This window comes from Medicago sativa, chromosome 5, assembly GCF_051527215.1.
Source record: "Medicago sativa cultivar Bolivia chromosome 5, Bolivia_mono, whole genome shotgun sequence".
Classification (NCBI taxonomy): Eukaryota; Viridiplantae; Streptophyta; class Magnoliopsida; order Fabales; family Fabaceae; genus Medicago; species Medicago sativa.
Genome location: NC_140753.1, coordinates 65,190,593 through 65,251,540, shown reverse-complemented (window position 1 = coordinate 65,251,540; position 60,948 = coordinate 65,190,593). Strand labels below are relative to the sequence as shown.

The following is a 60,948-nucleotide window of genomic DNA, read 5'->3' as shown; positions in this document are numbered from 1 at the left end:
ACTCCTTATAAATCTGTCTTAGATTACTACTACTTGTTTACCTTCACTAAGTTCTGGAAATATCTCATACACTTATCGGAGTAACACTTTTATCGACTTCGTCGATTCTTATCTTTCCTTGAACATATCCAACCTTTGAGGGGGTTCTTCATGATACGACTGATTCCAATAAAAATTTATTTCTGAACTATACCCCATATAATGAGGTCTCATAATAATAACGACACCATTCTCTGTATAGGATCGTTCCTATTCAGAGCATTATCTGACATTAAATTTACCTCAATGAATGTAAGAACTGATTCAATCTCCTCCATTATTCAACACATGAATATGAGATGTTATTGCTGATATCTGCTATGTTTTCTGTGGAATGAATCCAAACATGGTACTACCTCAAACAGCTGATGAAAGTACTAACTGACGAGTACAATCCATAAGTCATATTTAAATACAAAATGTACTAACTAGCAAGTACATTAAATGTAATTCTTATACGAGTAATAGTGCACTAACTGACGAGTACACAATTCACGAGGTAGTACGACTGATAACTAAATACATGACATATATCTGTAGTCATTCGACTATACTTCATCTGCACTAAGATTTCAACATTCTTAAATTAATCACATTTCACTGTCAAAATAAATAAGATCCGTATTCATAAATTTTCTCATGATCTTACTCTTCCAAAATATACATTTCATCCTTGAACATTATTATTCTGTCCGTTACTATAAAGAACATATTATCTCAGTCTTTCTGCTAATTCCATACTCGTTACCTGAATTGGTATAATTACATACTGTATATCACATAAAATTTTCTAACTTGTATGATATCAATCTTTTCTTTACCTTCAAAAATACGAAATTTTAAATTTCCGAACTTCACTGCAAAATTGTGTTTAAGCATCCGCATTCTTGTTCTGAATAGCCTCCTTGCACTTAAATGCCATTTACTATACCTGATGTCCCACGAGACTATTTCAAACCAAAATAAAATCATCTTGATACAACATCCATATTTGTTATCTCATACATGACTCTTTTCCAGCTAAACTGATACTTTTAATTCATTATTTGAAATCACCAAGTCGACTGACTAAGTTACATACTAGAGGTGATTCCAATTTTCTTAAATTTAACAAGGTAGGAACACTTCCGTCCTACTCTCATTAATTGAACTGTTAATATCTCTGAATTATGTGCTTTGAAAATTATTAGCTTGTCTCTTAAAATTTTCCATGAATATCTCTTTTCAAAGTATAAAACTATTGCACATCCTATCACTTCTTTACTGATTAATTTTCCACTGCGCCTGTAACACCCCGTTTTCCCGACTTGAAAATTTCATATAAATATCAGAATTAAACATCACAAACGGAGCATCACATTCAACAAAACATCAATTCCAACATTAATAGTAATATCATTTACTAAATCAACCTGTCTTATAAAATTCGAGAGCAAATACAGCGGAATTTATATTACATCATCACATAAAATACTTAGCACAAGGCTACAACTTAACATCTTCAATAATAGTCTTCACCAATTACTTCAACAAATTTTATTTATTAATACGTAACAAGGAAACAAAACAACAGACAATTCCCATCCCGTTACGTATCAGAGCATCCTAGACGACACAACGGACCACTCGCACAAATGCACTATTCTTCGTTACCTGCACATTACCCACGGTCGAGGCAACATATACGCAGAAGGGGTGAGATTTCACAATCATTATCAGCAAATAATAATTCATAAAGAATAATCAACCATATATAATTATCCATAATATCATCCATTATCCACATTTATTAATGTTAGAATCACCATCAACATAATAAACATCCACACCTATAATTCAACTTATATAAAATCATCAACAACAACATCACATCAGTCATTAATTATGACCACTCCACATCACGACAACAACGACTCGACATGACTACGACAATGACTCAAACGACTCAGACAACTCAGACGACTCAGACGACTCAGCATGCTTGTGGTACCACCATCATCACGTAGGTCAATTTTTGGACCTCATCATCACGTTGATCATAAAGATCACATCATCACGTTGATCATAAAAGATCACATCATCACGTTGATCATAAAAGATCACATCATCACTACAACAACACGACAACGACAACGACAACGACAACATCGACGACAACATCAACAGCAACATCACAATCCACAACAATCAACACATGATCAACAATAACCAACAATAATTCATATTTAATGTTAATTCATTAACAATTATTCATCATAGTTCATCACCTCCAACCAGTACTTACTGGATCAACAATTAATTCATCATCATATTTCACATATATATCAGAACCTATCCCATCATGAAACACAGTCAAAATTGCCAGAAATTTGCGAAACAGCAGGTCTGCACTGCACTAGCTCGCAATGGCGAGCTACACTACTCGCTATGGCGAGGCTAAGGGTCATTTACCAGTTACTCGCAAAGGCGAGCTCTAAACACTCGCAATGGCGAGCTAAGGGTTGCTCACCATTTACTCGCAATGGCGAGCTAATTCCACTCGCAATGGCGAGCTAGGGTTTACTCGCAATTGCGAGCTAAATCACTCGCAATGGCGAGCACTGACAGACAAGTCTGTCGCAGCTCTGTTCTTCATCCTCACAGTCACCCCAAATCTACTACCCAACCCTCTAATTCATCAGTAATCAACATCTACATGTTTTCTATGTCTAATTAACCTCTTTCTACATCAAATTACACTAAAATTAACTTAGATCTATCAATTTTAATGATTTTGACCTAACCCCCAAATTCTAAAACTACCTAAATTGATTGAACTTCATGAATCAAAACTTGATAAAAATGAGAGTTAGTCTCACCCTTACCTTAATTGACAAGATCTCAGCAAAAATCCTCAATTTCCTCTTCTCCTCTATCTCCTCTTTTTCTTCTTCTTCTCTTCTCTTTTTCTTCTTCCCGTGTTTTCTTCTTTCTTTCCTAATCTTTCCTTTTTATAATATTATTTCCTTATAATATTATTTCTTTATTCTACAGTCTACTCCCAACAGGCTACCCACTTAACGGTAAAATGTCTAATTAAAACCCTCCAAGCACCGAATCATAATATTCTTAATCCAAAAACACACATCAAAGCACATAAAACACATCACAATTATTTAAATAATTAAATAATTACAACGGGCGTTACAATTCTCCCCAACTTAAAGAATTTTCGTCCTCGAAAATTTACCTCAATCAAATAACTCTGGATAAGATTCCATCATCTTACTCTCCAGCTCCCACGTCAAGCTTTCACCAGCCGCTCCATCCCAAACAACTTTCACCAAAGGTATCTCCTTGCCTCTCAATCGCTTCACTTCACGACCTTCGATTCTCACTGGTAAAGTCTCAACCGTAAGATTATCTCTAACTTGCACATCATCTCTTTGGATCACATGAGATGGATCTGGAACATACTTCCGAAGTTGTGACACGTGAAACACATCATGCAAATTCGAAAGATGCGGTGGTAAACCCACTCGGTAAGCCACCGTCCCAACTCTTTCTGATATCTGATAAGGACCAATAAACTTCGGGGTCAACTTCTTAGACTTCAATGCACGACCAACTCCGGTCATTGGAGTAACTCTCAAGAACACGTGACCTCCTTCTTGAAACTCAAGGTCTTTCCTACGTTTGTCATGATAGCTCTTTTGTCGACTCTGCGACGCCTTTATCTTTTCTTGAATCATCTTCACCTTTTCCGTAGTTTGATGAACAATATCTGGTCCCAAAACTGCACTTTCTCCTGACTCTAACCAACACAATGGAGTTCTGCACCTTCGACCATACAAAGCTTCGAATGGTGCCATTCCAATACTAGAATGATAACTGTTATTATATGTGAACTCTATCAACGAAAGATGACTATCCCAAGTTCCTCCTTGCTCAAGTACACAAACCCTCAACAAATCTTCCAATGACTGAATTGTTCTTTCTGACTGACCATCTGTCTGAGGATGATAAGCCGAACTCAACCTCAACTTAGAACCCAAAGCCTCTTGCAAACTCTTCCAAAATCTAGAAGTAAACCTTGGATCTCTATCTGACACAATGCTCGACGGAACACCATGTAACTTCACAATCTCGCGAATATAAATATCCGCCAACTGAGATACAGGAAAATTGATGTTAATCGGAATGAAATGAGCCGACTTCGTCAATCTATCCACAATCACCCAAATGGCATCATGCCCACTTGGAGTGTTCGGCAAACTCGTTACAAAATCCATAGATATACTATCCCATTTCCATTCTGGCACATCTAACGGTGTCAACAATCCAGCAGGTCTCTGATGCTCAACCTTTGACTTCTGACAAACCAAGCATGAATACACAAACTGTGCCACATCACGTTTCAACCCAGACCACCAAAACAACTTCTTCAAATCATGATACATCTTGGTAGCTCCTGGATGAATACTCAAATTACTTCTGTGACTTTCTTCAAGAATCATCTTCTTCATTTCCTCATTATCAGGGATACAGATTCTTCCTCGAAACCTCAACACTCCTTGCTCATCAACCTTAAAGTTATTGTCTACAGCAGGATCACTTGCAACCATTAAATCTACCAACTTCACATCTACTTTCTGAGCTTCTTTGATGTCATTCAAAAATTCATTGTTGATCTTTAACATTCCTAACTTCACACTATGTGTTGACATTTCACACACCAAACTCAAGTCTCTAAACTGTTCAAGCAACTCCAACTCCTTAACCATCATAGCAGACATATGTAAGGTTTTCCTACTCAAAGCATCTGCAACAACATTAGCCTTTCCCGGATGGTAATTCAACTCAAAGTCAAAATCTTTTAGCAATTCAAGCCACCTTCGCTGTCTCATATTTAATTCCTTCTAATCAAATAAATACTTCAGACTTTTATGGTCACTAAACACTTCAAATCTCGAACCATACAGATAATGTCTCCAAATCTTGAGTACAAATACCACTGCAGCTAATTCTAGATCATGAGTAGGATAATTTCGTTCATGAACCCTCAACTGCCTCGATGCATAAGCTACTACCTTGCCATTTTGCATGAGTACACCACCTAAACCGAACTTGGACGCATCACAATACACAACAAAAGGTTCCTCGGGCTTTGGTAAAATCAAAATTGGAGCCGTCGTCAGTCGTTGCTTCAATTCATTAAAGCTGTTCTCACACTGAATATCCCACACAAAAGCTCGGCCTTTACAAGTCAATTGAGTTAAAGGAAGTGCCAACTTGGAAAATCCTTCAATAAATCTCCTGTAGTAACCAGCCAAACCCAAAAAGCTCCTAACTTCTGTAACCGACCTCGGGGTCTCCCATTGCGATACTGCATCGACCTTAGATGGGTCTACTGAAATACCGCCACCGGAAACAATATGACCAAGAAAACTCACCTCATTCAACCAAAATTCGCATTTTGATAGCTTGGCATATAACTTCTTTTCCTGCAACACTTGCAAAACAATTCTCAAATGCTCAGCATGTTCTTCTTCAGACTTGGAGTATATCAAAATATCGTCAATGAATACAACCACGAAGCGATCTAGAAACGTATGAAAAATACGATTCATGTACTCCATAAACACACCTGGTGCGTTAGAAACTCCAAAAGGCATTACCAAATACTCATAATGGCCGTATCGTGTTCTAAAGGCTGTTTTCTGAACATCTTCATTTTTCACTTTAATCTGGTGATAACCCGACCTCAGATCAATCTTGCTAAACACCCGTGCACCCACTAACTGATCCATCAAATCATCGATCCTTGGAAGTGGATACCTATTCTTTATTGTCACCTTGTTCAACTGTCGATAATCAATGCACAATCTCATGCTTCCGTCTTTCTTCTTAACCAAAAGCACTGGCGCTCCCCAAGGTGAAACACTTGGTCTTACAAACTTCTTATCAAGCAAATCTTCTAACTGCTTTTTCAACTCAGCTAATTCAGAAGATGACATACGGTAAGGTGCCATAGACACGGGCTTCGTACCCGGAACAAGGTCAATCGAAAATTCAACTTCTCTCTCAGGAGGCACATCAGGAATCTCATCAGGAAAAACTTCTGGAAATTCACGCACAACTTCCAACTCATCAATCCTTGCCTGGTTCTCAACGGACAATGACGCCATCAAGGAAAATAATTGACCTTCATCAAGCATCATCTGTTTCAACTGCTTAGTAGTTACAAACTCAGTCTCTGCTTCTTCCTCTGGAGAAGAAAATCGCACCGTCTTGTTGAAACAATTTATGTGAGCATAATTATACTCCAACCAATTCATACCAAGAATCACATCCATTCCTATCAATGGTATGCATATTAAATCCATAGTAAAATCTCTACCATACATAGACAAAGGACAACTCAAACACACCCGAGAGGTAGTTATCGAACCATTAGATGGAGTTTCGACAACCATCTCTCCCTTCATGGGCGACACATCAAGACTCAACCTCAAAGCACAATCAGCAGCAATAAAACAATGTGTAGCACCGGTATCTATGATAGCAATTAACGGAATACTGTTAATGAAAGAAGTACCTCGGATCAAACGGTCCTCACTGGCGGTCTGAGTACCAGCTAAAGCAAACACCTTACCCCTAGTCGGGGCCTTCTTTGGTTCTTTACACTGAGTACTAATATGTCCCTTTCCATTGCAATTAAAACAAATAACGTCGTCCTGATTGCATTCTGTAACTGTATGCCCTCTGCCTCCACATCGGTAACATCTTTTCACATCAATCGGACAAACATTACTCTTATGACCTTTTTCTCCACATGAGTAGCAAACAATCTCAGCAGAAGTCGCATACCTCTTGGGTCTCCTTTCATCATTCACCTTTTGTTTGCCCTTATCAGCTGGAGCACTATAAGGTTTTCCACGGTTTTGTTGTTGTTTGCCTCTCCTTTCATTCATAACCTTATAGTGAGCATTGGAATCACTTTCATAGATCCTGCAGCTACTCACCAATACAGAGAAATTACGGATCCTTTGATAACCAATCGCCTTCTTGATATCAGGACGCAGACCACTCTCAAACTTAATGCATTTAGAAAACTCAGCATTTTCACCAGTGTAATGTGGATAGAATTTAGCTAACTCCACAAACTTAGCAGCATACTCAGTCACCGACATATTACCTTGCTTCAGTTCCAAAAACTCAATCTCTTTCTTTCCGCGAACATCTTCCGGAAAGTATCGGTTTAGGAACTCCTCCTTAAAAATAGCCCAGGTAACTACAGTACCATCTTGCTCTAACTCAGGTAGAAGACTCGTCCACCAATCATCAGCTTCTTCCGCCAGCATGTGCGTACCAAATCGCACCTTCTGCTCCTCAGAACACTGCATACCCCTGAAGACTCTTTCAATTTCTTTGATCCATGACTGCGCTCCATCAGGATCATATCTTCCCTTGAAAGTAGGGGGATGATTCCTTATGAATTTCTCTAACATTCTCACTTCGGCATTAGCACCAGCATTCGGTTGTTGCCCTATTGCTTGAGCCACAGCTTCCAATGCAGCAGCCACCGCAGCATCATTCCTGCCAGTCATTCTTGTTCTCCTATAACAAATAATATTAGCAGCGTCCAGTTTTCCTCCTTAATTCTGCACATCACACAACAATCAGAATAACATAATAATGGTATTCTAACTGTTAGACAACACAACTCGACTCAACTAATTGGCCGGACGGACCGACCTGCTCTGATACCAATTGTAACACCCCGTTTTCCCGACTTGAAAATTTCATATAAATATCAGAATTAAACATCACAAACGGAGCATCACATTCAACAAAACATCAATTCCAACATTAATAGTAATATCATTTACTAAATCAACCTGTCTTATAAAATTCGAGAGCAAATACAGCGGAATTTATATTACATCATCACATAAAATACTTAGCACAAGGCTACAACTTAACATCTTCAATAATAGTCTTCACCAATTACTTCAACAAATTTTATTTATTAATACGTAACAAGGAAACAAAACAACAGACAATTCCCATCCCGTTACGTATCAGAGCATCCTAGACGACACAACGGACCACTCGCACAAATGCACTATTCTTCGTTACCTGCACATTACCCACGGTCGAGGCAACATATACGCAGAAGGGGTGAGATTTCACAATCATTATCAGCAAATAATAATTCATAAAGAATAATCAACCATATATAATTATCCATAATATCATCCATTATCCACATTTATTAATGTTAGAATCACCATCAACATAATAAACATCCACACCTATAATTCAACTTATATAAAATCATCAACAACAACATCACATCAGTCATTAATTATGACCACTCCACATCACGACAACAACGACTCGACATGACTACGACAATGACTCAAACGACTCAGACAACTCAGACGACTCAGACGACTCAGCATGCTTGTGGTACCACCATCATCACGTAGGTCAATTTTTGGACCTCATCATCACGTTGATCATAAAGATCACATCATCACGTTGATCATAAAAGATCACATCATCACGTTGATCATAAAAGATCACATCATCACTACAACAACACGACAACGACAACGACAACGACAACATCGACGACAACATCAACAGCAACATCACAATCCACAACAATCAACACATGATCAACAATAACCAACAATAATTCATATTTAATGTTAATTCATTAACAATTATTCATCATAGTTCATCACCTCCAACCAGTACTTACTGGATCAACAATTAATTCATCATCATATTTCACATATATATCAGAACCTATCCCATCATGAAACACAGTCAAAATTGCCAGAAATTTGCGAAACAGCAGGTCTGCACTGCACTAGCTCGCAATGGCGAGCTACACTACTCGCTATGGCGAGGCTAAGGGTCATTTACCAGTTACTCGCAAAGGCGAGCTCTAAACACTCGCAATGGCGAGCTAAGGGTTGCTCACCATTTACTCGCAATGGCGAGCTAATTCCACTCGCAATGGCGAGCTAGGGTTTACTCGCAATTGCGAGCTAAATCACTCGCAATGGCGAGCACTGACAGACAAGTCTGTCGCAGCTCTGTTCTTCATCCTCACAGTCACCCCAAATCTACTACCCAACCCTCTAATTCATCAGTAATCAACATCTACATGTTTTCTATGTCTAATTAACCTCTTTCTACATTAAATTACACTAAAATTAACTTAGATCTATCAATTTTAATGATTTTGACCTAACCCCCAAATTCTAAAACTACCTAAATTGATTGAACTTCATGAATCAAAACTTGATAAAAATGAGAGTTAGTCTCACCCTTACCTTAATTGACAAGATCTCAGCAAAAATCCTCAATTTCCTCTATCTCCTCTTTTTCTTCTTCTTCTCTTCTCTTTTTCTTCTTCCCGTGTTTTCTTCTTTCTTTCCTAATCTTTCCTTTTTATAATATTATTTCCTTATAATATTATTTCTTTATTCTACAGTCTACTCCCAACAGGCTACCCACTTAACGGTAAAATGTCTAATTAAAACCCTCCAAGCACCGAATCATAATATTCTTAATCCAAAAACACACATAAAAGCACATAAAACACATCACAATTATTTAAATAATTAAATAATTACAACGGGCGTTACAGCGCCACTCTGATTTGTCAACTTACATCGATTTACGCATACCGATACAATCATAATGTAATATTTCCCAATCTCATTACTACATGTTTATCCAATTCTCCTATTCATCCTTCGAAGCTTACATGTCTTGAACAGAGAAGCTAACTTTACACTTCCTGCTACTTCGAGTACTAACTTATATTGCTAGCGAACTATTTCCAGGTATTAAATCCTTCATTAGACATATACTGTACACTTGTTCTCGCAAGGTGTTCCTTGAATGATTCTCACATTCACATTGTTTATAATAAAACATACTCGACAATTCGCGGCTTATTTCCATTCTTTTTCATTTGTGTCGTCCTGATAATTACACTTACGAGCTCCCTTGAAATAACTTCAATTCTCAAAATCCATTCTCATCGACCAAGTCATTCTTTTAGTTTTTAGAACAATTACGTGAGAAAATCATCAAAAGAAAATATGTGATTCTTTAATACTTTACTTCATTCTTAACACTTTCACACTAACAACAACCTTCCATATAACGGAACCTTAAAATAAATTCTCAGATTCAAAAATCTTGATTAATCCTTATCACTTCAACTTATTATATTCATGATTTAACACATTCTTGTCCTCTTGATAGTGCTTGACATCATTCGTCCATTAGTTCACTGAATTTTGACAACTTATTACTTAATCTTTAGTTTCCATTCCAATCGAAAAATTGCATTTTATTTCTTACCGCTACTGGAACCTCTTTCTACTTACTGCTAAGCTTGTGTTTCTTAGTCCATGACAACTTAATAACTCATGATAGATGCAGGGATCTGATACAATTTCCTTAGTGGTCAACTCTCGTTAGCTTAGTTTCTCTGCAATTTCTTGTCAATAAAAAAAATACATCATACTTTGTTCCATACAATATTTTTCCACTACCAATCATTCATTCTTCTTGACTCTCACGCCACATAACACATTCACTTCCTGATTCATAAATCTGGCACTTAAGATTCGGGAGGTTTGACTAATCCGACATAGTTTATCTGACTTACGTCATCCATTCATTGCTCATATTAAGGGGGTTTCCTTGTCTGCTCCCAAAATAATTTACTTATTCATTAATTAGTTCACTTCAACAATTCAAGCATCAAAATCCGGCTCGTTTCGGCATTCAAGTCCTTAACTTCTTACATACTCTACATCCACTGAGAGCTTTTGGATTCTATGGTTCATCTGATAATTCTCCTCATATCAAATTCCTCTTCTGATCCCATAGTCTTAATTACCCCTTTAGAAATATTTCTTCTATACCTTACTTATGCTTCTTATACTGCGGCTCCTGTCAAGCTTGCAATCATCCCTTAATTATCCTGAATCTCTTACTTCTCCGGTATCCACATAAAAGTGTCGTTCAACAATATTAGAGTACACCATCTTAATCTTAACATTTCCCTTATGTCCTCGAAAATTTTCTGCTTCACAGTTTATTGGCCACCATTTGGCGTCGAATACTCCCTTATCAAAATTCGTTACAAAACCTGACACACTGACTTCTCTTCTTCGTACGCTTCATTCCTCCAAGGTCCTATTCAGCTCTCAGACATTTGTCCTAACTATCATATACTAGTCTGAGTTGATCAGGCTCAACTAGACATGACATTTAGAATAAATATCCGGAACCCAATGGTCCCACTACTTTTATTGAATTCTAATGACCCAAGGCACGATCTGAATCGACCAGCTCTGATACCAAATTGTAACGCCCTCATAAAAGTGTCTAGAATTTTAGAAAGCGTTAAAATTTAATACCGGGTACATTAAATTTCAATATAAAAATTTACCTGTGATGACTGATAATGTGTATATGTCTCTAGGACTCCTGTCTGATTATCTGATAATCTTTACATATTATCTAGATGATATATGTACTAACTGACGAGCACGTAATATTATACATAATCTGATACATAATTCCCATAAACTGATATGGAATAAAATACATCACAATAAGTCCTGAGATATACACATCATCAATGAAGCACCATAATCAACCTGTAGCCTTTCTTAATCTTTCTTCTGGGATGACTGTGTACCTGAAAAATAATAAATGGAATGGGATGAGACATAATGTCTCAGTGAGCTCCACCTATCCTAGGCTGCATGCAATCCTTGGGGATACCTATGATTGCCCTCTGTCTAAATTCAACCTCTCCGAGGTTATACATCTTTAACCTATAACTCTGATATCTTAACATAACTGAATATTTAATCTTAATATCTAACAAATGTGTTAGTAAAGTTAGCGTTGAACAAACAATTATCTGAGTTGATTTTACGAATAAACCCAGGTGGAGTAACCCCGGAATTTATTCCTCTGATAACCGGTATATATATAAATATTTCCAACTGGCGGGAACCCAACTGACGGGGATACCGGACTCCTCTGATTATTGTGGGGTCATCCTCACGGATAGTGCCCGTTCCAACTGGCGGGAACCTTTCGTATCCAACTGGCGGGATAGCGAAAGCCACAATTTAATAAATCAATTAATGTCATATCTGATAATGAGAATTAAATTCTCGTCTCTAACTGAAAATGTGTCAATAAATATTCTCTTCTCAAAAATGGTATTTTACCCGGGTTATTGACTTACCCATAACTCTTATTCATGGCCAATTTACTCTAAACATTCTTTTACGTAAATAAAAATGCTATATGGTAGTACGTAATTAGAGGTCATAATAATACATTTCGGCTACACGTTTGGTAATAATGAGAATTTATATTCTTAGCCAAACCAAACCATTATATTACCTTAAAAGTGTAAATTACATTAGCTAAGATTTGAAACAAAGTAATAAAACCAACAATTCTCACTTTCCGGAATTATAGCCGAAATGTGCATATTTATTCATACTTGTGCAAAACTTGTCATAACAATTTTTCCTCTAACTCATACACTACCATAAGCATAATTATCAATATAAAACCATTTTAGAGTACACTAGCAAGGGTAAATATCTTAAGTCATAATGTCTCTATGTTATGTCCTAACATACTAGATCATAATCTATAATTTCTAAAGGCATAATTTATTCTAAACATTCTTTCATATAAATACACATAGCAATATGATAGTAGTTGGTTGGAGGTTTTTATAACAATTTTCGGCTACATATCCGGAAAAATGAAAGTTCAATCCGTAACCGCCATTGATCGTGTATTCACTTAAAAGATTTTCATTTCCGTTAGCCAAAGATAGGAACATACCAAATAGTTAACAAATTTTAAATTTCCGGAATCTGGCCGAAATCATACACATATTTTAAAAATGTATTGAATCCTTGCCTAATAATTTTTCTCCAACTTCTATACTAACATAAGCATGGTAATTAACATAAAAGCAAATTCTAGAATATATTAGCAAGGGTATTAGGTCTTAAACATATTAGCACTAACTATGTCCTAAAGCTCAAAATCATGATCTATCAATCTAATAGCACAATTGGACTACCCAAAAAGGAAAGGTTTACTAACTAAAGGAACTCACTCTATTGTGTTGGTTCCTTTGATGATCTTTGTGGCAAAATTCCCACTTCCAAGCCACTAGTTAAGTTACTCCTCCTTCCAATAGCTCCTACAACATTCAAACATGTCAATAACATCATTCCCATAACATTTTAAACACTCCAAAAGCATGAATTGGAACATTTACACCAAGAGAAATTTTTCCCCAAAAATGAGGGTTAAAGGGGCGGCCTTCATGGCTAGTTGGAAGGAAATGCATTTTTGTTGCTTACCTTGCTCTTAAAACATCATGGGTACCTCTTTTAGCATGATTTCTAGCAATTTCCCATGAATTTGGAGACAAAATGGAAGATTGGAAACAGATGATTAAGGGGTGGTTTGCACTATTAATGGGGAGGGAAGAATTTTTTTGAAGCTTGTTTGATGCAAACAACACCTCTAGAAACCCTTAGGCATGGCTTAATTGATGATTATTGGAGATTTGGAAGTTTTGGAGATGTTGGTGAGGTGATGAGGAAAGGGCCGATGGCCTTTAGGAAGAGATGAAAGAAAATATCATGATATTTTTAGAAAGAGAAGGAAATAGAATTGTGTAGAAGTTGGAATGAAATAATGTTTATAAAATGAATCTTGGTTGGCAAATACCAATTTTGTCCCTGCTTAGAATATCATAGACAATTTGACAAAATAACTGACACAGATAAATGTCAAATGACAGTGTTATTAAGCGGGATATTACAGAAACTCATATAATATTCGACCATTTTTCACGTAGGTAATTTTTCCCAACTTATTGTTCCTGGGTCAAGGTGGTTTAATATTTAAACTCTAATGTAATAAAACAGATATATTGAAGATTATTTCCTTTTCATTGATCAACCACAATGTCCATCCACCAAAAAATTTCTCATTTCTATGTTCTCTTTTGATCTATTCGTAATTGTTGATGTTAGATTCTATTTGGTGGTAAAAATAAATGTTGTTATTGTTTCTCCATTACGAGAAAAACACTTCATTTAACTTATTTGTGAAAAGAGAAAGCTGATACAAACAAACTAAAATGACTGATTAAACTGTATATTTACAGAGTTATTGAAATGGATAAAATGAAGGGAGATTGATGTGTTTGGAAAATTATAAGGGGTGTCTGTGTTATTTAAGAAAATCTCAAGGGAAGTCAAAATAATTTCTCTTTTTATCATTAACGTCGACTTTATCATTAGTTTTATCTATCTTCTCAATTTATATAACATTGCGATATGCTTTAATGCACACCCCCGCTTTGAATTAGCCCGTGCAGAGCATGGGCCCGTGCTTAGCATGGGTTAGTTGCTAGTTGTAAAAAAAAATAAAAAATTGTTTTGGAATACCCCCTAGGCCATTTGACCGTGCATTTTCGCTGATGTGGCACGCTGAGTCACATTTTTCTGATGGCGTGGCACGCTGACTGTATAATTAATTTTGTTTAAGACCATTTAGTTAGTTTTATGATTTTACTGATTTTGATGTAATAGTGGTAAAGCTCTGAGTGGCAGTAAATATTTTTAGGTTTTACTTTGGATTATGCTTGCATCCATGTTTGATTTTTCTGCGTTACGTGATTGTCCTTTCTCAGTCACAAACAACATAACTAATTTTGATCGGTATTAATAGGATCAAAACCAATATTGTAAGAATCACCTCAATATAATGAGATTGATTTAGAAAAATCAGTACAACCATTTCTATTACACTCTTTGCTCTCAAAGTAAGTTCATTTTTCTGATTAACTTTCACTCAAGTGTTAGTCAAGTAGCTGTGAAAACCATTTTCTGATTCATTCATTCACTTCAACAAAAATCCCTAATAATCCATCTTTCTCCCAAAATCCCTAATCCCTTCTTGATCACTCAATGTTTGAGCTCTTGTGCCACGATTGATCAATCATGGACAAGTTTGAGTTCTAGGAATCCGTTCAAGGTCTAACAGAGGTTAATAAAAGCACTATGCATCGTTAACCAAAGATTCAATCTTTGATTCTGTGCTAAAAACAAGCTTGCCTTCCTCTTTCTTTGAAGGTTTTGTTCCCAAACAATTTCATTCGCCATTCACTTTTCCTATTACGTTTTTGTGTGATTGATTTTCTCATTCTTTCTTCTTTTAATGCACTTCTCTCATGATCAGGAATTTTGAGAGTGGATGATGAATTATTTGTGGGAAGAATTTGTGTCTGCCTTTGAGAAAAAAAGGTACATAATGACACATGGCTTTGGATTAGTGATAAAGAATGAATCTCATCTTGCTTCTAGTCGCATAATCTTGGGCAATTTTTGGACTATAATGCCGAAAAATAATTTGAAAGGAAAATCATATATTATATATGAGTCACGATCAGGAGTGGTTCTACATCATATCCATGTGTGGCTATAGCTGCACATGAATTATTTTTTAAAAATTATTTTTAAGACTTTGTCTAATAGGTGTCAACTGAATAGTGAGATCTTGATATGGTTTAAATCCCACGCATGACAGTTGTAAAATATCATATACCAATTTATTTTTTAATATATAAATAATTTATATGTCCTTTACACATTACTAACATTTAAATATTTCCAACTATGACATTGAACATGATTCTCACTTTGACTATAAATAAATATTCATCTCTTTACTGTACCACTCACAATAAGATATCCACTTTTCTTATCTTTTTAAATTTTAATATATAAATAATTTATATGTCCTTTACACATTACTAACATTTAAATATTTCCAACTATGACATTGAACATGATTCTCACTTTGATTATAAATAAGTATGCATTTCTTTACTATACCACTCACAATAAGATATTCAGTTTTCTTAACTTTTCAAATAAAGTTAAGTTATAATGGAAGCTCTCTTAAAACTGTTTTGGAAGTTTGTGGTGTTACTTGTTGTTATTGGAGGTGCTATGGTAGAGAACGTGCAAGGTCGTTTACCACTCTGCTGTCCAATTCCTACTGTATGTATCCCCAGAATATGTGACAAACCCCCATGTTGCCGCCCCTCCCCCCCACCTGCTCATTTGAAGCCCTAAAACTTTGCAGCTTTTATGTTATTTTAAAACCAATCATTTATAATTTAAAACAGTCTATCTGATATGTAATAATTTCATTAATAAGATTGGTTAAGATATTATACTTTCTTATTCTCTATTATTTTTGCCTTCTATTCGACATTTTTGTATACGAACAAATATATAAATAGTTTGTGATATATTTAGGGATTGAGTCTGATTTGTTGTCAGTTGTTTCTATGACTTCTAATGGGTGTAATCTTCGTAATCCATGTTTTAACAATTAGTGGAGCAAATCAAAGTTCTTCTTCGTCGATTTTCTACTTACTCTGCCATTCACGGTGTTTTATCTTGGTTTTCGGGTATCAAACATTGATTAAGTTTGAACCTTTTTAACCTTGGATATCTCATTTTTTCTTGGGAAGGGAAAAAGTAAGCAAAACCCTTGAGAATCGAGGTCCGGGAGTTGTTTTCGCTACGGGAAGGTGTTAGGCACCCATAACGACTATAGTATCCTATAGGAACCGTCTTTACTTTCTACGCGCGCGCTTTATTTTTAAATGCTATTTGAAAGTGATATTTACACCTAAGGGTTTACTAAGTCAAGAATTGGAGGGAGAAGAATGTGTTTGGATTTTTATTTTATTTGAATTGAAGGAATTTTGGTTCCTTGCCTACGTACCCTTTTAAGGGATCAAATCCACCGTAGTTCTCTTCCAAAAATATTTTTGTTTTGTTGATTGATTTTAAGTTTTGAAAATTGGAATTTTTAAGAATGAGAGGGAGAGGCCTCAAGGGCATAAGGTTGTGAAATTGTGAAGTTGAATTAGTTATTTTGCAAAAAAAAAAAAAAGGTCAAGTATGATTAATTTTCATTGAAATTTGATTAAGAAAATAATGAGAAAATACAATGGGATTTTGATCCCAAGGTTTATTTAGAAAATGATTTGAGTGATCTTGTTCATATTTTGGAAAATGATTTTTCTAAGTGTAAAGCCTAAGCATTCATCTAAACATTCAATCCTAAACATACATCTAAACATGCATATCCTAGCCATACATCTAAAAAAAATATCTATGTGATGTGTGTGCATGTGTCGGTGCTTGTGTCGGTGTACATCATTAGAGTCCATTGTCCTTTACATCATGCCCTAGTTTACATTCTATGGTCTTGCAAGAATTTAAAATTGCATGAAGTAAAATACAAAATTCCTAAGTTTTACATTCTAAGTATTGGTGTGGGAATTAAAGTGCAAGAAATGAAACTAAAATGGAAGAATGAAGTATGCTTATGGAGTGTATGAGACATGAAATGAAAGGGGTTAGTAATACAAAAATATGGAAACAAATAAAGAGGATTAAAATGACTAGAAATTAACCAAGAACTTAATCAAAAAAAAAACACATGATGAAATAGTACTTGAAAGATTACTAAAATGCTAAGGCAAAGCTAAGGCGTAGAATCCTCACATCAAGGTAGGAGAAATCAAGGGAAATTAGCATGCAATACAATCATAGTATTTTCAAATCTATTTACACTTTATTTAACACAAGAAACACACATTATTCACAAGGTGAAAGCCCCATCACAAGAACAGCAAGTATATACTAAAAAGAAGCAAAATCACTCCAAGAATGACATACTCAAAGCCACATTTATGTGTCAAAATTCCGGAACAAAAGTCACTTCGAACAGATGCCCAGGCCCATACCCATGGAGAAAATGGATCAGCAGGAGTCACAGGGATCGTCGGATCGATCCAATTGGATCAGATCCAACATCCAACTATTATGAAGGCCTAGGGAGCATGGTATCATGGTGGACTAGCGCACAGGGAATAAAAATGGAATGGAGATTTTAAAACAAAGCAAAACGTGAACAAACACAGTTCTTTCTTCTTCTTCCTCGCGATGCCACTTCCTCTTCGTGAGGCTTCCGGCGAGTTTGTTCCTCTGGCGTGGTGGCCGAAAACGTCACCACCATGCCGGAGTTCAAGGCCTCTCCCTTTTTCAAAGTCATTCACGTTTTTTTGAAATCAATTTCACACCTCTCGCCGGTCCGAATTCGATTCGAAGAGGAAAGAACTAGGAAAGAAGTACAGATTCAAAGAAGATGATTCTGATGTTCGAAAGTTTGAAAGAAGTACAGATTATGATAGACACGAGGTTACCTCTCCTTCGACGGTGCCGATACAATTTGAAGGAAGCCGTTACCGTTCCGATCTCGCTCAATTTCCGCCTCGTCTCTCACCTTCTTGCGATTCGGATCTGCACTAGTTCGTCGTTGCTGTTGTACCTTCGAGCTCGGATTTCTTCTCTTGAAATTCACGGTCTGAACTTGATGTTCTCCCCTTGAGATTCGGTTGTACCAAACGTGATGGTTGTGGCTTGGAATGAGTCCGATTCGAATTGGTAATTGAATGGCATGAATTGGTGAATTGGAGGTTGATGATGGTGGATATTAATGAATTGGAGAAGATTGAAGGTTGTTAGGGTGGTTGTGGAGGTTGAAGGTGGTGGTTATGGAGGTTGAGGTGAGGTTGAAGATGAAGTTGTGGTGGTTGTTAGAGAGAGAAAGTGAAGAAAAGAAAAAAAAAGTTAGTTAGGGTGGAGATTGTGGTGGTTGGAGGAGTTTGTTGTGGTGGTGGAAGAAGAGAGGGAGTTTGTTATGGTGGAGGAAGTGGTGGAGAAAGTTTGTTGGGGTGGAAGGAGAAGAGAGTGACACGGTTAGAGAGAAGAGGGAAAAAAAGAAATTGATATTTTTATGATTTTTGTGTAAAATGATTAGTGAGGGAAAAAATGATTAGTTCCCTTGACCTTGACCATGACTCATCTATTTATAGGTGATGAATGGGATTGATGGACCAATGAAACAATGCCATGTGTACTTGAACTTAACAAACCTTGACTTTGACTCTAACAAACTTGAAAAAGAATTAAAATGCAAATAACAAAAGTACAAGGACCAAAATGAAAATTAAAACTAAAATTGAATTGAAAAAGTAAATTGAAAATTAACGTAAAGCGAGACGATTAAAAGCAACAAAGCAGATTAAAATGAATCAGAAATTTTTTGTGAAATGACCAAAATCCCCCCTAGGGACTAAAACGACTCAAAATGACTTCGATGCAATTTTAAAATGGTTTTTTGACAGGGAATTAAAGTAAGAATTTATACAAGCAATTGAAAAGACTCAGAGACAAATTTTTAGAGACTAATCAGGGTTTTAACACTGGAAATGACTAAAATGCCCCTAGGGGCTAGAATGACTCGAAATGACCTTAAACATAGTTTTTGAAATGGATTTTAACATGAGATTTAAACAAAAACTCATTCAGACCAATTGAAAAGACTCAAACATACCTAAAGGACTTAAAATGAGTTTGGATGCAGGAAATGACTAAAATACCCTTTTTCATGAATTTTGCAAACAATATTGAAATAAGATGCAGAGAAAGATGCAATTGATCAGAGATAATTTCAAATGACTTGGAATGTAAGAAAGAATATTTTGAATGACTTGAAATGCAAGAAAAGAAGAATTGAGCTAGTATTTTTTTGGTCCAAAATTAGGGTATGACAGCTGCCCCTATTTAAGTTTCTTTGTCCGGAGGGTCAAGAGACGAAGTCTTTGATTTGACAGGACGAAGATACTTAAATATTAACATTTGCACTATTTTTGGACATAAAAATACGCTCTCAGATTTTCAAAATGTGAATGTCATGCAACGTTTTGATTATGAATGCAAGACAAACGAAACTGGAGTCTATAAAGCATGTCATATCACTGGGGGTTTAGGTAGACATTGACAGGGTAGACAATCCAGGGGACAAAAGAGAGGTACAAGCTGTTCTTTGGATCGAACCTGCCACTTGACCAAGAAATACAAACAAGAGATGGGTACAAGCTGTTCTTTGGATCGAACCTGCCACTTGACCACGTAATACAAACAGAATATGAGCACAAGCTGTTCTTTGGATCGAACTTGCTACTTGGCCGGGAATAGAAATACAAGACAGGTACAAGTTGTTCTTTGGATCGAACTTGCTACTTGACCGGAGATATAGACATATAGGAAGATACAAGCTGTTCTTTGGATCGAACTTGTCGCTTAATTGAGAATGTAAACAGATGGGTAGGTACAAACTGTTCTTTGGATCGAACTTGTTGTTTGACCTAGAAATATAGACAAAAGACTGATACAAGTTGTTCTTTGGATCGAACTTGCGGCTTGATCAGTATCACAACATGTAGGTTGGTGCAAACTGTTCTTTGGATCGAACTTGCTGTTTGACCTAGAAATATAGACAAAAGACTGATACAAGCTGTTCTTTGGATCGAACTTGCCGCTTGATCTAGAAATATAGACAAAAGACTGATACAAGCTGTTCTTTTCTTTTTAGACAAAGTATTTCTTGAATATATCGGCATTAACAGGATTTGGGAGTTCAACACCATCCATGTGTGTGAGAATCAAAGCACCACCAGAGAAAGCCTTCTTGACAACATAAGGACCTTCATAGTTAGGTGTCCATTTGCCCCTTGGGTCAGGTTGCTGGCTTATTCTTCTTTTCAATACAAGTTCGCCTTCCTTGAATTCACGAGGTCGGACTTTCTTGTCAAAAGCATTCTTCATTCACACTTGATACAACTGTCCATGAGCCATAGCATCCATACATTTCTCTTCAATCAGATTCAATTGATCGTACCGACTTTGACACCATTCAGCCTCAGTTAATTTTGCTTCCATGATCACTCGAGGAGATGGAATCTCCACTTCCAGAGGGAGAACTGCTTCCATACCATATACAAGAGAGAAAGGAGTTGCCCCGGTTGAACTGCGCACTGTAGTACGGTAACCATGCAAGGCAAACGGTAGCATCTTATGCCAGTCTTTGTAAGTAGTGACCATCTTTTGAACAATCTTCTTGATGTTGTTGTTAGCGGCCTCGACTGCACCATTCATCTGAGGTCTATAAGGAGAAGAGTTGTGATGTTCAATCTTGAATTCTTCACATAAAGCTTGCATCATGCTATTGTTCAGATTGGAACCATTGTCAGTGATGATTTTATTGGGAACACCATATCGACAGATGATGTTATTCTTGATAAACTTTACTACCACTTGCTTGGTTACATTTGCATAGGAAGCAGCTTCAACCCACTTGGTGAAATAGTCAATTGCCACTAGAATGAAACGATGTCCATTGGAAGCTTTTGGTTCGATTCTTCCGATCATGTCAATGCCCCACATAGAGAAAGGCCATGGGGAAGATATAACATTGAGGGCATGTGGAGGCACATGAATCTTATCAGCATATATTTGACATTTGTGGCATTTCTTGGCATGTCTGTGGCAGTCACGTTCCATGGTTATCCAGTAATAGCCGGCTCTTAACAGCTTCCTTGACATGGTGTGGCCCGAAGCATGGGTCCCAAAAGTACCATCATGTACATCATGCATCAGTTTCTCAGCTTCTTGCTTATCAACACACCTCAACAAGACCATGTCATAGTTCCTCTTGTATAGGATTTCTCCGTCCAGAAGGAATCTGCTAGTCCATCTTCTCAAGGTCTTTTTATCCCTGTTGGAAGCACCAGGTGGATATTCATGATTCTGCAAGAATTGTTTGATGTTATGATACCAAGGTTTTCTATCATTCACATCTCTATCAGCTTGATCTAGCATATTTTCAATAGTAAACACATGAGCGGGTCTATCAAGGCGCTATACTTTGATTACGGGCACGTCATTCCAGTGATTGACACGAAACATGGAAGACAAAGTAGCAAGAGCGTCAGCCATCTGGTTTTCATCCCGAGGGATATGGTGCAGCTCAACCTTGGTAAAGTATGTCAACAGACGTCTTGCATAGTCACGGTAAGGGATCAGCTTCTCATGATGAGTCTCCCATTCACCCTTTATCTGATTAATAACAAGTGCAGAATCTCCATAGATGTCAAGGTGCTTAATTCTCAGATCAATGGCTTCTTCGATGCCCAAGATGCATGCTTCATATTCGGCTATGTTGTTCGTGCATTCAAAAGTTATTCGTGCGGTGAAAGGAATGTGGTGCCCCTGCGGAGTTACGATAATGGCTCCAATCCCTTTACCATAAGCATTAACAGCACCATCAAACACCAATCCCCATTTACTGTTGGGATCTGGCCCTTCGGTGATCAGTGGCTCTTCACAGTCTTTTGCTCTCAGATACATAATCTCTTCATCAGGGAAATCAAACTTAATCGGCTGGTAATCATCAAGAGGTTGACAAGCAAGATGCTCAGCAAGGACGCTTTCTTTGATTGCTTTTTGGGCTTTTTACACAATATCATATTCAGACAACAACATTTGCCAACGTGCAATCTTTCCAGTAACAACAGGCTTCTCAAAGATGTACTTGATTGGATCCATTCGGGATATCAACCAAGTTGTGTGATTCACCATATAATGACGCAGGCGTTTGGTAGCCCAAGCTAAAGCATAACATGTCTTTTAAAGCATTGTATATCGAGTCTCACAGTCGGTGAACTTCTTGCTCAGATAGTAGATAGCATGTTCTTTCTTTCCAGTCTCGTCTTGTTGGCCGAGAGCACAACCCACGGAATCATCTAACACTGACAGATACATAATCAAAGGCCTTCCTTCCACTGGCGGGACAAGGATAGGTGGTTCCAACAGGTATTCTTTAATGCTATCAAAAGCTTCCTGGCATTCATCATTCCATACAACAGGCTGATTCTTTCTGAGCAACTTGAAAATTGGTCCACAGGTAGTAGTCATGTGAGATATAAATCTTGAAATATAATTCAGACGTCCGAGGAAACCTCTGACTTGCTTTTCAGTTTGAGGGGCTGGCATCTCCCTGATAGCTCGGACTTTGTCAGGACCAACTTCAATGCCTCTTTGGCTGACAATGAAGCCTAGCAACTTTCCAGATCTTACACCAAATGTACACTTGTTAGGATTCAACCGCAGCTTGTACTTTCTCAATCTTTCAAACATCTTTTTCAAATACACAACATGTTGCTCTTCATCACTTGATTTTACGATCATATCATCAACATATACTTCAATCTCTTTGTGAATCATATCATGAAACAGAGTTGTCATACCTCTTTGATAGGTGGCACCAGCATTTATCAAGCCAAACGGCATCACTTTATAACAGAATGTTCCCCATGGAGTGATGAAGGACGTCTTTTCTCTATCTTCAGGTGACATTCGTATCTGGTTATAGCCAGAGAAACCATCCATAAAAGAGAACACTTTAGACTGAGCAGTACTGTCAACAAGCACATCAATATGAGGCAATGGGAAGTTATCTTTTGGACTGGCTTTATTCAAATCTCTGTAATCAACACACATTTGAACTTTCCCATCTTTCTTTGGTACCGGTACAATGTTGGCAATCCATTCAGGATATTCAGCTGTCATGAGGAAACCCGCATCAATTTGCTTCTGCACCTCAGTCTTGATCTTAAGAGCCATGTCTGGACGAGACCTTCTCAATTTCTGTTTGACAGGAGGGCATTCAGGTCTTGTCGATATCCGATGTTCCACAATCTTAGGATCTAGACCCGACATATCTTCATAGGACCATGCAAAGACATTTGGATAATCATGGAGAAGCTGAGTGACTTTCCTTTTCACCTCTGGCTCGAGTGTAGCACCAATTCTGATTTCCCGCCTGTTCTCTTCAGTGCCCGGGTTGATAAGCTCAATTTCTTCCTGGTGAGGCTGAATGGCTTTTCTTTCTTGCTCAAGCAGTCGAGTGATCTCATACGGTATCTCTTCACTATCCTCTTCATCTTCGGCTTCATATACAGGGAATTCAAAATTTGGAGGAACCATAGGGTCACTGTTCAACGGGCTTATTGTGGTTCAATCTGCATAATATGATTGGGATGATTTTAGAAAATGTTTTTCATGCAGATTTTTGAAATTAATAAGAAAATACAGATGTTTTGATTTTTTCCTGGCATTACCATTATTTCCAAGGAAAAGGCACTAAAAAGTAAAAAAACAAAGAGTCGCGGAAAAGACGACAACTTTTATTAATAACGGCAATGCCGAAACAAACATGCCCTTACAAAGACATCACTTTCGCCTTGGGCAGAGCGAAAGGATTGTTATTTTGAAAACGAAGAAAAACATGAGCAACAAGACACATTACATGGAAGCATGCATGACTAAAGGAACATCAATGGCCTCCCAATTTCTCACAGTGCCTCCTGGTACAACAAATGTAGGCACATAACTACTTTCAGCAGCATCTTCAGCAATAGCATTGATAAACCCAGCACTGTAGAAAGTTCCAGTTGAAACGCATGAGGTCGGGGAGAATCCAAGGCCCTCTTTACGCTTGTTTTCCAAAATCTGTATCACTTTGCCCCAGCCAGCAGCTTGTCCTTCTTGAACAGCTTTCTGGGCATCTTTCAATGAGGCCATAGCAGTACCAGCTCTTCGGGGTTCTGCACCTTCAACAGTCAAGCCTTGAAATGACGTCCCTTCAGCAGACCCTGCTTCAACACAAGAGAAAGATGACACTTGGCTAACCAGATACGCTTCTTCACCATGTACAGTGACGAGCTTACCATTCTTTACAAACTTGAGCTTCTGATGTAGGGTAGAAGTTACTGCCCCACCGTCGTGAATCCATGGTCTTCCGAGGAGACAACTGTAAGAAGCATTAATGTCCATGACCTGGAAAGTAACCTGAAATGTCTCAGGACCAATGGTAATTGGCAAGTCTACTTGCCCAAGAACATCCTTGCGAGACCCATCGAAAGCCTTAACCAAATAGATGCTTCCCCTCAGAGAAATTCCATGATGACTCAATTGTCTTAGTGTAGACTCAGGCATTACATTTAAAGATGATCCAGTGTCCACCAACACATTGGATATCATGTCAGACTTGCAGTGCACCGAGATATGCAGAGCCAAGTTGTGGTGTTTCCCTGCTTCGGGGAGCTCATCGTCACCAAACCCCAAGTTGTTGCAAGCAGTAATGTTACCCACTATTCCATTGAACTGATCCACGGAGACTTCATGATCAACATAAGCCTGTTCCAACACCTTCATTAACACTTTCCTGTGAGCTTCTGAGCTCAAGAGCAGAGACAAGATGGATATTTTTGACGGAGTTTGCAGCAGCTGGTCAACAATCTTATAATCGCTCTTTTTAATAAGCCTCAGAATTTCGTCCAGATTAGACTCTTCAATAGACTGTCCTGATGGGCCGGTGTTCTTGTCAATAGGAGGAGCAACTGGTGGAATTATTGTGGCAACAGGTGTGACCACCTTCTTTTGGAACAAGGGTGGACGGACTTTTCCACTTCTCAGAGCTGTAATTTCTCCAGCAACGTTATCAACCATAGCTGGGGATACCAGAGGTACTTCCACCCCATTCTCAATCATGGTTGCATCGTTCTTGTAAGGGATTGCTTTTGTAGAGGCATACGATACCGGACCAGGTAACCTGATCACCAAAGGTTCAACATTCCTTGTCTGAGATACACCTTCAGCCGGAGAATCATGAAACACTGGCACAATCACACATACATCCCTGGCAATCAAGTGCTTGCTATCCATTAGGCTCTGTATATCATCTTGCACCACACAACAACCCATAGGATTTTGAAGACATTCTGAGCAAGAAGCATGATCGTGATTAAACAAAGAGGTTTGGCAAAGTTTGACATGTAGCGGTACCAAAGGAGTAGCAACATTACGGACATCCAACATGGGATCCTTTTGAGAAACAGGAACTCTTTCAAAAGTCTCGATCATGTTAACAGCAGCATGGTTTGGGAGTGGATTGTCGAGAACATGAGTAACACTATTTTCAAAGGTCAACCGTCCTCTGTCCATCAGGTCTTTTACAATATATTTCAGAGCGTAGCAACCCTCAACATCGTGGCCTTGAGCGCCCTGATGGAATTCACATGTGAGATCATGTCGGAACCTGGGAGGCAATGGCGTAGGCGGAGGCTTGCCTGGTCTGGTGACACAGTGGCCCTTAGCAAGTAGAGTTGGGAGCAGATCGGCATACCGCATTGGTATTGGTGGAAAATAAGTCTTGGGCCGAGGACCCTGTGGCGGCTGCTGTTGTTGTTGAGCAGGAGGCTGTTGTTGTACTTGTTGAGCAATGGCATTAACGGGCACGGGTGGTTGACCCGGTGGCAGAGGATACTGCTGGTAAAATGGTGGGAAGAAAGGATGTTGAGAGTACTGCATGTATTGGTAGGGCAGAGGTAACTAAGTAGCATTAGCAGGTGTAGACTGATTACCAGATACCATCCCTACTTCAGATTCTTTCTTCTTATGGTGGCCATTACCATACTTCTTCGGCGCACTAGCTGAAGATTCCCCTTTTTCAAGAACAATGATACCCTCTCTGACAGCCTCCTCTAGACGAGTTCCCATAGTAACCATGTCGGAGAAGTTATTTGGAGCAGAAACTATCATTCTTTCAACATATTCTTTCTTCAAAGTCTTCAGGAACGTCTGTGTTAATTCTTCCTCATCAAGCCGAGGAGACACACGGGCAGCTGCCCCTCTCCATCTCTGGGCATATTCACGGAAGGTTTCATCTGATTTCTGGGACAAAGACTTAAGAGAATCCCTATTTGGCTTCAAGCGGGTATTAAACTCATAGTGATTTTCAAAAGCAGCAGCGAGTTCCTCAAAAGTATGGATATTGTCTTTGCTTAAACCAGTGTACCAATCTGCCGCATCTTCCATCAAGCTATCCTGGAAGCAATGGATCATCAGCGCATCATTATCTGCGTGGTTGGCCATCTTTCGGACATACCGAATGACATGGCTATGTGGACAAGAAGATCCATTGTATTTGTCAAAATCTGGCACTTTGAACTTCTTAGGAACCTCAAATCGGGATACCAAGCACATATCACGAGCCTTAGCAGAAACACCATTCCCACGACTAGCCTTGACCTCACGGAGTTCTCCAGCCAACTCTCTCAACTGTCTTCTCATAACTTCCATCATAGGGTCTTGTCCACGCGGAGTATCAACATCAATTACCTGTTGCACAGTGTGTACAACAGGTTCGGTAACAACAGTAGTCACTTGAGGCATATAGATAGGTGTAGAAGCAAGAGTTGTCACATGAATCTGTCCTTGATTGCCAATACCAGAAATACCAGCCGCAGTATTAGGAGCATAGAAAGCTGGGAGTCGATAAGGGTGTCCATTGGGCATAACAAACCGAGCATCAGACATCACAGTAGACAGTGGGATAGATGGAATCACTTCAGTAGAAACTGGAACAGATGTGGCTGGTTGTTCTTGTGCAGCCATCATAGTGGACATAGCGTCATGAGCCTTAGCCAAGTCTTCTTTCATAGCAGCCAATTCGGCACGGAGCTGAGCATTTTCTTCTTCAAAGTTAGCCATGATTCTTCTCTTGTAAAATCTTGTTTGATGAACTCTATCTGGTTGGTACACCTTACGAGCACGAGCCACTTTTCAGACTGCGGCGGAAAAAACCAGGAGGCAATGAGCACGAGAGAAGTCTTTTGTGACCAATGAATGCACATGATGCATGAGATGTGTTAATGCATATGCAAAAAGACTCTTTTTGTGTTATCGAAGGGTTTTAGTCAAACTAGAAATTTTGTAAACATTACTAAACAATTGTAACATCAAAAAACAACCAAGCATCATGGAATCTTACAAGATAATTCCCTTTGAAATACTAAGCCAAGGGATAGACTTTAAAATGTAAAACAACATAAGCAAATGGAAACAACAACAGGAAATGGAAATTCTCAAGTGTAAGAAGTGGAAGCATCATCCTCAGACTCAGACCCAGACTCATAGCTGCAGTATCGTGCATAGAAGTTACGGGCACCCCTAGCCCTCTTGGAGTCTTTCATAAGCAACCTATCCTTTTCTTCAATTTCCTTCCTAGCTTTAGCCAACTCTTTCTTCAGTGTCATCACCTCATGAGTCTGCTGTTCATTCTTTCCATCCAAAGTCATAATCAAGTTCTCAGCCTCATAGTATCTAGTCTTCCACTGATGCTTCTCTCGACTCTCCATAGCTAGATGCTCCTGATACATCTCCTGAGTAGGTGGTAGTAGAGGCAAAGGCATGGTAGGAATAGATGCAGACACATATCTCATAGAGGGGTAAGGCATACCAATCTTCCTGGCTTGGTTTATCACCCACTGTGTATAGGCTTCATGAGCAACACCGGACCTTACACCCATATGTTTCACCTCTTTCTTCCGAAGCTTAGACCAAGCCTCTATGAAATCCTCTCTTATTTCCGTGGGTGCATTGGGGTAGTGGAAGAAGTAAGGAGATGTAGCAAGATTGATGGGCTTTTCTTTCATCGGGAAACCAAATTGTCGCAAGGCGAGCTCCGGGTTATAGTTGATTCCACCTCGGGTACCAAGAAGAGGTACATTAAGAAACTTCCCACCACCAAAGATAATTTCCTTGACTCTAGAAGCTGGAGTGAGCCAAACCACTTCATTAGGAGTGAGAGCCATGATCCTTTGTGAAATAGACCAATTCTCTGGATTATCATGGAAAGACTACGGAAGGTGCGAAATAAACCACCTATAGAGAAGAGGTACACAACAAAGAATGTATCCACAACCTTTGCCGGATCGATCGTGAATAGCATGGTATGTGTCAGCTAGCAAAGTAGGAACCGGATTCTTGGAGTGGAAGATCATAATAGCATTCATGTCCACGAAGTCATCAAGATTTGGAAAGAGAATAAGCCCGTAGATGAGGAGTGCGAGAATAGCTTCAAGAGTGTCTTGACAAGTGGTCTTGAGGTTGGCTTTCTCAAGTAGATACTTCGAAGTGAACCCTCGGATGTGAGCCTTAGTGACAAGATTCTTGGAGACATCGGTGGTCTTGAGATAGAGATCTTTTGCAATAACCAATGGAGTAGGAGGATTCTCAAGTCCCGCGAAGGGTACCCCCTTTGCAATAGATAGACCCATCAAGCAAGAATAAGCCTCTAGAGTAGGCACCAACTGAAAGTCGGGAAAAGTAAAGCACTGATACTCCCGATCATAGAATTGCACTAGAGTGTGCACAAGCTTCTCATCCACATTAGTCTGGAGAATAGTAAGTAAAGCCCCGTAACGATGTCGGAAACCAGTCGGATCCTCGACCTTGAGTGCCAAATCTCTCAAACTAGCCAAATCCACTTCCTTGAACTTGTAGGACTTAGTCTTCCCCATTCCTACAATGTTTACAAATTCAATTTGTCTAAGCCCTTCGATAAAATGCATGGAAAAAGTTTATGCATGTATGCATGTATGCATGATCACATTCAAGTACGGAGAAAACATGGTGGGTTGAGGTTCAAAGTCGAGGAGTCATGGGTGGACACGGTGTCCGGTGAAACTAGGGCTTTGGAAATAGTAACCGGGTTCTAAAAAAAAGTTCCCAAGTTGCAACCTCTCCGACGTATATCACGGTGTCACGAGACAACACTCGCTCCATGATTATCCGTAAGAAGGTCTAACTTGAGTGTAGTATCGCGTGACGACTAAAATTCGAGACAACACTCGATTTAGCCTCCGCACTACATCCTAGAGAATGGCCATGGATGGGTTTGGTTATCTGCGGTTCATAGCGTCATAGAACAATTAGAAGTAAAGTGCCTAAACGCGACAACACGCGCCGACAACATCACCCCCAAAATGCCTCAGCTATGTGGGATTGATCACATAATCCAAAACACGAGGCAACCCCCGGAATGAATTGTCGATTATATCCCCCCTAAATCCTAAGTTCACTCAGCCCGGGTGTAGGACTTTTGATATTCTCACCCCACACGTTAGCAAGAATTTAAACATTTATTCACATAAGAAAGCAAAAAGAAGCAAGTAAAAACGAAAGCGCAAGCGTGGAAATAAAGACTAGGTGTAACTCTCGAATCTCCCCAGTGAAGTCGCCAGCTGTTTTATCTTGGTTTTTTGGGTGTCAAACATTGATTACGTTTGAACCTTTTAACCTTTGATATCTCATTTTTTCTTGGGAAGGGAAAAAATAAGCAAAACCCTTGAGAATCGAGGTCCGGGAGTTGTTTTCGCTACAGGGAAGGTGTTAGGCACCCATAACGACTATAGTACCCTATAGGAACCGTCTTTACTTTCTACGCGCGCGCTTTATATTTAAATGCTATTTGGAAAATGATATGTACACCTAAGAGTTTACTAAGTCAAGAATTGGAGGGTGAAGAAAGTGTTTGAATTTTATTTTATTTGAATTGAAGGAATTTTGATTCCTTGCCTACGTACCCTTTTAAGGGATCAAATCCACCGTAGTTCTCTTCCAAAAAATGTTTTTGTTTTTGTTGGTTGATTTTAAGTTTGAAAATTGGAATTTTGAAGAATGGAGATTGAGAGGCCTTAAAGGCATGAGACTTTAAGAAAAAGTGAGGTTTGATTAGTGATTTTGGAAAAAAAAGTCAAGTATGATTAAGATTCATTGAAATTTTGATTAAGAAAATAAAAGAGAAAATCAATGGGGTTTTGGACCCCAAGGTTTATTAAGAAAATCACTTGAGTGATGTTGTTCATGTTTTTTGGAAAAGAGAGTTTTTTCTAAGTTTCAAAGTTCCTAGACATACATCTAAAGCATTCAATCCTAAACATACATCTAAACATGCATATCCTAGCCATACATCTAAAATATCTATGTGATGTGTGTGCATGTGTCGGTGTACATCATTAGAGTCCATTGTCCTTTACATCATGCCCTAGTTTACATTCTATGGTCTTGCAAGAATTTAAAATTGCATGAAGTAAAATACAAAATTCCTAAGTTTTACATTCTAAGTATTGATGTGGGAATTAAAGTGCAAGAAATGAAACTAAAATGGAAGAATGAAGTATGCTTATGGAGTGTATGAGACATGATATGAAAGGGGTTAGTAATACAAAAATATGGAAACAAATAAAGAGGATTAAAATGACTAGAAATTAACCAAGAACTTAATCAAAAAAAAACACATGATGAAATAGTACTTGAAAGATTACTAAAATGCTAAGGCAAAGCTAAGGCGTAGAATCCTCACATCAATGGTAACATTACAAAAGTTTTAATTCAATCATGATGTGAGAAATCAAGGGAAATTAGCATGCAATACAATCATAGTATTTTCAATTCTATTTACACTTTATTTAACACAAGAAACACACATTATTCACAAGGTGAAAGCCCCATCACAAGAACAGCAAGTATATACTAAAAAGAAGCAAAATCACTCCAAGAATGACATACTCAAAGCCACATTTATGTGTCAAAATTCCGGAACGAATGAGATTGTTCTTCGATGCGGTGGATGGGGGGAAGAAATGTGTTAAAGAGGTTAGTTAACACTCTAACATTCAAGTTTGTATCATATTGATAGGATAAAAACATGTGAAAATGTGTATCTTGAATGTGACGTGGAGTCACGCTTTTATAGTTGGAGATGTTGTAATCGTACCGTAGAAATCCCTGTGCAGGACATCATGAGTCGTTAGAGATTGATCTAATTGTTATGATTTGACGAGGAGTGCTCATGTACGGTGAGGTGTACAGGAGGTCTGCGAAGGTGTCATGTTCGGCAAAAATTTTGTGTTGATGAGCCTCTTTATATTGGGAAATTATACCCTATACCCCAACACATGTACTTTCACCCCACAAATCTTCAAATATTCCAATTTTACCCTTTTTATTATTTAACTATTTATACATTAATTTTCACCCTCACTTTTAACATTTCCTAATTCAGCATGAGTTCACCCTCACCTGGTATTCTTAAAAAAAAAATACTGGAAAACGTTTCCGAAATTTTATCGGAATACTTCTATTCACCTTTCCGAAAATTATTCGGAATAGTCTTGTGTATCTTTCCGGAATGTATATCGGAAATCATGCCATTTCCTTTCCAGTGCGTGTAGTGAAACTTAAGCATATCGTGTTTAAAGTTATTGCTCTCATGTGTTTTATGCTCCTTAGTTGGATTATTGTTTCATTTCACTCACAAGGAAGACAACAGATTCTTATTCATATAGCTTCAATTTTGTTGAAATATGCAATATATATACTATTGCAATTGTTTTTTATTAAGATTTAGTAGTTGAAGACTTGAAGTAGCAATTTCAATATAAGTAGTCATTGCAAAACTCGCCTCTACAAATCAACTTGCATGTTTTCTAAGCAGCAATGGCTTTTGATTAAAAAGCATTTCTCTCATCGGATTTTGTTGTACAGGAATTAATAGTTGAAGTAACAATTGCTTCTAAGTGTTTTAATGTGTCTAATCTTCCTTTTTTTTTTTTTTTTTGAAATCTGCAAATTTTATTCCAATTGGTACCAATTACACAATAAGTGTCAAGGCACTAAACTGCAGCCTCCAAAACAAAGAAAAAAGGAAAACCAAAAACTCCCACTCAAGGAGAAAAGAAAAAACCAAACTAAGACCCAAACAGTGAAAAATTAAGAACGTAAAAAAAAAGTGCCTGAACCGGAATTCTTCACGAAACCATTCAGAAAAGAATTAACCTGGACACTTTAATTGCAAGTGTTTTCCGAAAATCAACTAGAACGCCGGAAATCAACCGGAGCGCTCTGGTGGACACAATTCCGGTGAACGATTCCCCAACGACATTTGACCAAATCGTCATTTCCAGAACTCAATTTCGTGAACAATTCCTAACCCACTAACCCCAGAAAACCATGGAAAGCCTAGCAAACCTCGATCAAAGATTCCGGTAAACAATTAAGAGGACAAACACGTGAAAAGTTTAAGAGAAAGAACGCAGATACGATGAAGACAACACATGACAAAACGCATACTGTTTGTTGGAAGCAGAAAAAGCGTTTTTTTTTCTCTTCAGAAAAGGGTGGGGGTGAAAAGTGAAAGGGTGATTGTGTTTTCTTGAAGGGTAAATTTGGTAGTTTGTGTTAAATGTTGGGGTGAATGTACAAATGCAGGGGTATGTGGTATAACTTCTTTTATATTGGGTCGGCGATATGAATCTCTTCCCAGTCAGAAATAATTAACAAGAGAAATATATTTTTCCAACAAATAGAGGTTAGGATGCAAACACAAATTATATACTCCCACCGTCCCTATATATAAGCACCCTTTTAGAGGCAAAGGGGGCTTATATATAGGGACGGAGGGAGTATAAAATATCCAAAAACTCAAAACAATAAAATTGTTTTGATGTTCCAATAAATAAACACAAGTCAATAAAAACAACGGCATATGATTAGGGCAAATTGCATTATCAAAGTAAGTGCTACCCATAGTTTATTGTATAGGATTCATGCAATATTGACGTATTTCAACACTTGTTATTATAGTTTTAATTATGGACAGATGGTTGTTTGTATATAGAAAGGTTAAATAAGTTTTTCGTCTCTATAAATATAGCGAAGTTTGATTTTAATCTCTAAAAAATTAAACTGAATGTTTTTATCCTCACAAAAAAAATTATTTTATTTTTTGTTCTTAATGATCCTTTTATGTTCATGTGAATGTCAAGATTATAACACTTTTACGTTCAAATTGTATTCATATTATGTTCATTTATTACGCTCAACCTTCATATATTCATACTATGTTAAAAAAAATAGGGTTAATTATGTTTTTGGTCCCTATAAAATTGCGACCTTGTAAGTTTAATCCTTACTTAATTTTAATAGCATTTTTAATCCCTACAAAAAAAATTCTACACTCAATATTAGTTCTTACTCAATCCAAATTTGTTTAATTTATGCTTAAACTCTTAAGTTTTTCAACAATTTTTTACAGGCGTGTTAAGAACGTTATTAAAAGGTCCTCCAAAAAAAATATCGCAAAAATTTGATTTCTACGTCCATATTTTTGTTACTTATATCTTAAACTTTTGTCGTTTTAAAAAATTCATATTTAATTTATTTCATGTTAAAAAATTATAGATTTTAGTAAATGAACCTTTCATAGTGTTCTAAACTTGTATAAAAAGAATCGTTAAAAAATTTAAGAGTTTAAGGATAATTAAACAAAATTTATTTTAGCAGGGACTAAAATTATAAGTAAATTTTTTTTGTAGGGATTAAAAATGCTATTAAAATTAAGTAATGACTAAACTTACAAGGTCGCAATTTTGTAGGGACCAAAAACATAATTAACCCAAAAAAATATCAAAAAAATGTCAAAATTATATCCATTAGGGACCAAAAATAAAACAAAATTTTGTGAGGTTGAAAACGTCTTATTTTATTTTTTAGGGACTAAAATCAAATTTCGATATATTTTGTCCCTATACAACAAAATAGGGACAAAAAACTTGTTTAACCCTATATAGAATGATCTAAGCATTAAACATTAAATAATAACATAGAGATACTATTATTAGGATTAAGTTTCGTCAACTAATCTTCTGGCATCTTTTCATGATTGTATACTCATAATGTTTCAACTATGCCATCATATATCCCTTGCCATACATATTGATGTCTAGCAAATAACGGATGATCTATTTTATCTTTAAACTTAGGGAAATGTTAACCGGTGCCCCCGGGACACTGGTTATGATGTATAGCTCAATTAGCGGATAAAATAACATTATATTTCGATAGTGGTTAGTGATGATAAATCAAGCCCAATGCCTCACAACCAACATCAACATATGAATATATTTATGCCCCTTAAATAAAAAATCTTATGTCTAGAACTTTCGAAACCAAAAGATCAAATATGGATTACACTTCGAAAAAACATTAAGTACGAGAATAAAAACATCGACACAGTGAAACAAAAGATATATATAACCAACCAAATCAAGTATTTTTGTCAAAATCATATAAAATTATATGCAACAAGAATAATAGAGAGAATTAGCTAAACATAGCTTTACAATACATAATCAAGAAGAGATGAAAGAGTTGTGATGTTGATTAATTTCCTCAAGCTCCTTCAAACTTTCTCTGGGTCCAAACCATAAACAATGACAAAGATCCCAAAAAATATGTTTTGACCTCTATTTATAATTTTCTGGGAGAGCTGCACTTTCTTCAGGAGTAAGTCTTTGCAAGCTCGTAAACCACATCATTGCCATAATTTGCTAGGGTGAATTGTCTGCCATAATGTTAATGTGGTTTCCACTGGTGAATCAATTTGGTTTACGGTTTTATCTTTAATGTGGTTTTCATATTGGACAAATTCTCAAAGCTTCATGTTAATGCATTGAGTTTGAGGGGAGATGTTAGATAACATGTAATGAGAATTTTGTTATAATTGGACTAAAGATAGTTTAATCTATTTATACTTCATTATATTTTTTTGAGTAACATTTTTTTTTCTAAACATTTTGTCATTCATAAATTTAAATGTTAAATTAGGAACTTACTATTGGGATAAACTACACAATGAATGTATTTTATAAAATGGGTTAACTAAGTTTTTCGTCCATATTCTTCAAAAAAAAAAGTTGTTGGTCCATATAAATATATCAATATTTTCTTTTAGTCCTTATATAAAATTGCATATTTACGTTCCTATAAAAAAATTCAACATGAGTTTTAGTCTCTGTTAAATTTAAATTTGTTTAATTATCCTTACGCTTTTAGATTTTTTAACGACTGTTTGTAGGCTTGTCTAGAACATTATAAAATGTTCTTTTACAAAAATAAAAAATTAGAATTTTTTATTACGAAATAAATTAAATATGAAATTTTTAAACTTTCAAAAGTTCAAGATAAAAGTAACGAAGATATAGACTTCGAAATCATATTTTAAACTCATTTTTCCTAGATGAATTTTTTATCATGTTTGAATGAACTTATTTAAATTTTTTAAAGTTTAGGAATAAAAAACATATTGAATGAGACTAAAATTTTATGCGGAAATTTTTTATTGGAACTTAAACATGTCAGGACAAAAACCTAAATTTGATATATTGATTGAGACTAAAAAATTATTCAACCCAAAAAAATAATAAGGAATCCCATTTGCCACATTATCAAATTTAAATGATAGATTTTGTAAGGGATATTGCTTGTTTTAAAGGCACGTTTTCCTATTGAAAACGCTCTTATGTGTTCCTAACAATTAGGGTCACTTTGCAGCCGCATATGATATATTGAGAGTATTTTGTTTTGGTGTTATACGGTTTGGAGAGTGTGTAACCAAGATGAAAATCTATATAAAATTTATAAAAAAAAGTAGAAGATAATCTATGGAATTGGATTATATCACACCCTAGCTTTCTACATCCCATTTCATTCTCTTTACCTCTTTCCACTATTTTAGTCTACAAACGAAATGACAAGTATCATTGAAATACACATACACAGTGAGTTTTTGAGTTCGAATTTACGTAGAAGTGTTCATCATAGACAATTTCGACATTATTAATTGAGGTAGAATTTACAATTGTTTCTACCATTTCATTTTTTTACGGAGAAGCAAGGTGTAAGGAAAGATCTACTTGAAAAACTTAGTCCTTAATTAGACAAATATAATGTTGGTTATTTTTTGAATACTATGTTTATTTTTTTAAAATATATATAATTAAATAAGTGTATTAATATATTTTATCAGTTGTGTAAATATACATTTTATACTTGTACTAATATATTCAAATTCATAAATAAGTAAATATATAGGTAAAACTAATGAAGAATTAATTTTTTTGAGTTAGTGTATAATTTTCACTAGTTTCTAACAATAACACCACCTGGATTGACTTCATGGTATTGACTTGGAACCTAAGAGTGTGCTCCTCTTCAAGATTTCAGGTTTGATTCTCCCCGGTGTCTGTTTGAGTGGACTAATTTAGATTCTTAAAAAAAACTAGTTTCTAACAATATTTATTACTAGTAAAAAAAAATTGAGAAACAATTCTTCGTGAGAATAACCCAGTTGGTAAGGACATCACATTATATATGCAAAGGTTATGATTCGAACCAATAGACTACTTAAAAAAACTAATGAAGAATTAAAAATTATTCTTAATTAATAAATATTACTCCCTCCGGTCCTATTTATAAGAGAAAATTGGGTCAACAAAAGTTAATGTATTTGGACTAAATTTTGAACCACATACTTTCTCTTATAAATAGGATCGGAGGAATTATATTTTTATCTTGACTAGTAATAGATATTGTTGGAAAAAAAGGTATCATAAATTACTTGTAAAAATAAATTTGTCATAAGCTAGTCAACTAATGCTTCAAAAAAAAAAATTAGTCAACTAATAAATAGTCAACATAAAAAAACAATTATGGTTTGCACATTAAAAACGTCAAAATATTTTTGACTATGATATTTTTGATGATTCTATCTTTGTCTATAAATAAGTAGATATTACTTTAACATGCCATTCAAATATCCGCTTTATTTTTATTTGCAAACTAAACTTTGTTATAATGGAAACTTTTTTGAAGAATTTTTTAAAGTTTGTGGTGTTCATTCTTGCTATGGCATGTGCTCTTGTTGAAAATGTACAAGGTCCACCACCTTGTTGCCCACATCCTGGTCTAGAATGTCAACCAATGTTCTGTGATCAACCTCCATGTTGCAAACCTCCATCCAGTAGTATAAATCCTAAAAGTTTGTAATTCTTCTATTATTAATAAACCAGTCATTTTATATTTAAGAAAGGTTCATCTCTTATGTAATAACTATACGAATAAGATTGGTCATGAAATTATAGTTTCAAATTCTCTATTATTGTTTTCCTTTTTTTTTGTCAAGTAACCTAGTAGTTAGAGGTCACACATTTTAAATGCAGAGAAGTGTGGTGTCCGGAGTTTGAACCTCAACCCCTACATATAATATATAATATCCCTACCAACTGAGTTAAGCTCACGGAAGATTGTTTTCCTCATTTAATAGTTATTTTTATGACTATACACAAATTTTGATTATGTAACGGTCCAATTTTTTAATTAACCAATGAAGTAAGAATGAATTAAAATCTGGATAAAATTTGACAAAAAAAATCTGGATAATTTAACCAAGCATGGATGAAAAGGGATAACTTAGTCATTTCAAATGAAAATGAAGGACATGATAGTTATTTTTTATGAAACCTTGATACGTGATAAGGGTGCGGGTACAATATGATACGGGTACGCATATACACGAAAATTTTACGGATATGGCACAATTAAGATACGTTAACAATTTTTTATACTAAAACTTATATGCATGTAAAATATTTGAAGAAAATAAACATTAATTACTCTTAATTATTATATTATTATAAAAGTCACAAATTTTGAAAATAATACACTTTATCAAAATAAAAAAATGTAAAGTTTTAGTACATGTCATATTCAATTTTAATTCATATGTTAGAATATCAACATAAACATCATTAAAAGAATTCAACACAAATTTTGTCTAATATTGATTAATTGAATCTCATATCTCTCGTTACTTTCATCTACAAAAAGCATAGTTTTAAGTGGTTCATCGAGAAACAATTTTACTCTTTCATACCTAAAATTGAATCATTACATCTCCACTAACTTTCCACAACATTGTCTCACTTTTTTAACCTTCATCTTTTCTAGGATACATATTTGTGAAGTATCATATGAGTATATGTGGAGTATCATATAGGTATTTGATAAAATAAATTAAAAAAAATAAAAACAATTAATTCTGATACTTCGTAAGTACGTATCCGTGATTATCCATAGAGTATCGATATCCATTATGGATACGTCTCCGTGTTTGGGTATGCGGGATTCGTAGGTTATTTTTCACTAAGGGTGTGTTTGGTTCCGAGAAGAAAATGAGAAGAGAGAAATAGGTGAGAGAGAATATAAGAAGAGAGAAAAAGATGAGAAATAGAGTAGATTTGATGTGTTGATTGGTACAAGAGAAGAAGAGAAGAAATAGGGAAGAGAGAAGTGCTATTATTTTTGGATGGTCAAAAATACCCTTGAATCAAAGATATGTTAAAGAACCAGTCTAATGTAACAAAAAAAATTCAATTAACTACCCCTAAACAAAATCAATTAACTTCTCCCCTCTAAAAATTGAATTCAATTAACTTCTGTTAATATATAATTCAATTAAATTAACTTAACTAACCTTGATTAACTTAATTAAAATAATTAATTACTTGTTTAGTAGTAATATAATAACTTTAATTGTACCAAAAAAAAAAATAACTTTAATATTAATTTAACTCAATTAAACCTATTCCCCCAACCCCACACGTTTTCACCACCGCAATTTATTTCCTTCCTCAGCCAGTAGCCTTCTGTAGCTTCAGGTTCTCTAGGTCTTTTTTTTTTTTTAATAGCTTCAGTTAATTGCAACTGATTTGAGTTTTGGTTTGAATAAATTAAAACATCAAAATGTTACTTGGATTTATAAAGTGAGAACGAATGTGATATGTATTGAATAGGAATAATGTTTGATAATTGATATACCATTTTCACTGATTTTTACTATGTTGTCTTCTCTGTTCCAAGCCATCGTCTTCTTCTATACTTCGTTTCCCCATTTTGCTGGCAGCACCAAGGGCAAAATTGGAAAGTTAAAACTTCGAAAGGTCTCTCCCTCATTTCTTCGCACTTATGTGAAGATTCTGAAAACCGTGGGACCCACATGTTTTAACTCTTTCTCGCCTGTCTCTTCTCTCTGCCAAACAGGAGAAATGCTCCACTTCTCTTCTATCTCTCTCCCTTCAACTTCTCTCTCGTCTAATTCACCTCTACCAAACAAGCCATAATAGTGTAGTGACAATATAGTACTAGAGAAACACTTGCATAGGCACAGACCTAACACCTGTCTTTTGGGCACAGCCAATAGAATTTTGACAACTCACGTTTATGAGCTTTTAAATCGGTTAAAAGATTAACTGATATTATATAAGACTCTTTCAAGTCTGTTGAGTAAAAAAGCAATTTTAAAAAGTTTTTGTCTTTTTGAAAATAAAATATTTTTATTTTTATTTTTATTTTCATGTTTTTATCCCTCAGGATTGTATTACTTGCTCTGATACCAGATTTGGAGTGGGGTTTTCAGCGGATTTTTCTCGAACTTGGTTTAACATTTGTTCGATTTTAATTAACCCTTGAAAAGGTTTTAAGAGTGTTTTAGCTCTTTCTCTTTGAGTGTTAGTAAGATTTTCTAAATCTTCTATTTCTCTTAGAAAATCATCAATATATTCTATATGAAAAACTACAAATTCTTTAGAATGAAAAAGAATTTGTCTTAAGACAATTCTTCTATGATAGAATTCTATATCAGAGACTATGTTCTCTAATCTTTCCTTAAAGAGTTTTAATTCGGTTATAAGATCTAAACCGGGCATTATAAAATTTTTTCTAATGATTGTTCAAATTCAATTAGTTTTTGAGATGGCCATAACAGGGTTGTGGCTCTTTCTTTTTGTGTAGCAGAAATATTTCCTATTCCTTCTAACTCTTCTATCATTTCATCTGTATATGAAATTTGTAAAACCATTAAATCATGGATTCCCCAAATTGTGTTTTTCATTTCTATTCTTAAGAAATTTTCTTCTATTTTGTTAACTATGCTATCTAGTTTTATTCTGAATAACCTTAATTCTTCTCTTAGTGTTCAACGAGAAAGGAGAATAACCATTTAACTATGCTCAATGGTTTTCTCTCCTTCTCTTTCACCGAGCCTATGCTCGTGACCTTCAACACATCCTTGCAACTCCTCAAACTTCGTTTCTACATTATTATTTTAATTTATACTTCAATCGCCACAACAAGATGGTGAAGTCTTGATGCCAATCTTCTCAAGATATTATCAACAATCACATGATGTGAGATCTTTTCACCACAGTGCTTCAATTGATTAGGTATTGATGACTGAACCCTAGTGAAATGTGTAGACATACCTTCATTTGTTTCCGTCTGCAAACGTTCATATTGCCTCATGAGGGTTTGCTACTATGTTCAAATCATCATCATCAGGAACCGGAATAGAACCATCAATGAAAGCAAGTTTGTTCTTCGCGCCAAGTGCACGTTGCATGGATCTACTCCAAGCTGGATAATTGGAACCGGTGAGAAGAGGCGTAACAACAACCGTATTTGGACCTTCACTGGGATGAACATAGAAAACTGAAGTAGTATCAATTGGATTTTGTTGACGAACCATGACTGAATCAGGAGGAAGAAGAAAAACTGGAGAAAAATTGAAAATTTTCCAGGAAAAGGAAGAAAATCAGAGAATAAACGGTGAATTCACAACGAATTCAACAAGAAAATGATGAATTCACAGTGAATTCAACGAGAAAGGAGAAGAAAATTGCGCGAGAAACTCAAGAACAACACGCGAAAACGCAGCGAAACGAGGCAGTTACGGATCGCAACAAACTCTCTTCAAAGAGAGCTCTTGATACCATATTATGAAACTGAAGAAAATGGAATATTCTTATTACTTGATAATGAAGTAAGTACAATGGTATTTATACAAGTAAGAAATTGTACTACACTTAAGCTAGTTGTACTACACTTAAGCTACTTGTACTAAAACAGGTTACTTGTACACCAAGTAACTTTATGTTTCACTCTCTTTTGATACTTTGAGCTCATGGTGTAATAAAACACAAAATGCATTGACCATGTTTTGTTAATTAATTTGCATGCACGTGAACCTCGCTTAATTATATACCTCAAAATCAACCAATTCCAATCTTCTCTATCGTGCTGGGTAGTGAATATATTGATGAGTATGCATGTGATTTCCTGTATGGTATCAAGGTCACAGTGGCCTCTTGTTTTCTTACATTGTTGCAAATTCAAGAGCATTGGAGGCAGGGGCGGATCTGGGATTAAATTATTAGTGGGGCTATTTTTATTTTTTTTTGAAAAAAGTAAGACTAAAATTTTAACGAAATAAATTATACAAATAATAACATTTGTATTAATCGTAACAAATCGTCAATTATTTTGTTCCTTATGTAGTAAAGTTGTTTATATTTTAGTGAACTTAACTTTTTAATTATAATTTAAATGACATCATAAAAATGATATAATAATTTAAACGAATGTTAAATTCGGAGTAGAAAATCTCAATCCAAAAATGACCCTTTATATATATATATATTTTTTTTTATAGATTAGATAATGCATGACATAAGTTGCAAAATCTTAATATATATTCACATATAATTTATGTTGTTTATATTATTAAAAGTGAATTGGAAATGCTTTACAAGAAGCTGCTCTTATCCTTTAACACTAATATAAAATTTGTCCCAACACTAATATCTCAGTTGTTCATTTTGCGAATATATTACTCCCAACTTAATTTAATCTTATATCACGCACATGAGATTGTGTTGAAGATTATATCTTATCTGAAAAAAATAAGAAAATTGCAAGCAACTTGAAAAAATTAAGAAAAAAATGCAGAAAGTGAGAGAAAGTGAGAGTTGAACTTGGGACATCCAAGTCTGCACTCAAAAACTCAACCCCAGCCACCAGGCCAAAGCTACAAAACTATTAGTTTTACGGAATGAGTCTTGCTCTTTACCCAAACAGTTTCGCTCATTCCCAAAGTAAAAGTCAAAAATGCCCCTACGCAACTTAACTTGCGCTAGTGCATTTGTTACGTATGTTAAGTCACGTTACGTGACTTAACATGCGTAAGTGTATAACAAACGTGACTTAAGTCACGCCAAACTACAACACTAGCGCAAGTTAACTTGAGTACGTTGGGTAGAAATTGATTTTATTCCTAATTCATTATTATTCGAAATTATAAAATAAATGCAAAAATAAATAAATTCGAAATTAATAAAATAAATGCAAAAAAAGATACAAATAGTAAATAGAACTCTCATTTTATTAATATTATTCAAATATTACAATAAGCAATACAAATATTTATTCCAATTAACTAACATACTTAATATTTATTTTGACCCTCTTCAGTATATGCCAATAGCTTTTTGTCGAAAATAGCGATCCATCCTGTTGGGGAAAACGACATCAAGACCCCTTGAGGTAAATTTATATTTGGTTCCTTTTATACCTCCATGATGATTCTTTTTACCCACGGTAAAAAGATTTTGGGAGTAAAAGGAAGCAAATCTAATTTTACCTCAAGGGATGATGCCCTTTTCCCCAACCTAATGGACCGCTATTTTCGACAAAAGCCACCGGTATTTACCTAAGGGGGCCTAGAGACTAAAGAAGCCTAGAGACTAAAGAATAAAATAAAAAGAAGAGAAATAGTGGGGAGAGATAATGTGAGGAAAAGAGGATGGTTGGGAGGGTATTTATAGGTGGTTTAAGGTCCAAAAACGTGTGAAAGAATTGAAAAAAACGTGTAAAAATCAATCAATGCCATTGACCACCGTCCAAGAAACGTTTGTGCTTCAGTTTTTAGCACCGGCCAACTTGCGCAAGTTAACTTGCGCACAGCTTATAAGGTGCGTGACTTAACTTGCGCACAACTTATAAGGTGCGTGACTTAAGTCACGCTAGTTAAGTGACGCTAGTTAAGTTACGCTAGTTAAGTGCGCATATATGCCGGAGAAAATTCGAATAAATATTGCGCATATCTGCCGGAGAAAATTCAAATAAATATTGCGACTAAATTATAATAAGTACACAACATTAATTCAAATAAAAATGGCGTATTGAATAAATAAATTCGATAAGTACACAACATTAATTCTTAGACAATTTTATTTAGATATAATTTCATCTACGTTACATTACATTGTGGTATCATTACATTACATTACGTAAAAGACATGTACGTCAACTACCATTACATTACATTCGGAAATGTACCTTCCAACAACAACAATTATCTTACCTTTGAATGGGGTCAATTCAAACTAGCTAAACAGCAGGACTCCAGCATTCGTCCAGAAGTGCTTTTGTTCCATTCCAAATGTTAAATTCTTGTTGGTCTTGGTTTAAAATGATAGTATCTAACTGCCAACGGAATGAGGTCCAGACCTTGACACTTCGATACCATCATTTAAACGAAGCCAACAAGAAATTAACACTTAGAATGGAACAAAAACACTCCCGGACGAATGCCGGTGTCCTGCCATTTAACTAGTTTGAATGACCCCATCCAAAGGAAGACAATTGTTGTAGTTGGAATGTGCATTCCAACTACAACAATTGTCTTACCTCTGAAATGGGGTAAATTCAAACTTGTCAAACAACAGGACTCAAGCATTTCGCTCCGCATTCATGCTTTCCTTTGAAAAGAATAAATTTTTGTCAGGCTTGATTTAGATGATGGTATTCAAGTGCCAACGAAATGAGGTCCATTCCTTGACATTTAATACCATCATCTAAGCAAGCCTCACAAAAATTTAATCTTTTCAAAGGAAAAACATGAACGCGGAGCGAAATGCTTGAGTCCTCGCCGTTTGGCAAGTTTGAATCACCCCATTTCAGAGGTGAGACAAATGTTGTAGTTTGAATGCACCTTACCCTAACTAATGACGATCTTCTAGTGGAATCAAGTTGTTGATGATATCTTCAGTTGATCTCAGCAACGTCACCCGCATATCGATCCACTGGAACTTGGTGTGCTCCCAAAACATGTTCGTCACGTTTTCGTCGTTCTTTAACTCCACCCAAGTGAATGATACGCTCCCCTCGTCGAGCTTTGGACGTTTATACAGAATATTTTGCACCCTCCTTGTGTCTCTGGGGTTGACTCCTTGGTAGAATTCATTCAGTTGATCCTTGAGACCTCTTAACGTTACATCAAGGCACCGAACCTTCAACCTCTGAGTTTCTCCGCCGTTGAATTTTGCATGAACGTCGATCCACCCGGCCATTGCTTCAAATCTACACAATTACAAATTAAACACAATCAATGAAAAACTCATTCAAACATTTCATCAAACACTTGGAGTGCAAATTATACATAAACCCTAAAAATGATAACTACAACATAAACATTCAAAGATCTAAATAATTAAGCAATATTACTCATTTGCATGTAACATTGTATCAAATGTTGCAAAAAAAAAAAAAATTAAACAAACCCTAAATCTAAAAAAAAAATCTAATCTAAGTGTAAAATGCAAACATCTAAACATCATAAGAATTAAACACTATAAGTCATTTGCATGTAGCATTCTATAATTTCTTGCAAAAAAATTTAAAATTTTAACAAAACAATAAACCTAAAAAATTGTAGATTAAGTGAAATTTTTTATCATAACAACATAGTTTAAGTGAAAGCTTACTTGTTCTTGTTGTTGTAGTGTTGTTTGATTTGAAGTTGAAGGAATTTTGGAGCTGGGAAATTTGAGAGAAAATTGAGAAGTGTGTGTGTTGTTTGATGAAAATGAGGCAGAATGAGGTTCTGCCTGGGTTAATAACATCACGTAGCGCAACTTAAGTCACGTTGCGTGACTTAAGTTGCGTAAATATTGCAACTAGCGTATGTTAACATACGTAACGCATGTTAACATGCGTAGGGGTATATTTGTATTTTACTTTGGGAGTGAGCAAAACTGTTTGGGTAAAGAGCAGGACTCTTACGGAATAGAGGATATATATAACTTAAGATAGGCTTTGTATAAAAAAAAAAATGGGTTTGGGCTGGGCTGGTGTGGCTATTGCCACACCCTGCCCTGCTCAGATCCGCCCCTGATTGGAGGGGTTCCGTTACGGTGGTGAAGAACCTAAAATTTTCTCTTCTATAAATTATAATTGGAATCATGTTCTTCCACGTAGTTTGTATATGAATTGCACAAATTATCATGGAAGTTATTTACAAAACTTGTACGGTATCGTTATGATACCATGTCACAGTCACATATCCATGAATGGAGGAAGATCATAAGCATAGAATAATAAAGAGCATTAAAAGAGACAAGACTCTTTAAAGTCCCTATAACTAAAAATCCAAGATTCAATTTAATCTCCCGTTAAAAAATATAAAGTTTAGTCTATCACAGAAATAAATTAAGAACTCTAACCAAATCTTCATCTAAGAATTGTTTTCCTTCTTTGCCAAATGTAATGTTTTCACCTACAATGTCATTCCACCATTTTATTTTATTTTTGACAGAATCATTCCACCATGTTGTGTACTTATGTGATTGAATTAGAAGCTTAGTTAATTGAGGAAGAAAATACAATTTAGGAGCTTAAATCAAGTGTAGGGCTAAATTATTATTTTTATTGTCAAGTATTCTAGTGATTGGAGCTCATATATTTTAAATAAGGAGAAGTGAGGTGTCAGCAACTGAACCACTACATGTTATATTCATGTTATATTCAAGCAACATATATTCAAGCAGCTGAGCCACTACACCAGCTCATAGTTTTGCTAAATTTTAGAAACTGTTTAATATATATTTCGTAGATATTGGACACCCCGAACAAAAAAACTCAAGATCCGTTATGTGTCAAAGATTTGAACCCTTGCCCCTACATATAATTAATATGCAATGTTTCTAACAACTGAGTTAAGATCACGAATATTATCTTTTAATTCGATTACATAACATAGCAACAAGATGACAAAAACGAAATCGATGGTGAAAAAAATAGTACATACCATAAGAAAAAACAATGTTTCGATAAATGTTCGGTTAAAAGCTACAATGTTTTTATGAGAGACCCAGGTCAGATATTTTGCCAAGGACTGGAATATTATTCACTCTTAATTAAATCCCTTGTGTTGTTTGGTTGAAAGTGATACCCAACTACAATATTGCATAGTGTTAGATTGACAAATAAATGTTGAAATCAAAGTAATATACCCCACACAATGTAAAAGCAAGTTAGGTCTTTTTACTCCTAAGCCAGCAAACCCTAAAATCAATTCTTACTCGTACTATCGTCGAACAAAACCAATAAATGGAAGTTAATATATCATGTGTTTCATGTTCATGCCTCCAAATGTATACCATAGGCCATTCAACTCATGTGAAAAATAAAAGAAAGAGAGGAAGGAAGGGAAGAAGAATATACACGGGCTACTAGTAACCTTATATATATGAATTAGTTGATACATATATAGTTGTTAAGCTTTATTCTTTGAAAGGTGGTTAAGCTTCGTCTACTATAAGCACCAAACATCTTAAGCCTCGTATACTAGAGCATAATTTTGCCTCAGCTCATTACGTCAATCTTCTGTGGGCCCTGGTCGGGGGTTGAGTGGCCATCTTTTTTTGTCAAACCATAATGTGTATGCAAGATCACTTTGTATATATATATATATATATATATATATATATATATATATATATATATATATATATATATATATATATGAGATTTGCTAGAACACACCCAGTGGTTTTTATGTGGGAGTGTTTTAGCAAGTTACACCTTAAGGTGCATTTAACTACTTTTTAGTTATAACTTGCTAAAACACACCTTCTAAAAAATAACTGGGTGTATTCTTGTAAATGCCTATAGGAGTTGCTAACATACACCCACTTATTTTTTAAGAAGGTGTGTTTTAGCAACATTCACCTTAAGATGTATTTAACAACTTTTTAGTTATATCTTTGCTAAAACACACCTTAATAAAAACTAGTAGGTGTATCCTAGCAAACTAATATATATATATATATATATATATATATATATATATATATATATATATATATATATATATATATATATGTATGCAGGATCAGTTGACACCAGGTATAAATCTCAACCATTAATTCCAGTTAATCAAGTGGCTAATAATTCATAATATATCCAAGTAAAAGAACACCAAAAACTGTGGCACATGTGATCTATCTCCTTGATATCTTTGATGGTGCCGATCATTGATAATCAATTAGCAAAGCACTAACAGACATCAAATTTTATTGGCAACCTTTTGATCCGTCTCCTTCATCATTGAATATACAATACATCGTGCAGAAGGAGAATAGAAGACGATCTTATTGTTCTTACTTCTATAGGTAGAATAAGCATTTTATTTGAAAGGGTGATAGATTAATTGACAACCATTTGATAAGAATGAAATAAATACAAAGAATCTGATCATGGGAAAAATTGAAAGAATTAGGATTGGTGGATATAGAACAATACAACGAGAAGTGGTAGCATTCGAAGAAACAAGATTAGAGAAGATGAAGGAGACGGATCACATATGTCACCGTTTTTGGTGTTCTAATTAGATATATTATGAATTAATAGCACTTGATTAACTGGAATTAATGGTTGAGATTTGGTTTAAGTCTAATGACTTACATCTTTTTTTGTCAAACCATAATGTGTATGCAAGATCACTTTGTATCATATATATATATATATATATATATATATATATATATATATATATATATATATATATATATATATATATATATATATATATATATATATTGTTAACTTGCACCCACCTAAAAATACTAAGGTGCAAGTTAACAAGCTGCACCTACTATCTATTTACCAAAACACCCATGTTTTTCTATAATAAACAAATATTATTTATGCTATTTACAAAAATGTTCTTTTAATTAAAATAAAGGTTAATAGAGACAAAATGGTGTTTTAGTAAAGTACAAATAGGTGCAAGTTAACAAGCTGCACCTACTAGTTATTTACCAAAACACCCATGTTTTTCTATTATAAACAAATATTATTTATGTTATTTACAAAAATGTCCTTTTAATTAAAATAAAGTTTAATATAGACAAAAAAGTGTTTTAGTAAAGTACAAATAGGTGCAACTTGTTAACTTGCACCTTAGTGTTTTTAGGTGAATGCAAGTTAACAGCCCCTATGTGTGTGTGTGTGTGTGTGTGTGTGTGTGTGTGTGTGTGAGATAGGATATGTTGACATAAGGTTTCAAACTTTATTTTGACACCAAATTCTATCCTTTGGTTTCATTTGATCCAATGGCTCTACTTAATTGACCTAAGCATACACCATATGCTTCTCCTGTCTTCATTCATTCGTTCTTTCGCGATCTATGATTTTCATTCATCTCCTTCACCACTAGGTAGGTACCTTTGTTGAGATGTTTCATCAATCTAATGTGATGCAAGTGAAATATTATTAACCTGATGAATTCGTTGACTAGGTAGTATCCATTAGCGTGAGTCAATTTAGAGAATATTATTAACCTTTGATTAAAATAGATTGACGGCATGTAGATTTTTGAAGTAATTGAGATTCATTTAAGGGTTGATCTCTCCTAATAAATGATAAAAATTGTTTTTAGAAAATGTAGTTTTTGCCTCTTAAAAAAATGTAGTTTTTGAAAGGAAGCAAGCTTAAATATTTGTGATTTGTGTGTAGGGTTTATATGAGTAGCGCTCTTTAGCCTCATGTAGTTTTTCACCATTTCAAATTATATATGTGTAATGAAATGAATTTTGGAAGTTTGCATAAATTCACAGCTCCAGATACAAATAGTTAAATCTTCTATTAGTATGTCTTCGTGAGTTTAACTCAGTTAATATGTATATTGCATAATAGATGCAAGGTCCGGGTTCAAATCTCGGCCACCACAAAAAAAAAAATTCTATTCATATAACGTAATTTATGTTCTAATCTAAAATTCTCTCATTATTAGACTATATGTAATTCTATTGCAAATTTTCATAAAGTTTGTGGTTATCTTTAACATTGTATAAATTTTTTTTTGTTGAAAAAATTACCTTAGATCAGAAGTTGTCTTAATGTCCTATATAAAGTAGAACAGCCAAATAGAACATAGAATTGAATTAACATAATTACTATATGTGAAAAGTAAAATAATGTATACCCCTAAACTAATTTATGTTAAACTTAAATCCTATCCAGAAGCTTTGGGGTGTAAATGGTTTGGACAAAACCATCGAAATCGAAAGTCCAAACCGAACCAAACCCAAAAAATATCCGACCTTGTTTGGTTCGGTTTGAAACCGATCTGAACCAATCAAAACCGATCTAGTTTGGTTTGGTTCATGGTTTTTCATTTCGAGATCCATGAGACCGATGAACCAATCCGATGATAACCACACTCCTTATTTTACTAATATTATCCTACCTCACACAAACTTATGGTTAGGCCCAAAATTAAACATAAAATACTTTTTAATTCATTCACTTTCTCTCATCTTCATCTCATCTCATCTCATTAGTTCATTTCTACTAAAAAAGAAACCCTAGTCGTCAACCACACCAAACACATTGTTCATCGCTATTGGTCACCGCTGAGATCGTTTGTTCAAAAAAAATGCAATTTTATATGTTTTTTTGTCGAAGTTTCGTCGAGAAGTAAATAAAATATGATAAAATTGTTCTATTCAAGAATCAAACTTAGTTCTTCTGAATAACCCGTCTTTTGTTGAGCTTATTAATCACATGAGTTCAATTATACTTGATTTGTAAATTTACATTTTTCAACAGGCGTGAGTGAATTTTGCCCTTATAATTTTAGAAAAAAAAACTCTAGACTAATCACATACTCACATGGTATGTCCCTAATTCAAAGGACATCTAAAACATCTTATCGAATGTGCCAATGCCATTTGAATATCATGATTTATTCCACATGAATATGCGATCCTTCAAATAAAGAACAAACATACAATTAATGTGGAATGGCTCTTAGAGGCAAGTAATAAAAACCTTCAGACAGATCGCACATGGTTTTCCTCCTTCTGTAGGGGTGTAACTGTTCGGATTGGATTGATTTTCAATCAAATAAATGTCTGAACCGATGAAACCTTCATTGGTTTGGATTGGTTCGGTTTTCACTGTTTTTCAAAAAAGTAACCGAACCAAATTAATCGGTTTGGTTCGGTTGATCAGTTTATTTAAAAATACAATTAAAAAAAATTCATATTTTCACAAAATATTTCATAGAACTTTGTATAATTGTATTTCATATTTTGTTTTTTCATGTTCTCTATTTTTCAAACAACTTTTTATAACTAACTTTATTCAATACTTCATACACATGATCCAATATTTATTCATCCATCATTCTTCAAAAACAACTTCATCAAACTCAAATATTTCATTCATTTATGATCTATATGTGCATCATTCATCAACAAACACAAAAATCAGTTTAGAATTGATTAGTGTTAATCTCTAATATTTTTAAATCTCTAAAACTTATAAAATTATTTCTGAACCAACAAATAAAAAGTTATGCATACATGTGTGAATTTTTTTTTAGGGATGCACTTTTTATTGAGTAGTATATATATTTTATAGTTTTATTCCAATTTTTATCAATACACATCAGTGACATCACACATGATCAAAATTTTACGCAAATCGCAAATGCTTTCTTTTTTGAATAACTTTTTCTAATCTTCACTAAACAATGACATATAACGTAACATGTATAAATCAATGGCATAGAAAACGAACATGGAAAACAATGAAATATAATGAGTATAAATCAATGACATAAACATGATAAAATTAACCAAGAGATAAACGATCTCAGCAGTGACCAATAGCGATGAACAATGGGTTTGGTGTGGTTGACGACTAGGGTTTCTTTTTTAGTAGAAATGAACTAATGAGATGAGATGAAGATGAGAGAAAGTGAATGAATTAAAAAGTATTTTATGTTTAATTTTGGGCCTAACCATAAGTTTGTGTGAGGTAGGATAATATTAGTAAAATAAGGAGTGTGGTTATCATCGGATTGGTTCATCGATTTCACGGATCTTGAAATGAAAAACCATGAACCAAACCAAACTAGATCGGTTTGGTTCGGTTGATCGGTTTATTTAAAAATACAATTAAAAAAAATTCATATTTTCACAAAATATTTCATAGAACTTTATATAATTGTATTTCATATTTTGTTTTTTCATGTTCTCTATTTTTCATGTTCTCTATTTGAAATGTGTTTATCGATTTAATTCATTTTTTCATGATTTGTGCAAACCAGTGGTAGATTTTTCTTGGGACATGAGAGTCATAGCACCCGAAACTGTTACTCCATTCCATATCTTGATACCTTTAATATTTTATTTTTGTTTTAATTTATAATCAAGGGTTTTCTATAATCAAAATTAATCTTACTAAAAAGAACATTGTAACCTATGAAATATGACTCTGACTCACCTTATTCGACTATTCTAACGAGTGGTTTGTGTTTTCTATCTGTTACAGATGTACATAGTATTCTGTGTTTGCCTTGACTGTATTATGTATTGTTCCTGCCAACTGAGACACATTATTGTTCCTTTTATCAACGCATCCCTTGCCACTTTTTATCATGTTTTGTACAAATAGATGTTTTAGTTCATGGGAGCTAAAACATGGAACATGGGTCTTATACAGCTGAATTTTAAAGTTTCATGTATGTTTGACTGATTTTGACACTCATGTAACCAACCTTTGTGAAACATTTTAAACTTAGAAAAGATTTGCCTAAGTCGGATTAGGGGGTTCTTGTTCGGTTGCCCTTTCTTCAGCAACATAAAAAACCAACTAAACCTAATTTGATTGTTGACCATTCTTGGCTAGCAACTTTAATTATTTTTACTCGTTAGAAAAAAAATACTTTTTTTTTTTGTGGTGGCCGGCAACATCAAATGTGGTCTATAAATATTCTAAAATGTACTTTAGTACGTTCGTATGTCAAACAAACTTTGGATGTCATTATTAGTAATATGTTTTGTTATACTTACTAGATCGCGCGACCCGTGCTATCGCACGGGTCAATGATGGGCACAACATATAAGCACAATAATTTATTTATTTTTTTGAAACAACAAAGTTTATTAAAGCTACAGAAGGGTGCAAGCCGCACAACCAACCGCGCAAACGAAAACGGTACAAAACAACACAAACAGGGTGCCGTATATAGGCGGAACGCCAAACCTAAAACACAAAACCACCGGACTCCTAAAACAGAAAAACTCTGCCTCCTAAAGCTAGAGGGTGATGCTACGGTAGACAACGAACCAAACAGACCCGGAAAAAACAACCAGACAATAGGAATGACCCCCTACGCATACCACACCACCGCATCAAACCCAGCCCCCAAACACTCCAACGCGCGCAATCCTGCACCACAGCAGCTGCTGGCAGCAGCAACAACTGGTGACAGCAGAAAACAACCAGCAGCAGCAACTTAAACAGAAGACTGCAGACCTGCTATCAACACGGAAAAACCACACAGTAGACCGAAACAGAAGACAACAACAATAAATTAGAAGCATGTTAAATATAATGTAATTGAAACTTCATTACAACATAAGAACAATGACAGAGTAAATGCAGAAAATCAACAACCATAACATAGCACATTGCAAAATGAGTTCGATGTTAATCAAATTGTAACATTTAGGTCATATGAGTGAAACACACTAAACTCACTAAGTGGCTTTTTAAGCTCATTGTGGCTATTTAAGCTCACTACAAAGCAGAACTGAGCATTAATTCAAATTTTAGTGGCTGCTTAAGCCCACTACAAATCAGAACAAAAGATTAAACCAAAATAGGTGGTACAAACCTTTAACAGTCATACATAAACCAAAACAGTCTACTTTAAAAATGCTTGTCCATAAGTCAATACCCCCAAACTACATCTCATACTTCCTAAAAGCAAACAATGGTAAAAAAAAAAAAATGGTTTCATGAATCCTTCGCGCCATAACCATTCGGTTCCACCCACAACCAATCTTAAATTGAAGATATTATAATGATTTAACAAAAGAGATCACTTACCAAAAAGCCAGAATTAACTTCGTCTGAAGTCAGTCTTCTCGTAAGACAATTGGAAATCCATCTCATCAAATAGATTAACATGAAGGTCATTTTTTTTTTTAATGAAAAACTTCATAGGAGGGCATTTTTTTGACCTAAACATCTTATATGTTTTCTCTGTTAGTATCTTAAATGAAATCCTGTGAATAAATATTAGTTTTGAAAGCCTTGTGGCTGTTGTCTTGTGACAGTCGCTTTTTTTGTTTTGATTTTCGCCGTTTTTTGCCTTGCATATATTTATACTCCTCGTATAAATGTTTGTTTATAATATAAGCTGTTGCAAAGAAAATCTAATTTCTAATTAGAGAACAACGTAGCAGATATAAACTGATTGCATATTATTATGAACAGCAGATAAGACAACAATATCATCAAAAATTATAAAATAGAAGAATTTGGCTCAGCTTAAGACACATCTATTCTAACACTAAACACTGACAAAAACATAAAATAACCTTATGAAAATGCAACCCACATTATTCAAATAAATAAATCAAAGGTTATGTTATAATGGCTGAAGGATGAAATGAAATATAAAGAAAATACAATGAAGATGGTCATTTACTTTTGAATTGGAATAGGAAGATTTTATAATGCATTTCACCCCAAAGAGGAATGCATCACAGTCAGGTGTGATGCATGCATCTACATGACCTTCACTATTTAATTGGGCACATGGTGCTTCAGCTTCTCCTTTAGCCTTCAGTACAGGAATCCCAAGTAGCTTAGCAAATTCCTATCACCGATTAACATATAGCTATAAGGAAAGACGTCTAAAAGAAAAATTTACACAACAAAAAAGAAAAGAAAAAACAGAATCCACATCTGGAAAGTAAATAAGTGTTCCTGAATTCTGACATAAGATATAGAAGCAACATATTGGTAGAAAAATTAGTTGAATGCACCACGTTTTAGCAACTAAGTGCAAAAATATAGTTGTGACTTGTGATAACCATCAAGGTGAAAGAATTATATTATAGGTACTGTTGAAGCAAAGAAAGCAAGTTTGAAATATTATATAAAAGGGGAGATGCAAATCACTCCAAATGGAACCTCCACAATATTATAAGTATCCAATCTGCAGAAGAGTTAAGAGCGACTGCAACTTGAAATGAAAAAAAAAAATGAGACACTTCATTCCAGCCTACTCGACAAAAACACCCCTGCTACAAAATATCAATGGCGTCAGTTACTACCGGGAAACAAAAATTGAGATCATACAAAACTGGCCAAACAGCTGCACCATTCATGACAGACTCAAAGAATAACTGCTATTGATGAATTGATTAGTCTACCTGAAAGACACGAACCTTTGTGGAAAAGGATGGCTGCTCTGAATGGAAATAATTTATGCTCAAAAGGGTACAAACTCCCACCTCATAATGTTGATGCAATTCCTGCATGTATCATCCATGTATCTGCTAAACCATCAACACTGTGAAGGGAAATAACTTGCTAAAGAAACTACAGGAGAACATAATTTAATAGTATACTATTCACAATGAAATATGCATTTGTTTAACAACAAATTGGAATCAAGATTATAGAGTTTGAAAGACCACTACTATTTCTCAAGTAATGATTGTCTAATAGGATTTCAATGACATGATTGCAAATTCTCTTTGAAAGTATATGTGATCCAAATGGGCTAACCATACGTCTGATCAGTCTACTTATTAATAGAACTTGCAGTATTCAAGAATAACACATTAAAAAGGATTTCGAAAATAGCACTGGATTAGCAAAACCATCACTCAGTACGATTTAAGGATAGCACAACATGTTCTCCTGAAGGATTTCGAAAATTGCACTGGATTCCTGCATGTATCATCCATGTAATCATAAATTCAAAGTAATGCATACTTTGTTATATGCTTACGTATAACAAACAAAAGACTGAAGGCCACTTAAAGTTCATGGATTAACCATCAAAATATACTTTTCATTGAGTTCTTATTTAAACTTCAAGTACTACAACATATAAGTGTGCACAACATGAAATACAGGAAATACACTGGCTGCAAAGTAATTATTTATAGGAAGAGTTGATTATTTTAAAAAATAATTTTTGAAAACCAAATACAAAGGCTGATTATTTGTTTTCTTGATTTTCTCTCTTTTTTTAAGCTTAAAAGTGAGAGTTATGGCTTCAAAAGGAACAGTGATCCAAAGGAAATAATCCTTCATTCCTTCCTCATCATCAATGTGGCTATGGAAGCCAATTTTCACCTTTGTAGTGAAAAAAACTTCATTCCTTCTTGCAATTGATGAATACAAAAGAACTTGGACCCCTTTTGCTAAAAAAAAAAAAAAAGTCTAAGCCATTATAAAACATACTCCCTCCGGTCACTATTATAAGTAAAAATTGACTTTTTAAGTTCATTCAATAAATGATGTATGTGGTCTATATATAGACCACATACATAATTTATTGAATGAATCTAAAAAGTGAACTTTTGCTTATAATAGTGACCGGAGGGAGTATCACTTATTCTTAAAGTTTATTAGATTAAGCAACCCCTAAACCTAATAATTTCCCTCTAATTTTTTTTGAGAGGAATTTCCCTTTAATTGTACCGCAGTAAATTCTTATGAGGTTAACCCTAACGAGGAAGAAAATTGCTGTTCACACATTTGAGAAGGCTTGGACACACATGTAAAATACGGTTTTGCCCCCTCGACAGTTAAGTACCGAGGATTTAAAAATCCAGCTGCAGTTAACTGCCGAGGAAAACAATATTATAAAAACCTCGGTAGTTAACTACCGAGGAAAACAGACCCTTCTCTTTCTTCTTCTTCTTCTTCTTCCACTTCAATCCCTTTTTTTGTTTTTTTTCTTTCACAACCACAAAAACTGGTTTATATTATAAGCTTGCTTTTGTAGGAGACTAACTCATCTTAGCCTTGGTCAAGTATTGTGTTGTTTCTGCTATCTTCAAGTTATTAATGTCTTCGACGCAAATGGATGATGATGAAGTTTATCAATTTTAGATCCACGTTCACGTTTGTTGTGTTAATTTCACCATGCTTGCTTCGATTAACAACTGCCATTAAGAAAATGAATCTTCATATCATGTTTTTTTATAAAAGTAAAAAAAAATTAAAACAAATTCAACCGTAGAAGTAACGATTTTGTTGTGGTGTAAGCTTATTATTATATATATCTCTAAATTCTTGTTTGTGTTGAAATGGAATTCACAAGTGATATGGTTGAGAATTAATTTTTAAGCTTTGTGGGGCCTATCATGAATGATCATGCTTGCTTTGAGGGGGAAGAAGATATCCGAAAAACACCAGTATCATTCCTCGGTAGTTAACTACCGAGGTTTTCCTCGGTAGTTAACTGCAGCCGGATTTTTAATTCCTCGGCAGTTAACTGCCGAGGGGGCAAAATTGTATTTTACATGTGTGTCCCAACCTTATGCAATGTGTCAACAACAATTTTCAACGAGGAATGCTAGCGTCAACCGGTTATGCACTCTCTCTTGTATACTCTCCCAATTATACATCCACGTCACCCTATATTTTAGGCTTGTAATCGGCAACCGGTTCTCTCTTTCTTTTTTTATTTTTTTTATTTTTTTACAAAACAGAAGCCACCACTGTCACCCTATCAGTTTCCCTTCATCTCATTCTCTCTCTCTCTCTCTCTCTCTCTCTCTCTCTCTCTCTCTCTCTCTCTCTCTGTCAACTGCACTTGCACGCCACCACCGCTATCCATCAACCGTCTCACACCCACTAACCTCACTCTTTCCCCTACATAGTGGAATGTTCAATGAAAGCTGGTCTTTTTAATACTGAATCTCCTTTCTTTTTTTTATGTTTTATCAAGAGAAGATCTTCTATTTTGGACATCAATAGTGAGAAGATCTTCTGAGAAAATTGGTAAAAGAAACAACAAAAAAATGCATCTCCATGACAGCTCAATAAACCATCAAAACCCTTTTTTCTTCACTGTATAACTCCAATCAAAACCCGTTTTCTCTTCACCACATAACTCTCCTAAAAACCCCTTTTCTCTAGACTGTGTAACTCCCGTTGGAACAGAACCATCACAGCACCACCGCCGCCCAACGGTTGAACTTGGATCTAGAATGGTGTTTGAAGAAGAAAGGGTAATTACAAATGCAAACTTTCTTTGCTTTTGGGTTTCAATAATAAAAGGGAAATGTTAACTTGTGCCCTTGGGGCATAAGTTAAGAAGGCAAATGTAAAAAGTTTTTCTTGGAACTTATGAATTCAATATCGTAAAAATTACAAAAGTTATACTTTCAATATAAAATTTACGTTTAATTTTCATTTTAAACTCCTTAACTTGTACCCTAAGGCACAAGTTAACATGACCCGTAATAAAAAAGCGATAAAGTTTTAGAAATAAAAAAATGTTATAATTCTAAAAACCGCCTAAGCCTATCATCCGGTACATTGTTTTAAAAAACAGATGACGTGTCTTCATTAGTCAGCGAGTGTTTTTAAGAGAGTGTCTGAGCGATTGCCGCTAGCGCTCCTCTAACCCTAATATATTTCCCTCTCAAATTCTTGCCAACTAGTCTTTTCACCCGTGCTGCCGCACGTGTCATATATAGTTGAGAACACTATTACTTGAAGAAATAAATAATCATCCGCTATTTGAAGTGTTTATTGTGAAGGTAACACGGTATATTTAACATAACCGTATATATTTATTGAGAAGCTAATACGGTATATTTAACATACGTTCAATAACTACATAGATTAAGCCACGAAATTGGATACACAACTTGTCAATATTGCACGTGAATAATTACAATAACTAAATACGGTGATTAATAATGGTGAACAAATGCCACAATTGATCATAACAAAATGCTTAAAATATGGATGGATTTCGTCCATATTTGCAATGACATGAAAATACGGTGACTTAGGTCCCAATAATAGTCAAGTAGTGCATTAATAGTACATAACTTAATTGATTTATTAAGCTAAGCTTGTGAGAGAAACACAAAGCCTGCTAGAAAGGCTCCCCACAGTACTGATAACCGAAAAGCCCAGGCAGAAAATCTGCTCCCTAACAAAACCAAAGTCCCATGCAACAGTCTCTCCCAAAGCTAAAAAAGGAAAACCATAGGTATCAAACTGCAACACATCACCACTGCCAACACAGTTGAACCACAGACAACAGTCTGCCGTCCGAAAACCGCACCAGTCACAACCTCAAAGCTTTTGTCTCACTAACCACAGAAAACTTTCTATTCCATTGTCTTCTGAATAAGTTTTACCTGAAACAAAAACACAATTTTCTATAAAATTAGCATCTCCAAAGGACCAACTCCCAATATTTATTAGGATATGTACATCATCGTCATCACATAAAGTAGTATATTGATTTGATATCCCATGGAGATACTTCTTTCTTTCAGATGGGACTGAATCGGCAAACAATATTCTCTAAATGAAATATCGCAATCAAAGAAAACTATCTTAAAACTCAATTCATATTACTTGCTACTTGAAATAATATGAAAATGGGAGACATAATACATGTAGAGCAGAATGTGATGAAGAACGGGCAATGCCTAAATAGATCAAGGTAATTGAAAACACATCATAAATTTTTTAGGAAGGTGGAATACTAACCTGAACAAATTGCTTTTTCAGACTTGTTCAGTTATTTGATCATGTGTGAACAATTCAATCAAGGAAACATCATCATTTACTTGATCGGCATTAATCCCTTCCTGGTTGAATTCAATCCCATCTTGTTTGTGCTCTATATCAGTAGGAATTGGAATGCATATTGTCATTCGCTCCAATGTCAATTTCCATTGCATTGTTGTTGTCTGCCATGCCATGTATTTCAAGAACTTTCTCCTCTAATATAGTTCTGCCTTCTATGTCCTCTTCATCATCATCATCATCATCATCGTCGTCATCAATAATAATAACATCCTTATTATGAAAAGAGACATCACAATCGGACTCCATCATTTTCCGTCCTTTGTGGTTGATATCATGAGTGAGATTTTCCATGATTATACATAAACTGAATTCACCTGCACAAATACGGAAACAACCAAATAAATTAATCACATCATAGTACGACTATATTATATAACAGTTTGTTGTATTTCAGTTTCGCATTTACCTATATCCATGGCAAAGCAGCAGGTCAGCCAAAAAAGCAAAACAGTTTTCACCATAGACATTGAACAAACTACACATTGCGGAAAACTTCTTTATATACCACATTTGATGTAGTATTGATGCAATTACCATCTTCATCAATCGCAGATCATCCAAGCTACTCAATTTGACATGTCTAAAAGGTAACATGAATTCCTTCAACAAAGAAAAAAAAATAGAAACTGAATTTTAAGTTCAATATAAACTATATGAAGGCATATCAAACTAAAATAAACATCATACAACCCTTTCATTTGAGCGTGAGGAACTTGAATAGTTGATCAATGTTGAAACAGGAAAATGGAGATGTGTGAATGGGTAGTTGATGCATATTTTGACTCCATGATTACCTTATCTTCTTTAACTATGAAATTGATCAATCTTGAAACAAAGCTCATGCAAGAATGAAATTGGAAGTGTAAACAAAAATTAGATATCAAAACTCAAATCTTACTTTAACTACAAATAGCTTGTTTGGTTGTAAAATAACAGCCTTAGCACACCTCAAAACACACATCAATTAAAATGCAAAATAGTTTTCATCAAAGTGAATGCTTTTAAGGGCCATCTATCCTCCAAATAGCAACATATATTTCACTAACAACAAATGTGAGGATGCACCGAACACGTACCTGATAGTTAAATTCAAAACAATTACTATACAAATAACATAAGAATTACAAAAATAAGATACGGCCATATTATGTAATTGTCATGGCGCACCAAAAATACGGAGGTAGGATTTACCCTTCATCAAGGAGGCATACATGTCAATGAAATGTGCATATCTTCGTTGTGTCTCGTTTTCGTTGAAACCCGGATTCTCCACTGCTGGTCTCTCTACGACGATTTTTGCAGCGCAAATGTC

General features: G+C 35.2%; 3 protein-coding genes and 3 long non-coding RNA genes across 8 annotated transcripts in view; all 6 read right to left on the bottom strand.

The window, feature by feature from the left end:
- Positions 1-1,398: 1,398 nt before the first annotated feature.
- Positions 1,399-13,794, bottom strand: LOC146924045 (uncharacterized). Of its 3 annotated transcripts, XR_015010027.1 has the most exons (4): positions 13,473-13,794; positions 13,223-13,309; positions 9,372-11,764; positions 7,867-8,160 (listed from the first exon to the last, which is right to left on the bottom strand). XR_015010027.1 is itself a non-coding variant. In XM_085709087.1 (3 exons), exons 2-3 carry the CDS (start codon positions 7,626-7,628, stop codon positions 1,679-1,681), a joined length of 1,026 nt encoding a protein of 341 aa, XP_085565213.1. In that variant the 5' UTR covers positions 7,629-7,682; positions 9,372-9,474; the 3' UTR covers positions 1,399-1,678. The 3 variants fall into 3 exon arrangements, 1 of the variants encoding a protein (XP_085565213.1); XM_085709087.1 differs by lacking the exons at positions 7,867-8,160; positions 13,223-13,309; positions 13,473-13,794 and adding exons at positions 1,399-1,692; positions 6,617-7,682 and having other exon boundaries at positions 9,372-9,474; XR_015010028.1 differs by lacking the exon at positions 9,372-11,764 and having other exon boundaries at positions 7,945-8,160.
- A 14,245-nt stretch (positions 13,795-28,039) lies between these two features.
- Positions 28,040-28,768, bottom strand: LOC146924044 (uncharacterized). Its single transcript, XM_085710922.1, has one exon. The coding sequence runs from the start codon at positions 28,766-28,768 to the stop codon at positions 28,040-28,042; it is 729 nt and encodes a 242-aa protein (XP_085567048.1).
- Positions 28,769-28,813: 45 nt separating this feature from the next.
- LOC146924043 (uncharacterized) lies at positions 28,814-29,476 on the bottom strand. Its single transcript, XM_085710923.1, has one exon. It carries the CDS (start codon positions 29,474-29,476, stop codon positions 28,814-28,816), a length of 663 nt encoding a protein of 220 aa, XP_085567049.1.
- Positions 29,477-52,884: 23,408 nt separating this feature from the next.
- On the bottom strand, positions 52,885-55,349 carry LOC146924042 (uncharacterized). The gene is made up of 5 exons (XR_015010026.1): positions 55,211-55,349; positions 54,969-55,078; positions 54,481-54,651; positions 53,877-54,189; positions 52,885-53,303 (listed from the first exon to the last, which is right to left on the bottom strand). It is a non-coding gene; the product is annotated as an uncharacterized LOC146924042 (long non-coding RNA).
- A 3,272-nt stretch (positions 55,350-58,621) lies between these two features.
- On the bottom strand, positions 58,622-60,333 carry LOC146924041 (uncharacterized). The gene is made up of 3 exons (XR_015010024.1): positions 60,043-60,333; positions 59,535-59,950; positions 58,622-59,176 (listed from the first exon to the last, which is right to left on the bottom strand). It is a non-coding gene; the product is annotated as an uncharacterized LOC146924041 (long non-coding RNA).
- Positions 60,334-60,338: 5 nt separating this feature from the next.
- Positions 60,339-60,948, bottom strand: part of LOC146924040 (uncharacterized) — a 1,329-nt gene continuing 719 nt past the window's right edge. The window contains exons 2-3 of the long non-coding RNA XR_015010025.1: positions 60,828-60,948; positions 60,339-60,712 (exon numbers count right to left, since the gene is read on the bottom strand). The exon at positions 60,828-60,948 is cut by the window's right edge and continues 18 nt beyond it. This is a non-coding gene — a long non-coding RNA (uncharacterized LOC146924040). The remainder of the gene's footprint in view (positions 60,713-60,827) is intronic.

Bases quoted from the DNA above. Each gene is read 5' to 3' on its own strand.
- LOC146924045 (XM_085709087.1), bottom strand. From the start codon at position 7,628: ATGACTGGCAGGAATGATGCTGCGGTGGCTGCTGCATTGGAAGCTGTG.
- LOC146924044 (XM_085710922.1), bottom strand. From the start codon at position 28,768: ATGGCTCTCACTCCTAATGAAGTGGTTTGGCTCACTCCAGCTTCTAGA.
- LOC146924043 (XM_085710923.1), bottom strand. From the start codon at position 29,476: ATGGGGAAGACTAAGTCCTACAAGTTCAAGGAAGTGGATTTGGCTAGT.